The 63,245-nt window shown below is 43.4% G+C and overlaps 1 protein-coding gene across 1 annotated transcript; it reads left to right on the plus strand.

Annotated features, from left to right (window-relative positions):
• The first annotated feature begins 20,784 nt into the window (after window positions 1-20,784).
• RGS2 (regulator of G protein signaling 2) lies at window positions 20,785-23,522 on the plus strand. Its single transcript, XM_026043905.1, has 5 exons — window positions 20,785-20,924; window positions 21,016-21,117; window positions 21,204-21,265; window positions 22,101-22,267; window positions 22,680-23,522. Exons 1-5 carry the CDS (start codon window positions 20,794-20,796, stop codon window positions 22,872-22,874), a joined length of 657 nt encoding a protein of 218 aa, XP_025899690.1. The 5' UTR covers window positions 20,785-20,793; the 3' UTR covers window positions 22,875-23,522.
• The last annotated feature ends 39,723 nt before the right edge of the window (window positions 23,523-63,245 follow it).

Genomic DNA, 63,245 nt, shown 5'->3' on the forward strand with positions numbered 1-63,245 from the left:
ATTAGCTAAACACCAAGGCATGTATTGAATATTATAATTTACTGCCTTGATGAGGTGCAGAGCGGCCAGAAAAATGGTACCTTCCACCGCTGCAATTTTCTTCATTTTGAAAGATGTTTAAGACAACAGGTTTTGCTTTGGCAACTSTCGTTGCCACCAAACTCTTCTCCCCGTGGGATTCCCACTGCGTGGCTTTCGGCCTAATCAATTCCTCTCGCATTGGTCACAGGAAGGGGGAGAGGAGGCAAAGCCAGCAGACATCAGCTTTGCAAAATCCAGAACACTCATAATAACCTTCCTGCCCACAGCTGGCTTTTGCATCAGGAAATGGGATAGACAACATCGTTCGAGACATGCAGTATGAACCCACGTGTCCTCTTTTGAGGCATCACAGGCTGCATCCACAAGGATGTAAAGCTGCTCTTCCATTTTCACTGCTTTTTCCTCTATGTGTGCACACAAACCCCACAGCCTTGGGGCAAGCACAATATGAAGCTATACTGTCGTTTTGCTAGAATTCCCTTTAGTCRGAGTTGCCTAAACACAGTAGTTTTCCACAGAGAGGTGTTATGGGTGGTTAATAGCACCTGCTGAGAGACACTTGGGTGTCCCAGTGTTAGAAATACTGAAGAGAGGGATGGGAAAAGAAAATTTAAAAAAATTAAAAAGGAGAGATTAATGGTGCATTTAACCAAGAAATTACCAGAAATAGAAAGCAGCAAAACGTGTGTTACCTCTAGTATCAACTGGAATAAATCATAATGAGTAAGAGGACTAAGCCTGCTGACTAAGAATATGCCACTATTATATTCTGAGAAGTTACAAACTAATTGTTTTATACAGTGTTCCAGGAATATTACCAAATAGCTTCAGCACAGCTGGTGACTCAGCRTGCTGGTGGCATGGAATAATTAGTTGAAGCCAAAAAAAGCTAGAGAGCTTATGTACTAATGTAATTGGGGAAAGCGTGGTGATATATACTAATTATTAAGATCCATCACCATTTAAAGACTTGGTGCTTGGTCAGCAATAAAGAAAATAYGGTATTGCAAAGCAGATGTTTCACTAAGTTATTATAGTAGACTATTTACAAAGCTGTGCCCTGTCAGAAATATATAAGGAAATAATCCAGTACTCCCAATGCAGACCTGTTAGTTCAARCAAACTAGGAGTTTATGAGCAGAATTTGTTTAGTTTCAGAAATCTATTTCAAGATCATAGAAAACAACATTGCTACAAGTGCAAGTAGAGATTCCTAATAACTTAAGTGAACACTTAACCACACTTGCTAGGGTTCATTGTCATTAGCTTTAAGTGTTCAYTTGCTGGGAATGCCCCCATTTCACCCATACTGGCAGAGATGGGCTCCACTGGGGATGCCAGCACCAGAAATACTCCTCCCTTACGGCACAGCCGCTCCCGGCAGCCTCACAAGACACAACTATGAGCAGCCGAAGGTCAATTCAGAAAGTGTTAACAGAGACAGAGTTAACAAAGACTGAGAGCAGTCTAGGAACRATACTCAGCATTTTTGGGTGCCTGATTCTATTAGGAGGAGCCATACCACAAGATTATTAGCTAAGCAAGAACCCCACAGTGCTGAGCAATCTCTTATCAGCAAGAGCCCGGATGCAGTTCCATTAATCTTTTCAGTTTTGATAAAGACTGATAGACATTTTCTCGTGCTACAGAACATTACTGGCAATTTCTGATAAGGAGAAGCTGTTACTACAAGTATTTACTCTTTGGCTCCTGTTTTACAAAAAGCTTTTATTACTGAATGGAGTCTAAGAATACATTTAAAACATTCAAATGTATTTTTGTCTTATTTTGTGGGCAGGGTTGTGCAAGAGTTGCAATAAGACAGGAAGCCAAACTTTCTATGGTTTGCTTTTATAAGTTTACTAGCAGAGTTATAGACTGGGAGGGAAAGGAAAGACAAGAAAGTTGAGTTCATCAGCTGCATCTAACTGCTGGGTATCTCCAGATTATATTTGCCATAAGCGTTCCATTACTTATCACATCTCTGCCAAATATCTGTACATCAAGCTTCAACTCCCTTCTCGTGTCATCAAATCTTTCCATTAAAAGAAAGAAATATCAATGCTGAGGGGGCAAGGTGGAAAGCACTGGCACTGCATCAGTTTATTACGTTCAGATAGAATGAGATYCAAGGCAGCAGACCAAATTAGACGTGTGGTTGAAGAGAACATGATGCTTGCGTTTAAGAGCACAACTTTTAAGAGGCAGACGGGCATGCTGTAAAAATTACTCCGCTAGGCACTTAGAGGAGATGAAGATATTACCCGAGTTACTTCCTCATCTTACAGATCACACCACTGTGCAGTTCTTTCTCTTCTATGAGATGAACCAGAATCCTACTCCAAAGGAACTGCAGCAAGTGCACATCAAGAATCAACCTAGCATTTCCAGACAGCTCTACATGGAAAAACTTGGAAGAGAAATCCCCATGACAAGAGGAAAGTAATGCATATTCCCTACTATAGCTACAACCAGAGAGGGGAAAGCACATATCTGCTGCACAAATAAAAGCCAAGCAAACGGCACTGCATTTATCATCCATGAGTAAAGTTTTCTTGTTAAAACTCTGTTTATCCATTGTTCTTTCAAACAGAGATGAATGTCCCCAGCTAACGAGGCACACTTCCTCCTGGGATGCTTAGCAAGATCACAGCCTGCCTCCCCCCAGACAATTTAGATAGTGGCATCTTCAGAAGATCGCTCATGTGACACCTCTCAGGTTTCCTGTTTGGTGTTTTTCTGCCTCTCCTGAGGCCTGGACTCCAGGAAAATAGCTGCAATTAGGCTACAGGCTGCAATTAGCCAGCCTTGCTCCCATGGGTGACCTTAAAGCAAGAAGGACAAACAAATTACGGTGGTTTTGGCCTTCCTTTCCTCGAAATGTCCAAGCAGTGAAGCGTGTCTTATTAACTGTTATTATGCATTTARTGTATTAAGTCAGACAACTTATTTGTTTTGATCCATTTCATTTTGGTTATGCTTTAAAGTACGTGGTTTTCTCTTTAGCAAYTGGAAGAGAAAAAAAGTTTAGAAGTGGGTAGTAATTCAGTCAGCTGCGCCCAAGATATGGTACTAATGGGCCCCGTTGATCTAAATTCTTTTAAAMTACTTGTAGCTAAAATGAGTTAATTTCTTTGTTTTCAGTATGAAAATAAAGCTGAAGTTGTGTCTATTTCTGCAAAACTTATAAGACTGGATGAGAATAAAGTCCAATGTCCAGCATAACATTAAAACTGGAAACTAGGTCCCTGATAGCCCAAACTTGATAAGCTAAGATCTGACTTCAATCTACGTGGGGATCTGGCCAGATTAAATAAGAAAAAACTTTCTGCAGTTCAGCAACACAGCTTTGCTACCCTCTTATGCCAAGAATACAGGATAGTTCAGAACAGTCTGTTCAAATTTCCTTCCAGATGTATAACCAGAACATTAATTTTCTGTGTCATTTATTTTTTATCCTGTTTTCTTTTCAGATACTATCGCCTGTGACAAAACAGCAATATTTCAAGTATTGCAATTATATAAAACCTAATCAAGTGCCACACTTCAAGGAAGACTAGCAAGGATAGGCCGTTCATTGAGCTCAGGTAGTTTTCTGTAATGCATGAAGGACATTATTTTTCCTTTATATACCTTTTCAGTATTGAAGATATTTATTCTATACTTACTGCTATCACCATTTTCAAAATACTACAAGAATATGGAAACACATATCACTTTACACTTCTTTTTGAAGAGATACAATGGCCATCACTACATTTTTAGTCTCCAATCTCTAAAAACCTAAATAAATTCCTAAAATTTGTAAATATTACCTATCTTGAATTTGTAGAAGCACTTTCTAATTTCCCAGCTTAATTTTACATAAAGAAGAACTTGTGATAAAGCCTGTTCTCTTTCTTCTTCATGTTTTCAAAGGATAAACATTAACCTGGATGAAGGAAGGGAAGAATTTCTAGGATAGCATTGTGCAGCACAGCTTCCATGCAAACATGATTTCAGTTACAAACCACTTATTTTGCAATGTGTCAAATTTGAGGATAATCACCACAGTTGCAAATCTAAGGGGCATTTCTCTTACTTTGGAGTCTAAAGGCATTCTTCCAATGCAGGAACTTGTAACTATCATGCAAAGCAGCTGCAGAATTAACAGATCACACAACAARACGACTCCCTTCTCAAAGGATCCATTTAACACTGTCAGTAAAGAAATATAAATTCATTCTAAAACATGTCTATTTTATATGCTAGATGTCCCTTCACATAGACTAAGTGTAATCAAAATGCTCCTGCTCTTAACTGAAATACTTGGCTCACAAGCAAACAAAATATGAAGTATCTAAGCTACAGCTCCATGCTCTTGCCCCTGCCCCTCTTCAGACAGSTTTCTTTGCCTCTCGAAGCAAAGAGCTGCAATGATCTAAGGGGATTCACAGCGAAGCAGCCTCTGCAGCTCATTAAGTATCAGGAGAGCAGAGAGAAGCACACGGCAGATTTGGGCTCAGGTGCAGAGGCATCGCTTGACACCACATATCCCAGGTGCAGGGGACGCAGGTGGCAGGGGAGCACAGAACTGCCAAGTTTCTTTCCTCAGAAACAACAGAGATTCCAAACAGAGAGCAAAAGAACAAATACAGGCAGAACTTCCCAATGTAGCACTGAGGAAGAGGAGCCCTCACAAACCAAGGAGCTGAATAAGCTACCAAGCAGCAAGGACATTCTGTCCCCTGGTAGCAGTTCAGAGCTATGTCCCCACTCCCAGGCACATTTCCGAGCGGCTATGGGAAGCATTACAATCAAGGCTTTATCAAGTGATAACAGAAAATATAAAGGGGAAACAGAACTGATAAGAGGCAGAAAGTCTGCTGTATGCTCTGGCCTGACATACCTTACCCCAAATTGAACCTATGGGTTGGCCGCGGGACACCCTGAGAGCAAGAACAGGCTTGCTTGGCTCACTACCAAGCCAAACAGGAGCTCTTGCCTATGCCGCACGATGCTCCAGCTTTGTGACAAGAAATCCAGGGCAAAACTGCCAGGAAGATCCCATGGAGCCCAAGGCAGCCACAGCAACACCCCTTCCACCAACCCAATGCAAGGGCAAAGCCATCACAGCTGTGCTGCATCTGTTGAGAAACAGCTTCCAGACACTGCAATGCTCAGAGCACAAAGTTGCATTTTTTTTTGCTTTGTTTTTGTCCCCCTTCTCCAGACCTCGCTGCTCTGAATCTGGCCCTTTAGCAACCTGAGTAGACATCATGCTTCTCATCTTAACACACAGCAACCCTTAATGGCAAGAAGGAAGCATTCACCCAGGAGGGTAGAAACCCCAGCTCTGGTCCCTCCTCAGCCTGAGGAGATGCAAACCCATATTGCAGGGAAATTGTGATAAAACAGAAGTATTTAAAACATTAGCAACTGTTCCATGAAAGRAACTAGCTTACTTAAACTCACTTGACCAGAACTTTCCTCCACTTACCTGCAGATTCCACTAGGGAGAAGTGCACAGCATGACAGCTTTAGCCTCAGGTACTTCAGTACTAAAGCCCCACTGACAGGTTATGTAGATAACTCAGCATAGTTTTCACTTCCTAAACCACTTGGTTATATAGTCTATGTAAGCAGCTTCCACAAAACGAACACTTGGCATTTAAATCTACCACACATCTCCTTCCCGAGGCCCTCCCCACATCTCTCTCCTGAGTCTTTAGCACCTCTATATAGTTGCCATTATTTGCTGAAAAAGCAGTTACCAAAACACCTGTTGACCATCTAAGGGTTCCCCAAAGCAGGAGGGATCCAAGGCTGTAATCAGGAGCTGCTAAGTGGGCTATTAAACAATTACCTGCAGTGGAGAAGGAACTACCAGCTGTTCCAAGCTAGGCTATCCTGACCCAGGTCACTAAGACAGCTAATTTTACATAACATGAACATCTCCCTCCAAAAGGATTGCATATTTTCCTGCTATTTCTTCACCATAGCAGCCTCTGATAGTTTTGTCTAGCCCGAAGCTTTAATTTTCATTTGCATAAACATTTCCTTGGCATGCAGCAAAAACACTGAATTGAAGTTGAATCTACGAAACCCACAAGCGAGCACTACATTTAGTAAAGGAGCGAGCCCTTGGACAGCCGTCCAGTTGAGGCTCATTAGCAGGAAGAACTGCTCCTTGTACTCGGTGGCCCGGAGAGAACAACTCTCTGCTGTTCTTAGGCTGCTGAACACCTGCAAGCACGAGGTCTCCTCCACGCCGGCTTGCAGTCACTGTCACCCAACACAGAAAAGGGCTACAGGGTCTGCGGAGATMATTCAGCGTGAATTTTCAGTAAAGATGGACCCAGGGTAGACCTTTGGTCTAGCTCCTTCTGATTTCAGAGGAAATACAGAGTTGGAGATGAAAATTCAATTATCTGAGCCTGCCCTTGTTTYCTCAGTGCATCATAGGATAACAGTTATTCTTTGGAGAGAAAAGTAAAATAAAAATCACCTGAACGTTGCACTTCTGGAGACATGCGTTAAAATTCTCCAAAACCCAGGTACTAGAAGTTATATTCTTGTCTGTGCTGGTCCACTATGCTGGTTCATATGATCTGCATTTGAGAAGCTCCCATGAACTTTGGTTTGGAAACCTAGGTAGAGTTGAGGAAGGCTTTGATGACACTTTCAGATAATCTGCGCTTTCTTACGCTCAGGYCCCTTGTTTCCATGCTTAAATACAAAACCTCCTTGTGCTGGCAACAGATAACGACCTCACAGGTACCACAACAACTGGAGATAAGCCAGTTTCACTCGCAGGAGCCCCTTTGTTGCTGAATGAAACTGGAGCAGTTAAAGGCCATTTGCGGCACTACTAAGAGATGGTGCTGATCTGCAGTGAAGTGACTGCAAAGAGCCTCAGATTATTTTTCTTTAAACAGGACTTCTAGGACATTTCTTGCCAAGGAGTACTATAGCTTTGTCCAAAAGCTGGTGTATCAATTTCCAGTCACTATGGCACATCCTTAATGTTGGTTTAGAGAGAAACGATGGAACACAAAACACATCTAACACCTACACAAACAGATTCTTTCCAAATCCTATTAATCCTTAAAAAACACCATGTTGACTACATCCTAGCACCAAGCTAGGAAACAGTCTGAACCTACAATAGGACAGAAAACCATTTTTCATAAAATTCTCAGCTTGGTACATTCAGTTACGCACTGGSGCGTTCTGCTTGGCGCGAGTATGAGGAACATCTCATGCACAATGTGAATTGTTCGAACCACAGAATATCATCAATCAGAATTTTGTGTATCTTTTCCTGCTTGTCTTTTATACTAGTCATCTAGTAATCCAATTGTCAGTATTTCATTTGGAGTAAAAAAAAATACCTATTCTTTTGCTTTCTTTCTGCCTACCCAGCAGATGGAAAAATGTCCTTCTTAAGAGAAAAATGGAAGTGCTTTGCAAGGGCACGCTGTCCCCATAGCATTCATTTTACAAAGGGGATCTCAGTACTCCATAGTGAATCACTGCAGCAAATCACTGCTGTAAATAGAGCGTCYGAAAAAGTAACCATTTCACCCAAAGGAGCTGCCTTCCTGCTTTAACCTGGAACGCTTGCTTTCTGTTTCCTATTCTTCTCTAACACATGTATTTGGAAACAAGAAGTCATGGCATCCTGCAAGGCACACAACACCTTTTGTACAGTTACCAGCATCCAATTTCTGATCTTCTCAGAGGCTCTTGCTCTTCTCCATCTGCATTTTTCTGTTACCATTCATTTGTTTTGCAGTTGTGTTTTCACGCTTAATTATCTCGAGTTAATGCCAACTTTACCTCATCCCTATCATATCCAGCTAGTTGGGTTTCGTTTTTGTTGTTTTGGGTTTTTTTGAAAGATTTTTGAACGTCATTCCTATAAAATGAGGAATAAACATTCTGCTCAATAAGGAGAAATCTTACATGCCAGATCAATTTACCTGAATATATGTCCAATGTTCACATTGTGATTATCAAGGTAAAGCCAAGAAACTGCAAACAGGAAAAAAATGTTATRTCATATGGGTCAAACAAGACCCCTGGTTCATTCTCTGAATGTCAAGACAGTAAGCACACTGCTTTTCCAGCTCCATGAGCAATACAATAGCAAGCAAACAACGATTAGAGCTTATAGCACCATTAAAATAATACGGTCTCTCCAGAATAAGTTCATCACAGTAACCAAAGCACATCCTTGGAACAGRTTGCATTTAGTGGCTTGGTATCTCTCTGTTCAATCCACCAGCATTATGTTCCCATCTGCACAGACTGGCAAATAATAATGTCTCTGAAGATGTTTTTTAATCCCTTAACTGCTAGGTGGCAAAATTAAATACTCAAGGGAGCTTCATGGTGCAGAGGCAGGTCGTACAAGAGAAGCCACATCTCCTGGCAGCTTTGCTTTGGAGAAAGCAGCCATTAATAACCTATAAATGCAATTCCAAACAAGGCTGCCTGGAGTTTTACAACTTTATGCTTTGTTTTACCCACCTGGGAAGGTCCCCGAGCCCTTGGCAGCCTGCAGAAGGTTGCGGGCTGGTTTCTCATAGAGCTGTACTGCGCAGCCCAGCAGCTTTGGCTGCTGGCTGTGCTAGGGGAGGGCGATGAAACCTCGCAAGATAAATAGCATGTGGCAGGAATAATGATGCTTTGGGGGAATTTCAGCATCCCTGAGGCATATGTTTACAGCAGAGCAACAAAAACGCCAATATTTATGCTACCCAAGCCAAGTCCAAGTATGTAGTGGGTAGAAACCAAACGATACAGCTCTGCTTTTGCTCCCACCAGCACTAAAACTTTCCTCATCTGCAGAGAGCTGTGGTTATTTTCCTTCTGAGGCACCTCTGCCCTCTTCAAAATTTATAAGCAAAATTCCAAGTCCTGAGAATATTTCTGTGTCTTTCATCCCCACTCCCCTGGTATCCTAATGTTTCTGCACAAGGTGTTTGGGGACTGCATCTGGTTTCAAGCTGTTCTTTTCCAAATTATAAACATTGCAGAAATGGAGTTTCTCTTCTTCCAGTCCCAGGAATTTCCATTCTTGGAATGTGATTGGAGGGAAGGAAGGTAGAGCAGCACTGGCTGCCATTGCTGCTGCCTGCCTCTTTTTAGCAACCCAAGGAGACTCTGTGCTGGCAGAAAAACACTCTGGCAACTGCTCTTTGCCTTCCTTTTTAGATCCAGTTCTGGTCCTCAAAAAGTTGACATTTTGATGTTGCACTTGAGAGGGGATTATTAATATAAGCAGTCTCCAAAGCCATTAAGTATCAAAGAGGGAAACTCATTTATTCCCCTTTTCGAGAGGCTGGATTATTTTAGCATCTTCTTGTAGTGAAACTCCCTTTCCGCCCTTCATTTCTGGGATGTGTGTAGGCAAAATAATGCTAATGCTGCATCTGAAAACATCAACTGTTCCTGCCCTTGGAGCTTGTGCCTCTTTTCCCTTTCTTGAGACTAAAGGACACTCTCCTTCTGAGCCCCGCAGAATAGGAGACTTCAYTGCAAAAATGGATTGCTAAAAACACATATTTTTAACAAACAAGCTTCCCGACTTGTTAACATAGCCCATCAAGACAGCCCATAACCACTGGAATCATTCACTAAAGCCTGTTACCCAAGCTTTTGAGACAGCCAAAATTCCAGCAAAGGTACCAACAAATCCCAACCCTAACCCTGTGTGTGACCCCCAAATCTATCCCGAGCCATCCCCATCTCTTCATCTCTGCCCCCGTTGCTAGCAGGGAACTGCAGAGCCCTCTCCGACTGTAGCCTGGTGCTGACAGCTGTTCCTGAACAGCTGGATGGGCTGCCCTGCCCTGGGCCRCCTGCCGTAGCACTGCTCATGTGCTCTCTGTTCCCGGGAGCTCGCTTGTTATCTTAAAAAGAAAGGTCAAGAAACAGGGCAAATAAATGCCCGTGCTTTTAAATTTATTGATTTATTTAAAGATTAAAACCTGGCCACCTCACAAGAACATCGAACTGTACTGAATATATTTTACTAGTCATGTAATATTAAAAATGCACATTTTATGACATGTTTATCCTTGTTGAAATCTGGCGATGAGAAAAAGGGAAAGACAGGCGTGTTCACCTTGTGAAGGTAAGGAATAACAACCTGCTTCCCACTTGCCATCACTTCAGGTTTAAAATGAAATGCTTCACAGGGGAAAAAAGGTATATATATTTTTACATCTTCATTGCTTTGTTTTTCTCTGTGTTAGAGGTCTCAATTCTGAAAACAATCTCCATTCTCATTTCCCCAATTCATCATTATGAAGGGGCAGCCTTTGGAGCCATAAAACAGACCTGGTGTGACAAACAATAACTACTGTCTTAATAACTTTACCTTTTACAGACCCTTGGATCATTACTTGAAAGAAACCACAAAGTAGTTTGGGTTTCCTACAGTTACCCAAAATGGAGACAAGTCATTTAAAATGTGCAAATATTGGGCAGGGGCAGATATTGAAAGAATATTCTAGAGTTTGATTTTCCAGGGCTCATTTTTTTCCTCCTAAGCTTATATCCTTAAGAAAAATCTCTCTGTAGCTGTCCCAAATGCAGGCGTGGGAGCCACTTGGGAACAGCAGGCTGAAGGGCACTGGGTCTCYGCCAGCAGAAACATTCAGGGGTTACAGAGATTGAAATGGCTGCTGTTTAAAATCGCCACTGGTTATTCCTTCCCATAGCATAAATATTGTCCTGTAAACGTATATTTTCTCTTTTGCAAGAATCAATTGCCTAGCAGTAGCCCTATTTTTCTTCTTCTTGCCTTCTTTATTTGTGCCATAGTTTTCATGCAGAAAAGGAAAGACTCAGTACAAGTTTCCCCCCATGGAGGTTAGTTAGTCCTTAGATGTAAAGATAGAAGCCACCAAGCACACACAGATTAAGCCTTGCCTGGGGAAGAGAACTTTCCTATTTCTGTCTATTTCTCCCTCTTTTGGTTTTTATTTTTCCCCCACAGTAACTTTTTCCATACTACAAGGAACCTGCTGCAGTGCAAGGATGGCCTGGAAGGAGCACAGCGATCAGCCCAGTGGTGTTACTCATTGCACCAAAACCTTCCCATTTGCAGGAATCAGCATTTTCTAAGAGAAAACCAGTCAGATGGAAAATCTCCAAGCAGCTTCAGCCACGTAGGCATTTAGACCCATCATTCAGCTAATTAGCTATTGCTAATTCTGCTGAAACTTGCCCCCTTTACAGGGAGGTCTCTGCACAGACCGCAGTGACCGGCACCTCTGCAAGCCCCACTGCCCCTGCTTGTGATTCACTCCTGACCTGGCCTCCCATCCCTGCCAGTTTGCTGGGGTTCTGCGTCTTGTAATGCATTAATGTATTTTCCTCACTTCTTTTATTTTTAATGGATGATTTAAGATGTTACCAGTGGCAGGACACTACATTTTGCTTATCTGCACCTCATCTCCTAACCCCTGGCTGAGCCAGGGTAAAATTAGAAAGAGATGTTCTRAATCTTGAGGACTTTAAACTGCTGGTTTGGCTCAGCAGACAGCACTAACTGAGAGCAATTATTTATACAGCCCTGTGAATTTTCGTGTTACTGTTTCACCAAATAAAGTATTATAAGGCTGGAGTCTGGCAAAAACTTGAGCACATGCAAGGTCCTTAGCTGTAGGCTTTTGCAGGGGSTTAATACTTTAGATCCTAATTCTGCACCTGTGTAATAACTAAAACTCATTTTCCTAAGTAGGAAACCCAGAAAGCAGCAACTTTCTTGGTTCCTTCCCCTCTCAGAAGCCACAGTTGTTACATTAGGGATGTTAGGGCTCCTGCTCCTATACGCTTTTCACTTATCCATCTTCTATTCGAAAATGGTGAAAATCAAACAATGGATAGTGGTTACTGATCAATGCTTCTGGCTTGCAGCTTTGGTACCTGCAACCTTTTTGAGAGCATCCATAATTAAGAATTGACTAAAATGCGCTTTAAAAATACAGATAAAGAAAACAAGAGCAAAAGAAATCTTTAGGAATATCGTGAACATGCAGCTAGAAGCTGGAAACTGTCTTGCAAGGCTGTGGAGGATGGGACTGTGGGAATGAAGGAACTGGCAGAGAAGCAGGACAGTTTACACAGAAACTGATAAAAAACCTTGCAGTGACTGCGCAAAGGGCCCCTAGGATGAAGTGAGTGACACAGATGAGTCTCTCTTAGTGGAGAGGTTCCCATCCCAAACTGTCTCAGCGAGGAAAAGATCTTGGAGCGCTCTCTAATTACCCAAAACTCCCCAAAGCACAAAACGTTACTGCGCTCGGGGAACATTCAGTGCAAGCTCAGCTCTGCTGTAGAGGAAGATAATTTCATGTGCTGTTAAGCAAGGAGTTGGTCTAAAACACAAAAACATTTAAACTAGTCCTTGGATTAAACAGAAAAGTGTGTTATAAAAAYGGCTGAAATATAGTTACATGTACCCTACACAAAGGGTCCTAAGTATAYGATCTCCTATTAATGGCAACGAAATGCAGAGAAAACACCAAGGATGAATGCTGCTCAACTCAAAAGTTTATCTCATTTTCCRAACAGCAATCCAATGATCCATGATACTAAGAGCTGGTCGCTGCCATAGGTAAAGGTAGTGACTAGCAGCAGGTCAAAAGAGAAGCTATGCTTTAGGCTGCTGTGCTACATCCTTTTGGGTTTTAGAAGGACTATACAGAAGCCCGAGTTCCCCCTTGGTGAAATGCACTCAGTCAGCAATTTGCCAGGATGGTCTTAAAGTTTGAGACTGCAAAATCCAGAAATTCCGCTTTGTAGAAATACCAGGATGCTTTCCAGGCAACCATTTCTCCAAGATCTCTGAAAACAAATAAGTGAAAACCCGATCAAACTCTCCTCTGCATCCTCCACTAGCATCTGCATTCAACATATATCAGTTTTTGCTCCTCATCTCCAAAACAGGACAGCTTCATAATCCGCTTCTTATAAAAACACTACATGATGACTCTTATATTATCTACTTTTCATGCACTTGCAAGGTGCTATGTAATTTAAGGTATAAGTGTAATTAAGACTCTACTATCATTTTAATTTTTCCAGACCCAGTCCTTGGACCATGCTTTCAGCTACACACGGCTTAGGAAGAGCAGGCACATGAGAACAAATCTCACATGTGGTGCAGGTCAGAGCAGCCAGTATAGACACCCACACATTTTCAGTGTTTGATACTTATCCATTTCTTCCAACATATTTTTTGGACACAAGGGATGAGAAGAAAAAAAAAAAAGAAAAAGAAAGAAAATGAAAAAGAGGAGCTATTCATTGGTGTCTTCCTTATCTGTGAGGAACCCAAGTTGGAAAAATGCTGGGCATCTGTAGCACACCATAGTACCTGACCAGCTCAGTAKAGCAGACGGGGAAAAATATCCCAGGTTTCTTGTTTTTGTCCCTTGGGTAAATATTTATAAATAAATATACTCACAAATATGCTGCAAATGGTAATGAGCTGCTGGTTTCTTGTTTCTTTGTCCTGTGGGTAAATATTTATAAATAAGTATGCTGTCACCCGTAACGTAAATGACAATGAGCTGCTGTTTGCAAAGGCTTAAAACATTGACCCAACGTCGTCATTTATTACGGGTTAACAAAAGCAATTACAGTCACAGCGGAACTGAATACACCATTCTCAGAAACAGAAAAGCAGAAAAATAACATTAAATGCAAACAATCAAACCAGAAAATATAGAAAAAGCAACCCTCAACTTCGTCATCCTGTGGGTAACATCCCAGCAGGGTTTCAAACACTGCAATGAGGAAGCCACCAGCAGATGTTTCTATAGCAGAAGACTCGAGAGCAAGGCTGGCTCTAGCCCCCATGGGTACCCCTCTGCTGGGCCATCCCCCAAGCAATAAAAAAAATAAGAAAAAAATCAAAGAAATAAATAACTACAATGTTTGAAGTCTTCATGGGTTGCAATCTGTTGACAGATTGGAATCTGACAGTCCAGTTGCGTGYATATGAAGTAATACTGGCTATAAAATAGAACTGATCATTAAAACCTGGGCAGTGCAAAAGAGACAGACGATAGAGAGATTAAAGCCAGAAGCAATAGCAGAACAAGAGCAAACAGCAATAACTTTTCCTGATGAGCCATAGATTCTTATTTAGAAGTACAACAGATGAGAGCTGATCTCTCAGTTGCTAGATTGTGCAAGATGCAGCGGGATATCCTGGATATAAAGGGAAATTGATGTCTAATATTAGATTTCTAGATTCCTTTGTTCCAAAACGRTGCTGTATCTGTGACCACGCAAGAAATGGAAATGTAGTTAAATTAAAAGCTGTCATTTTTTTTCAGGTATAACTGAATATCGAGTCTGTCGGGAGAGAAAATGAGCGGTCTAGTCATGCCAGTATAAATGTAAATGCAGCCTGGCAGAGAAAACAAAGGCAGCTTAGTGTTGGTTTTGACTGCAACAAAATAAGCTTTTGTTTCAAGTGCATGGCTGCTCATTTTAATAAATGCAAATGAAGTAACATGAGGCAGACAGAAGATTTAGTAAAACCTATTCAAAGCAGTAAGCAGGTTTGACGCATGCAGAGGGGCTGTGCAATGTCCCAGAAAAGCAGAACAGCAGCGTGTTAGACACAGGCTACCACCACATCCTCCTTTTCTCTCCTTTTACTCCCCWGCTACCTGCGTACAACTGCCAGTGTAAGGTTATCTCCTTGTGCCAAGAGGTTTTTCATGTGTTTTTCTTCCATCTGGTTCCACTGGCCCACCCTTTCTCTACAAAATACACGAGAAAACTGCAAGATGCATTCAGCATGTGAAGGGAAGAMAAGATATAATCTGATATAATGGACTAAAGCTTTTAGAGTCCAAAGTGTTGCATTGCACACCATTAAACAAAACAYCCAGGCAAAGCCACAGTAGTGACTAAAGCCTCCTTCTCCAGAAGGCCCAGCCATGGCATGCTGGAGATGCCATGACACAAAGGAATTTGTGCCAAATCGTCAACAATAGCCATTAACGTCAGTAATATATAAAACAATTTCTTATTAAATATAATGATAACAAAGTTARCATTAAACTTACATAGTGTTTTCATTGCTTCTACACTGGTTTTCTTCCATATTTTGATGTACGCATTCAAAATAGTCAAGAGATTACGGCTACGATCACAAATACATCCTAACTCAAGCACCTTGGGAACCTGGAGGATGGAACAGTTTGTTCTTTCTGCAGCTTTCTCTCTCTCCAGTCTCTAAACACTGCCTCCTAAAGCGCAGCTCAGGGCTCAAAGAGCAGAACAAACCTATGTTGTTTTTCCCTAAAGATCTCAAGGCACCACCTTCCTCTCCCTGCTCCCTTCCCCATCATACAGCTTGAGAGCCACTGGTACCTTCGCAATAAGGTGCCCAAACCTCAGGCCACCCCCATGCCTTGCTGATGTCAAACAGAGAGGATTTGACATTTCTTTTCTTCACAAATAAATGGGGCAGCAAATTGCAATACACACATGGCTCACCAGAGCGAGCTTTGCAGAGCTGAAGTTACAGGATTTTTCCACTCCAGATTCAAGCACCTCTTCAGATTTTTGTCATCCATTCTCCTTCTCTGCCATGATAAACTCGGTACCTTGAGTAAATTTGGGTCAAATTCTGAATGACTAATAGACAGGAGAAAAGGCCTTCCCAACTTGGCTGTCAGAACCACRTAGCTCAGGGCAGATGTTGATCCCAGCAGTGTTGGAAAGTCCATCTCTGGGCATTTCAGCTGTGGGCACTGCCTTTTCAGAGATTTGTTKAATGAGACCAAATGCTAATCTAAAAATCATCAGGGATACTGGTACAGGACATGATAGAATATTTTTAAGGTAATTTTTGTTCTTCTTTCCACATTTTTTTCAGCTTACATATACTTTCTGTATCCTCTGTATCCACTGTTTCCTTATGGGTGACTTAATACATGGGTGATTTAAGCCATTTTGTCCCCTTTCTAAATCTCAGTCTGAGTAGAAAGGTTGCTTCCACTTTCAACCAGCAGTTTGGTCACAAAGATCCTAGGAAGCAAATTTAATTTAAACAAGATGGTTAAGTGAACCCCTCAGAGCAACACACCTGAAAGCACTGAGGAACCTATCCTCAGCCTGCTCATGTTTTAAGACATCACCACAGATTTTGGTGATGGCTCTCCATATTTTAAGAGTTTGGACCATTTTTTTTCCCCCCCCATGCGTAGAGATCCACTAAGGCCCCCTATTCACTGCTTTTCTCCGGGCATCACTGACTACAAGCTGATGGGAGCAACGGCCCAGAAGAGTAATGCACCTGCCTGCAGTGAGCAGTTTACTTCAAGGACAGAGGCAATATTTTGGACAATTCATCACTAGGTGCAAAACTACCTGTCAAGCTACTTGGCTGATGAGAAGGGTTTATTTTTTATTTTTTTTAAACAGTATGTTAAGTAGAAAGCGGATGAGCCCTTGCTCAGCTGAGATTTCCAACAACTTTAATATGTGGATTAGTTTTAAGCAAGACTGGTTTCTCCCCACACTGTCATCCTCTTAACTATCATTCCAAAATAACTGTATTGAGGGGAAAAAAATGTTCCTTTTTGCTCGGCTATTTGTGTTCCAGGAAGGCACTCTGATGGCCAGCCTGACCCTGCTGGTGCCACCAGCCTCTGCACGAGGCTGTTCTGGAAAATGCTTTGCTTGAACTATCCCCCATTCATGCCAAATATAAAGGGAGAAAATCTCAAAACTGTGAGCCTTTCGGGTGGTACAAGATTGTTCCCCTCTCTAACCATCGGCATTCTCCCCGCTGTGCACTCTGCCCTCCTGCACCCCATTATCCCCACGCATGCACCCCACGATCCCGTTGCAAAAGGGATCAATTTTACAATCCGCCAGCACCAGCTAGATCGATGCCCGACTAATACCACAGAGGCGCCTGGAGGGAGCTTCATTAACGTGGATTAAATAGCCATCAAAAGGACTGTGTGCCGACCGAGTTACATGCAGATGATGCGATAAGGACGGTGCCCGTGGCCAGGCTCCACAAACACGCCGGGCTGTTTGATGTCCCTCGCACACCCCGCTGGGCAAACAYGGCCCTCGGCGGGGAAGCAAAACAGGCTGCAATTCGAGCGAGACGCGGAGCCGGTGCTTTGCATCCCCTGGCTCACTCCAAACAAGATTAATCATCTCCCTTGTGACGAGGTGGGATAATCCAGTTAGTATCTGTCAAGAAAAATTTGCTTGTTAAAAATACACTGCTGGTCTATGAGCTGTTTGTTTGCTGTATTGACAAAAGCTGCAAAGGGGATGTTCTGTCCTGCAAAATGCASCTTGTTTTAACTCCATTTAAAGGAAGGATGGATGCAGGAGGACTGTCCCTCACCTCACCGATAAATATTCCACCTGTAAATATTAAACCTGGGAAACGTCAGCGCATTCAGGTAGAAGCAGAAGCAGCTGCTCCATGCATAAACTCAWGCTTTTGGCAGTTTTACACTGACAAATGCCCACGTAAGAGCAATGTTATAGCAGACGTGCAGCCCCAGCATAGCCTCTTTTTGAGAAATTTCACATCTATTTTTAGAATATGGTGCTTATATAAACCAGAGTGCGCCCAAAGGCTGGTAGCAACGAGGGCTCAGYGAGCTGCGCCTGGCTCATGCATTACTCAGGATTTAGCCATTCCGTGAAATTGGACCCATTTGCACTAGGATACATTTTACTTTATTTAGGAAATAGCAAACAGCTAATTGCTCCAATCTGTGTTAATCCACAGTAGGGCTAAATTTAGATCCAGAAACCGCTTCTTCCAATAAATCTGGACTTGGACGCTTTTAGCTTTACAGTTGGAAAGTAGGAGTGGGCAAAGGACACCAGCCGTTTGGGAGCAGCCTGGGGCAAGCAGGGGACCAAGGCAGGGACAGCTACGCATTCACATCAGCCACTGTGTATATGTAACCCTATATATATCAGCCTATAACCACTATGTGCCACTGAGGCTGCAAAAGGGATGAGATGGCCAAACTTTACACAAAATTTACACAATTAAACAAGAAAAAGGCTTTCAGTAAACATCTTCACTTAAACAAAAAAGTACAGATTAAAGATTATTAAAGTATCGATACCTGTAAGGGTCTCAGTTGGGTTGTTCATCTAGAAAGCAGTGCCCTGCTTGGCCGTACGTGAGTATTGGTGTTTAACAGCACAAAAGAGAGAGACAAAGCCCTTGCACCAGCAGCTGGACCCCTCTGCTGAGCTGAGCTCAAAGTCCCTCCAGTGCCTGGGCCTCAGGAACAAGACTCTCTGCAGTGGAGGTGAGAGCAGGGGCTCGGGCAATGCTGTGGATGCAGCGCCTTGGTGCTCTTCACCACTCTCCTGCTCAGACACTCTAATAAACCTTTCCTTAGACCCAGCCCCAGAACTGAGGAGCTGCAAATTAAAAAGAAAACACTGAAAAGGCACGAATATAACCCTGTGCAACCTGCAAAACTGTAATAGAGAGCAAAAAGATGCATCTCCACATCTTATCTCTTATTTGGAACTATAGATTTTTTTTTTTTTTTTGCACATTATTTTCCTGCTAGCCATAGATAATAACAAGGGCTCGGTAAGCAGAAGATTTTTCTCAAACAACTCAAACACATGCTTTGAACTACCGCATAAGAGTACCTCCCTTTCTCTTCACRGTAGGAAATTTTGGCTTAAGGGCCTTCAGACCAATTCCCCTATGTTTTTCCCCATTCTCTACATCTCCCCCGTAGCAAGGGCAAAGAGTAGCACTTTGAAAGACACAGACGCAGATTCAAGCACGGCGCTTGCGAGCTCTGCTCGCTAGGGGCTCGGATAAGATCGCCGCAGCTCTTGCAACACATAACGTAAGCGAAGAGGAAGAGGAACGTCGGCTCCCGCTCGCTGCACGCACCGCGGCGCGTGGGACGGCCCGCGGCGCCCGTGCTACCCCGCGTCCTGCGGACATGCAGGGAAGAGGATGTGCGCAAGAAGCCTGGGCCAGGGCGAGCGCTTGTGGCCAGCAAAGCCCGAGCCCAGGTTTCATCACAGGCACTTAACCAGTCCAGTAAGTAACTTTTTATAGGCCCATCTCATCTCACAGTTCTATATTCAGATTGTTTTTTGTTTTTACCTGGAATATTTCCTTTTTTTTTTTTCCATTCTTCAAATAGAGTCCTGCTTAGCGGGCACTTGATTTTATGGGTATCCAAAAAAGCAATTAAAAGGTTTACAATAAAAAGGATCAAACACATGATTCTCGCTGCAATTTTCCACATGCTGACTCCTGCCAGCTCTACAGCTTGGCAGATGCATGGGAATCTTTCAGCTCTACCTCTCGAGTCTCCTCCAGAGGCATCAAGAAGGCATTTCATGAAGCCCCAGCAAGTTCCTGGGTTTGATACAGAGGAGCCCTGAGCTCTTGACCACTTAGCTAAGCCTCACTGGAGCTTGGCTTAGGAGCCTTCTCATCTCCTCTGTTCTTGGGYACATTTTTCCCCCTGTCCCTCCAAACTGCTCAGGAAGAGCAGTTGGTTTGAAGGTTGCTTTGAAGCAGGTCTGCCCACCGCTGCCTGCTTGCAGCCTTCTGACTCCCAGTGCTTCCACATGCCCTCTGTCTCCGAGGTAAGAGTCTCATAACGACTCCCCTTGAAAAATACATGTAAAACATATCTGCTGCAAAGAAAACATTCAAGGCAGTAGTGAAAAATTTAGAGAATGAAATTTTATCTTCCTATTAGACCTTCAATATATCCTGCAAAGGACATCCAGCAAGAGCACTGAAAAGCCTCCGTACTCAAGTGCGTCCACAAATTACATTGCGTTTGTTTTCTCCACGCACTTCATGGCAGCAACTCCCCTTTGCACAGCTCTGAGTGCACTGCAGCCAGGCAGGTTTTGGGGCTGCAGCGATCCCTGAGGATCGGGCACTGGGAGCTGGACAGCTGCAGGAAAAGCAGCGAGCAAGGTCAGAGCCCATCTCTGCAGGACAGGCATGGAGTGCAGCAGAAACCGAGATGTGCCCCCAGTGCAGAGGGAAAAGCGAGGCAGCTTAAAGGGAAACCCTCACGATTCCTACAATCCAAGTTCTTTGGGCACGATGCCCCTCCAAGGGCTCTGCGGGATGGATGGGCTGCAGGGCCGCGGCGGCAGCAGCCCCAGACACCGCCGCCCCGCTGCACGGGGCGCAGTTCGCCGCGCTCACGGGTAGGCGGCAGCCCCAGGCAGCAGCAACGCGGCAAACCCGCAAAGGGGCGGACGAGCCGAGCCGGCTCCGGGACACCACGGACACCGCGTGCCTGGCGCCCACATTTATGTGTTTTTTTATCGAAATAACCCCTCCCATGTGTGTGCACAGAGCACCCTCCAAAGCGGGCATCTCTCTCGAACGCTGGAAACGCTTCTCCGGCTCCCAGAACRGAAAGCGCAGCCGCTACCTGCGGGACAGGCTCCCCACCCGAGCKCTGCGAGCAGCCGAAACCCTCCAAAACACCGAAAAAAATATTAAAAGAAAAATAAAAAGGAGCAAAAGAAGGGGAAAGGGGGGAAAAGGTCCCCGGGCGGCGCGGCTCGTCCCGTCCCGTCGCTGGCGAGCGCGGAGTCCCCGCGCGCCGCCCCGCGCCGCCGCCGGGCCGGCTATAGGGCGGTGCCGCCCCCAGCCCCGCTATAGGGCGGTGCCGCCCCCCGGGCCGGCTATAAGGGCGGCAGCGGCGGCGGCAGCAGCGGCGGGGCGCGATGCAGAGCGCGGTGCTGCTGGCGCTGCAGCTGCCGGGCGCGCACATGGAGCGGGGCGGCCGCCGGCGCGGCGACAACGACGATGACAAKGAGAAGGACAAGAAGGAGAAGGGCCGCGTCAAGAGGACGATGTGAGTGGGGCTGGCGCCGCGGGGAGGCGGGGAGGGTGCGGCGTCGCCGCCTCGGGACTACCCGCAGCTCATCCCGCTCCCCTTCCCGCAGCATTAAGGACTGGAAGACGAGGCTGAGCTACTTCCTGCAGAACTCGTCCAGCACTGCTAAGATGAAGGGCAAGAAGGGCACCAAGCAGCACACCTACTTCAGGTAACTTCTAGCAAATGGTGCCCCAGATACCCTACAAACCCCTTAAATAACATGAGCAGTGGCMTAACCTTCTCCATTCCCCACAGACCCTCTCCTGAGGAAGTCCAGCTGTGGTCCGAAGCTTTCGACGAGCTCCTTGCTAGCAAATGTAAGTTGGTCTTTGCAGAGTCACCCCTGGAAACCTCAGCAGTCCTTGGCTCCTGGGAGGTTTCTTCCTTGCACAGCAGCATTACACCTTGCTCTGGCTGCTGCACACTGCTTTGATTCTGCTCCCTGAAATAAATGCTTTAAACCATCCCAGAAACAAATTTATAAAAATAAARCTCAAAATTATTTGCAAACCAATATTAAAATTTCTTTATGATAGACTTTTTTCTCTTCTTGGTTTAGCTCTAACCTTTGCAGCTAAACTGGACTTCTAGCTGGCATTGCCAKGTACCAAAAAGCTTAGATTTAGGCTCTCTGCATATCTAGACAGAGGCATTAAAATAACTCAGGGATTATTTTGCAATGTTGTCATCAGAAGTTGAATGAACCCTGGATTTTACTGCAGCCCTGCACTTAAACAGCAGGGCAAAAGAAACCAAGAAATAACATCACCGTTTGCTCTTTGAAGTTCAAGTCAACCTGTTTACTGCAAGAATATTCCTTGTGTTTGTAGAATTATCRTAACTGTTTACTCCAGTCTAAAGATTAACATGAAAATCTCAACAGGAKTTTTTAAGCAGCTGTGCACACATCACAAGAGGGGAATATACAGACTAGAAAGCGCTTTTGGTTTTTGTTCTCACCTGAAAGCAACTAACAAACTGAAGTTTGCCAAGCACTTAGAGGTTTAGCTTTTCTTTATGGTGTTTTAGTGCATGAAAGAAACAGAGCAGAACTGCAGCAATGTGTTTTGCTAGGAACGGTCACAACGAACGGCTACATTCAAGATTCCTGGAATAATTGATGTATTTTTGCCTTTTCTCCCTTTTCCCTAGATGGTCTCGCTGCTTTCCGAGCTTTCCTGAAGTCAGAGTACTGTGAAGAGAACATMGAGTTCTGGCTGGCCTGCGAGGACTTCAAGAAAACCAAGTCCCCCCAGAAGCTGACATCGAAAGCAAAAAAAATCTACAATGACTTCATTGAAAAGGAAGCTCCTAAAGAGGTAAAAAAAGCTACTTCAACATGACTGCCCTCTTCAGTGGGCTCATACAGCTCTGCTTTATTTCTCTGAGCTTATTTTACATTAGATGCCAAAAATGCATCACACTGCTCGCTGCTAATACCTGCATGTAGAGAAAGAGGTCCACTTCCTTAAGTCTGTCATGTTGGAAAATGGCCCAAGCAGCACTGCAGAGGGTCCTTCCACCTTCTGTCAGCTGGGCAAAATCAGAGGCTCTTTTATACTTGCAACATGTTCRAAAGTTATGAATGGAAACACAGCATCATCCAAATTACTTTCCAGAAGGAGGCTTCAGTAATTGGAGAGCAAAGTAATAGGATTGCTTCAGTTTTCTCTTCATGTAGTTAGCTTCTTCAATGTAGTTCCCTGAAGTTAATGTGCTTCTCTCTTTCAGATCAATATAGACTTCCAAACCAAGAACATGATCGCCCAGAACATCCAGGAGGCCACACACTCCTGCTTCAGCGCGGCGCAGAAGAGAGTCTACAGCTTAATGGAGAACAACTCCTACCCGCGGTTTCTGGAGTCCGAGTTTTACCAGGAACTGTGCAAGAAGCCCCCCATCACCAGGGTGGCCCAGGCCACATGAGCGACTACAAGGAGCAGGGAGAAGCCTCTGAACTACTGAGGACGAAGCCACAGCCGCTGGCTGCATCCCAAGGGGAAAGACTGGGCCTGAGATGGCTGGAATCTGCCTGCCAGGCTGCATGGACATGTACTGCTGCCGAGGGTGATGCTGGAGGACACGCAGGGACTGCCGCAGCCAGGTGCTGGGATGGACTTTTCCTGCAGCTCTGCGGTGAGGAGGCAGCTCCACGGCCGAGGTGTCGGCAGAGAGGCTCGGGCAGCGCCTCCCCCATGAGCGCCCACAGCCGCGCGCCGCTGGGACCTGAGTCATTGCTTACACACTGGTTTTTCCTAAACACCAGCCGGGGCTGCCGTCATCGCTCACTCGGGGTTAACTCTGGCTGGGTAAACAGGAGGCTCCTGCTCCAACAGCTGCACCGGGCTGCTCTGTGACTGCTGGACTGTCACCGCAGAAGGATGAAGTGAGGAAGGGGCTGTCGTTCCCTCCCGGAGGGGCAGGCTGTGTAACGGGGTGCGTGGGGCTGGGTGCTGAGGGCAGAGCACGGCCCCAGTGAACAGGCACGGTCGCTGTTACATGCAGATTGGGGTTGTGTTGAATGTGAAAGCTGCATTAATGCCATAATCCTGTCTTGAGGACAGGAAGCATCAGTGAAGGGTTTTTTAATTATTTTTAATAAACTATTTTGATACTGACCTTTTTGCTTGTTTTGCATTTGTGCAGACATGTCCAACACCAACATCTAGAGCACAGTGAATGCACGTCACAAGCAATTGGTCTCATGGGTGGGATTGCAACAGGGCTAGCATTAAAGCAATAGGCACCAACAGGCAAGCACATTTTGCACAGAGTCAGAAACCCTCCAAGGCTGTAAGCTGCAAAGCACAGGAGACCAATTCCTCTACATCCCTCATTAAAYCTCAGCCCCCGTCATTAACCTCTCAAGAGATGGCTGGGCATTTGCTTAGACACAAGGACAGATGATTCAGATGTAGAGTCAACTAGACACCATCAGTAAGCAATGAGCTGTAACTCATCAAGGCACAAGGCCCAAAAAGCCTCCACCACCACCAATCTCCTCCCAGGGGTCACAGGCATAAGCCTGTATTTGGAAAACAAGCACCAGTGCTAAAGYACTAACACAGCTGCTACTGTTCAAGGCTTCAGCTTCAGGCTGCAGCATGAAAAGGTTTTGTTGAACAAAATCTAAAAAAATCTACCAAGCTATAAAACCAGCRTGGAATCAGAAATCACACTCAAGTGCTTGGCTCTCTGCTAGATGATACTCCTTTGAGAGGGAAATTACTGATTACCAGCAACTAGAAAAATGCGGTAGCCATGAAATAACAATGTCCAAAAAAGCAGCAATTCCAGAACAATTCCTCTTATGAGCTCTGGTTTTGTCAGACTTGTGACTTGTCTGAATTTGGGCTGGTTGGGTCCTGATCCCAGAACCCACTCTGCAGATCACATCTGAGAATCTGCAAAGCCTCATTCCCATCAAACAGATCCACAGCAGCCACTTCACTAGTGATCCACTTCCCCAAACAGCAAAAAGTTCTGAATAAAAGAATTTCCACTTCATTTTTTCACTCAGATTGTTCAAAATCCACAAGTTATATGTGAGTATAKGCTAGTGTATATATGTGCATAGTGTACATGCACTACGCAGGTGCCTGCTAGTTTGAGCTCCTGAATGTTGTGCCAGGGATGTGCTCACACACTTCATGAGCACAAAGAGACAGCCAGCCTCTGTTTTAGCCACATTTCCCTTAATCAAAGCAGAGATTTTGAACAGGCAACAAGATGACCAGGGAAGCAGTGGCAGGAGACTCAAAATCCATTTCTCCCACAGCTAAACTCACTGTCAGTCTACAGATATAGTCACATAAAACAAGTGGAAGACAATACCCAGTCCAGCAGTTCACCGCAATGGAGAAAGCTTTTCTCCATCCAGGAAAGACGGGGTTGACGACAGCTGCTTTCACAGGATGGCAAAACAACAGGAGGGGGGAAAAAGCAAGAGCCAAAATGCACCAGCTAATGACTCAGGGCCAGGGTGGGAGCAATTCCACGAAACTCCAGGGGTTCCAGTGAAGCTGTGCTAATCTCCGCCAGCCTGGATGTGGTCAGGAAGCAGTGCCCGGGTGTGCTTTCATGGGCAGAAGTATTTGTGATAGCAGCATGTGCCAGAGCTCCTTGCAGCGCCCTGGGTGCTCCAGGGAGGTGAGGGAGCTAGGAAACATGTGGGCGCTTAAGGTTTGAGCTAAAGCTGATCCCAAGCACTTCCTTTGCTCCCACAGGCACCTTGGTGAGGACAGGAGGAAATTGAGACATGGTCTGACAGGGGCTTTGCACAGTGTTCACCAGCCCTGATGCCAAGGTCAGCTCTGCAGCAAGGCTGCAGTGCATAAACAGCCAAACATCCTTTTTCATTTCTTTCTTTTTTTTCTCCTCTTCCCTCCTCCCTTCAATGCCTGCAGCATCAATATGCAACATTTCCCAATTACTTCTTTGTAATAAGTTCATTATAAGAGCTCTGTTTTTCCAGTTCCCAGGAGAAGCTTCACCACACAGCAAAGCAAACACATGCAAGTGCCTCAACCCCTGGACAACACTTTGGGTCTTCCTTGGAGAAGCACCACCATGGCTGCTTTAAGAGGTGCTGCTGCCAGGTTCTGTGCACCCTTAAAAACTGGTTACAATAAATAGTTAAAATTGGTGCTCAGATATCAGTATCCAGTGGCAAAAAGCAATAAACTGCTCACCCTGGAACAACCCAGCTGAGCAGTTAACTCTCCCTKCCAATGACAGAGTGTTTCCTTACTTGTTGCTTAATAACAAATCTCGCAGGGTTTGGTGCTTTGCCTGGCTCTGGAGGTAAGTGATGCTCCTGCTGCATATCCTTAAAAACACTCAGAATTATGAGAAGTTTGAAACTGTAGCCTGAGTTTGTGCATCTCTAGTAGTTCCCCAAACCAGCAGGCCATGCAAAGACTGCAAAGTTATTTCCCTCCTCAAAACACACTAATTGCTTTTAAACTGATCATATGAATTGGAAAAACTGGATCATGATTGCCAAATCTCTGCGTTTCCTAACAGTGTGTTTTAAAGGCTTGCCCTGGCACTGAAGTACAGGAATGTGCGACAGGGAGACCACCACAGTACCAAGAAGACAACRAGCAAAGACCTCTCTAAAGCCCCAAGCCAGAGGCACCCCAAGGCTGGGGTGTCCCTGGGGCCAGGGCAAGTAGGACAGTGCTGCTGAGTCACTGCTCCCAGCAAATAGGAGAGCACAACCCCTTTGTAAACAAGCGCCAATGCAGCATTCCCGCTCCATGTACTTATACATTGCAGCTGAAATGCCAAGAACATAAATAAAGTGCACARCTCCACTTGAAACTGCCCGCCGCTGCTCGCAGCGGGGACACTGACATTGCGGAGGGCTCTGCAGGCTCATGCACGTGCATGAGGAAAGGCAGAGGAACACTCGGGTTTTATGACTTGGCACTCGTGCAGAGCAGAGAAGTGACCTTTAGAAGCAGCTTCAGGAAATTCACCGATGACTCTCTTGCAAGGGACTCACTTGACTTAGATTGAGCAGGAAAAAAGATAAAAAACAATCAAGATATGGGACAAAAGCCCAAACTAGTCTTCCTGCTAGTGACACAGCATCAGCAAGAGCAGCAGTGTCTAGAGGCCCCGCAGCCTCAAGAAGACAGAAGCAAATGATCAGGAGACAGAAGGACACAGAGACAGGAGTAGAGACCAGCTGCCACATCAGCCCAAGGTCCCCTCACTGACATTGCCAGAAGAAGAACCAGAGACAGACTTACCTGCAATGCAGGGCTATGGTTCCCGCAGGAAAGCAGGATGGAAATAAGGCAAGACCTACAGCTCAGCTCAAAAAGAGAGGCAGCTCTCTAGCCTGAGCTTAAATGGATCAGGAGGGCAGAGTGAGGACCAGCTGAGGCTCATCAGAGCATTTAACACCCAGGAGAGGCCAGAGGGTCTGATACAAACAGGGAGAGACCCTGAGTGATATTCTCTAGCTCCATCAGCCCATGGCCTTGAAGTGTCTGGAGTTTCAGTGGCAGCTGAGCTTGAGCTGTGTAGGTTGGGCAGCGTGTTGCAAAGTGATAGCACCCTGTCCAACTTTGCAGCTGCTTGGTTTGGTATTGCCCTGAGCTCCATGTCTATAGAATGGGGTGCAGAGGGAACATGGGGAAATATTCCCACTGCTCCCTAGTGCATGACTCTACCCTCTGAGTCCTTTGGCAATTTCTCATGGAAATAATCATGTAAATCAGAGTTTCCAACAGCTACAAGGCACCCATGAGCAATGATTTCATGACATTCCACTAAAAATATTAAATATTCCATTTAAGATACTCTAATTGACAGTAAAGAATACTTACTTTTCTGAGCCAGTTTTCCCACCTCAGATTCAATGGAATAAGTTGTGTTTGTGCCTTACAGATTTAGCCCAAAGAGCAGCTTTGTGGCCTCTTGGATCAGTCCCTGGCTCCAGGCATTCAGGAGATGTAGTACTAACCTAATATTTATGGCGCTTGGAAAGTCAGCTGTCCAATATGGAAAATACACTTGCGAGCACTGTGGCATGTTTATCTAGCTGCTGCATTTCTGAGCCTTCGCAGAGGGCAGAGGGAAATAACAAAATCCCCGAGAGGCCACATGTGTGGCAGAGGGGCTAACGGGCTGTGCTTGCACCCCAGCATTCCCACTGTAGCTTTTCACCCTTGCATTTACATTTTAAAGGCAGAGGGAGTTAACTCTTTCCCTAGCAGTAAGTGAGGAGAGCAGCTCCATGCCCATGAGGACCAGCCACCCGCGATGGGGGTGTTGGGAGGCAGAGAAGCCGTGTTGGGAGCCTGCCGTGAGCCAGGTCCTTGCCACAAGCCAGGGCCATCCACCACATAAATGGATTCTCAGCTAAAGGCTGAGAAAAAGAACAGATGTGACCTTGGGATCAGATAGTAAAAGAGCTTTATGGCTCTCTGTGCTTTATGGCTGGAAGGSTGAAGCTGAATAGCTACACGATCCAACTGGCTGTATTTTATATAGTGATTTTATAACAGGTTCTCTCACTGCAGAGAACCTGTTCAAAGAGGCTAATGCCTGTATAGATGCAGAGGGGTTATTGAGTATGTGCAGGCTTTTTCTTTTTTTCCAGTAAAACTTCTCCATTTCTTTAGGGGAAAAAACAAAGTATGTTTCAGAGATGAGGAGTTCTGGTTAGTCCAACGAAAAAGGGATCTGATTCATTTTTATCTCCAGTTCCAACAAGTAGGGTTGCTCTCTAGAGACACATTAATAATTAGGGCCAAATCTGTCACTCTGAGGAAATCACTGAGCCAGGAGCTACCCCACCGTTCATACGGCTCTTCCCGCAGGTCGGTGAGCAAGGAATAAGKGATTTGCCTTTTAGTGGCACAGACCAACTATATACCATTATCACCATTTAGATTTACTTAAAACTATTATTCACTAATTATGACTGGGCCAGACTCCTAATCCTGGTAGAAGACAGAGCACCTTCTGAATACTGCAGAAATGCTGTGGTGGTCCCCAAGGCTCGCAGCTATTTGTGTKCTTCATTAGCCCAGTGAAACTCAAGTCTTCTGCAGCTATTTGTCATAGTCTGGCAAGCAAAATGTTCCTAATAGCTGCAAGAATCTGGGTGGAAGGGCTATTTTCAGAGCAATTTCCAAAAGGACAAGAGTGCTTTCGCGAGCGTCTCACTTTGTTAAACGTGCTCTGGGCCTCTGAGGTTGCCGGGGCCGCAATAAAAAATAATAGTTTGTGATAATGAGGCTCTGGAGCAGCACGATGTGCCAGCGGGCAGAGCTGCAGAGAGGTGAGCAGAAGAGCGAGAGCAGTGCGGGATCGGCTTCAAAACTTCCCTTGAAAATCATATCCTGGGATGGTTCCCTGCTAAAGGAAGCTCAGCTCTGCCACAGGGATCCCCAGGTGCCTGGCAGCAGGTGCTAAGGCCGGGTCTTTGCATGGAGCAATAGTAAGTTCATGCTCAAGGAAAGCAGTARGTTCATGCCCTGAGGTGGAATTTGGATATATAACCCTCAGGGAAAGTATAGCTTGTCCTCCTGGACATCAAACTTGATCTAAACAGATACAAAATATGAAATGGCGTGAAGTGCACCAGGCCTCCCTTCCAGGCAACCTCCCTTCTCCTTTTGACTCCCCCATACCCAACCGCGTCTTCTCATAAAAAAAGTCACCTACAGTCTCAATTTCTATTTAATATAGCCTTGAAACTGCTTGGCTCTGAGGGGATGGAAGATTGCACAATTCCCATCAAGCGTGGTGTGCTGGAACGCACCCCCCCTTGTAAACGGCTTTTCCTTTTGTATGGGGGGTTTCTGTTTGCTTATAAAAACAAAAAATTAAAATGACATCAAAATATTGCCCTCTGGTTTAAGCCAGCTCTGCACTCTAAAAGGTCACTCGTGTTTTGTCGTGCGCTTGTGCTCTAAATCCCCACTTATAGCACTCACAGGGGAGCATCAGCACAGTTTTGTGTATATTTTTCTCAAGGCCAATAATTATTCCAGTGCTATGCTTTGCTGCCTTGTCTTTTCTTGGCCGTAATGAGGAAAAACACATTTCTTCACTGGCTCCACTGGCCACYGTAAAACAGCTGTTCCCTTTGGAGAGTTTCACTCCTTTGGGAAAACGGAGCGTACACTGCGGGAACGGGCTGGTGACAACAGCAGTATCAAAACGAGCACCGAGCAGTGACAGCGCTGGTTTTCCCACTCATCTCAGCCAGCACACCTGCCCTACAACATTCCTGCCCTGTTCAACTGGGAGCAACTCCTAGGCAATGCTCCTGCCGGTGCTGTCAGCAGCACTACGAGCAGCTGTCCAGGGTCTCCCAGGCGCGGAGCGGGAAACGCTTTGCGGGCAGGAGCAGGTGTCACCACCACCTCGCTCCGTGATAGAGACAAGGAAAAYAGTAATTTGCAAAGGGACCCAGCCTGGGAAGGAGGGAGCCCAGCCCTGCTAAGGCCCGAGCAAGCGGAGTGGATGCGGCGTGGCGGGGAAGGGTTACCCCGCCCGGCCCGACATCCTTTCCATTAGGAAGCACCAAGTGACTAATGATGATGCCGGTCATTACAAGAAGTGAGACGAGTTAGGAAACAGCATCCAATGGGAGCAGCGGGCTGCTCTGAGTAAGTCCAAGCAAGCGAGGGGTGCAGCTGATAGCAGGTCACCAGCGGCAGGTGAGAAATGCTCCCTTGCAGGGCCAGGCAGTCTGGCAGAGGCATCACCTTTTGCATCCCTCTGAGGGAAGAAATAACACAGCTGCCCCGCTGACAACAAGGGGACRTTTGTGTCTGTCGGAGCTAATGTGGCCCAATTAGTTTTTCCAGGAATGACCCACTCACAGAAGTGACATAACCACAAATGCATACAGAGGATTACTTTAATAGCAGTTTCCCAAAACTAAGCCACGATTTTGCCCTTTTTTTTTTTTAAAAAAAAAATCTCAACATGCTGCTAACATGCATCTCAAAGGGCCTTGAGCAACATCAGCAGCTGGATGACAGCTGTTCTGTCACATCCTTCCCAATCCGCTGTCCTGCTTGGTGGCCAATAATGCACAGGACACGTCTTTGCCACCGCCACTGCTGGGACAGCCCTGACGTCCCCAGTGGACCTGACTCTGGTAACGCTGGTGGGATGGATGGATTCAGGGAATTTTGCTCACAGCAGCTAAGGTTACAGCTTTCACATTACGCTGACATCAGAGCAGTGGCCGCCTTCTCATGCCGATGTAGCAAYGGCACAGCCGGGTGAGCAAGAGACTCTGATGGGAAACCTTTTGGTTTTGGGGAGTTTGTCATCCAGGGGATACGCTGGCTGACCTGGCTCATCCGCAGCCACCCAGGCACTGGAGAGGGGAGAAGGAGACAGAGAGGGTGTGTGTGTATGTGTGTGTATAAACATTAGMTTGGCTCCTTTCAGCCCACTGTTACACCCCGTAATAAGCATTTATCCCTCACCAAGTGTACGTTTTGCTGGCTGTGCTGAGCAGCCTGTCTGCCTGGCTGTGCTGCTGGGGAACCCAAGGGCATCCTYTAAATGCAGCTCAAGCAAGCCTGCGACATCGGTGGCCACCAATGGCCCAGCCTATGGTGCTGCTGAAACGTGGTCTGGTACCTGGCAGGGCAAGATGCCCTGGGCGGGAGACACCACAACTGCTTAGAGCAGCCCTAGGTAGACGCTGCCTGACCCCGAGGTTCACATCCCTGTCACCCAACATCCCTCCCTGCTCCCGCCGCTCCTCCCTTCCCTCGCACGTCACAGGCTCCGGGCAGGGCACGCTGGCCATCTGCAGCACACGCTGCTCCCTTTCCTACCTTCCTTTCCAGATAAGCCACGGGGCCAATTACATAACACTACCTACCCACTGGGATATGAGTGGGTACTGCAGGAACCACATGCAGATGGACCTGCCAACGGTAACACCACGAACGTGGTGATACCTAGAAGGGAAAAGAGACTACGGAGCAAAGTGAAGGAGAGAAGTTGTCGGCTGGTTTAACATCTAGGGAAGGGTTGCACCTTGCAAGTCACCTGAGCACCTAGTGACRTGGATGAGCCCTACTAAGAAGTCCAAAGTTCAAATGTGGCTTGAGAATAACTTTAACACATTGGCAGCGTGTCCTGACATGAGTCACTGGCACATTGCAAGTGGGCAAAAGTGTAAACGGGTGAAGCCGCCTGGCATCCTGCCTTTGCAAAAGCGGCTTAGCTGATAGCCAAGCAGAGCTAGAGAAGGAAGAACACAACCTCCTGTCTTCAGCAGGGCAAATTCATGTAGTTAGTGGCTTTCCATTTATGAGTGTAGTTTGAACAAAGCCCATGACGCTAGAGGCAGGAACACAGCTGGCAATATGGCTTTTTATAAGGCAMATATTAGGTGGAGAGTTTTTCTTCTCCCACAGATGCATTCCAGCATCCAGCTTTACCAATGATTAAGGTACCTGGTTGGTTTTGCTATTTTCTATGAAGTTTCAGCACCATCAAACAGTGATTTTTCCCCAGTCTCGTTAGGATTAGACCAACTCCAAGAGGAATCTGGCATATTTAAGATGAAGGTTAGTTTTAACTCGGTTTGTTACCGCTTCCCASTGTGTAATTTATAAACATCCTTCCCTCGTCATGCGGTACCAGAACAAGGAAAATGATTTACAGRCATGAGGCACAGCTCACCCGTAGCAGCCAAAGCTACTGTTACTGCTGACTGCGCAGTCACTCTCGCAGTTACCAGAGTTACAGGCTGGCAAAGGCCAAACAAACTGATGCAGATTAAAGCAAGGACCAGCTTGAACTTTCACCCTAAATGCGCTAGAGCTTCATGGAAAATTTATACTTATGTAACACGGTATATTTATATATTATAGATATTCATGTAGGGTACATATGTGTTTTGAGTTAACCCAGGTCTCCTGATMTAATTCCTCCCAAAGAGAGAGGAGATATGCTAGTGACGATGCTAATAGGGGTGAATCAAGGAAGTATTGCAACTGAGCCCTGCTGCTGGCAGGTTTAGAAACATGGGAAGGCTTCAATAAACTGCAGTAGCTATTTCATTCCCTTCCCCAAACTGATTTCTGATGATGATGATGATTTCTATTTTTGCAGCCTTCTCCCACTCTGCTGCTTCAATTTGCTGCTGTAGCTGCAGCATTGCAAAATCCAGGACTTCTCGTTGGCAAGAGCAAGCGACGTCAGCTTCRTCAAATGTCTTTTTCTTCCTCTGTGTCATGTTTTTGCGTAGAGACAGACTTGTCCTTGGTGACCAACAGCTGAATCCCAAGGACACATGATGACTGTTAGACAGACCTGGGACCAGGTTTCTCGTCTGAAAGGGCTTTGAAAGGCAGCTTTCATTTTATTTATTTGGTGAGATAAATGTCAGTGGCTGAAGGGCAGGGCRCCTCTCGCTGCCAGCGCAGCTTTCCTTGCCTTGACCTTCCCAACGGCAGCCGCTCTCCTCCCTGGGGAATCAGCTGATTCATGTCCTCCAAAAAGCCTCCTCGCAGGCAACATTTACTTTTCGGATTAACCTTTCACGAGGAGACAGGAAGCTACGCTGATGGTGGAAGCTCAGCCAACATCAGTCCAGTCCAAAAACACCTGGAGCGAGACAGCCCTGCTGCTTTTTGGGATAAGGGGCAAGCCCCTCGAGGACACAGGACTCCTCCTGCAGCTCTCTGTCCTCAAAAATTGACCTAATTCTTTTTGCTGACGTACTTGGCTAATTATAACTCTTGATTGAGACTCAAAATCTAGGCCTGACACACGATTTAGATACTTATGAAACCTCTTCACAGATCTTCAGCCTGCTGGAAATATGACCATAGAGGAAGAGCACCATTAAACACAACTGTTTTGAATAAACACATATTCTCCCCAAGTCCAGCCTTTCATATTCTGAGACTGAAGCCAAGTCTGCAGCGGCACAAGCAGCAATCTCATCCTATTGCACTTCTCCATCTGAGGCCTGCTCTGCATTTGGTCTTTGTAAGAACGTAGTCCAACACATGCCAATTGATTTTTTTTCAATTGAGATTGTTATGACATTGAAGTGGAAGCAATACAACACGGTGTAGATGGAGAGTCACAAGTACAGGCAAAAGAAACCAAAGCTGAAGAAACACCTGCCTTCCATTTGTTTACAGGTCTTTGGTTATTAACCACCACTGTTATTAGGAAAAAAAAAATGTTATCCTCAACATACAAGGAAGGTCTTTTCCCCTTTTTGGTTATAGCTTTATGCTAGGCCACAGGGCAACAGGTAAGCAACAAAAATTATTATATTTTTGCCCTGCCTCAAAAACCTAGAGGCAAAAAGGCTCAGTTTGCAAAGTTTTGGTGATAGTGGTTAGAGAAACAAAGAAAAACATCCTGCTCTAAACTTGGTTTTGCCATACACTGCAACTGAGGCACTTTTATTATAAAAATGGAARTTATTGACAAATCTTCCCTGCTTCTCAAACTAAAAAGTAAAATAGGTCTCTTGTTCCAACGGCAACTCTGAGCTAAGCWGCGGAGAATATTTTTCAGAAAGGTTGGGTTGGTATAAAGGTTGCCATTTACACTTGCTGGTGCAATAGAAWTTTTGACTTTTCAGTTCCAAAATATCTTTCCTAGTTCTTAAGTCTGGGAAAATATGAAGCAATACAGGCCGGTTACAGTCATGTCCCACTGTTCACTGGAGGAAAAAGGAATAAAAAGGAGGGTTAATTCTTTCCACAGTTCTGTTAAACATTTTCTTCACAAGAGAATTTGCTGGAATAGTTAATGTGGAATAAAATATTCCACAGCATTTAGTCCGGGACAGAAATGTCCTGATTCTGGTACACAGTTGTCTTTCTTATTTACTTCAGCACACTCAGGGAATTACATTAAGCTCTACTGTATTCTTATTTCCGATAAGTTTCCGGTAACGGAGATACTCAGGAACAACTACTATACTTTAAATCGTAAATGAACCTGAGTTAACTCTAGAGCAATTTCCTAATGCTGAGTCTTATGTTATTACCATTATGGGGGGAGGATGGAGGGAAAAAGAGAAGTGTCCGAAATCCCCAGGCATCTCCAGCCCAGCTTTCCAAAGTGGTTCTTGGCTCCGCTGCATTCCTGCTGACTTCAGTCGCGAGGGCGCAAGACAAATCCCGTTACTGCTTCGAACAACTTTCCCTTTCAAGGATTTCCTCCCCCAGAGCCCCTGGGAGCAGGCGAGCAGAAAGACCCACGTTGCAAAACCCGGATTGCTCACGGCCCCGTGTGAGCAATATCGCGACGAGCACAGAGAGGCTAGAAAAAAAAATCCTCCCTGCTCCTTGTGCTCCGGGAAGTGCCTCGCACTCAATAGGATCTAAAATAAACCGGGAGCACGTAGTTATTCTGGAGGACTTGATGCCATGGGATTTTCCCAAGGCCAAAAATGTTAACAGGTCTACTATAGTACTTAGATTTTTATATATATGTATATACACACAYAWATATATRTATGCGTATATATTTATATGTATGTAGATATATATGTTTTATTTTCTCTCCTCTCCAGCCCCTGGCTGGATCTGGCTCATTTCACGGGCTCACTGGAGGACACAGGGCACAGAGGTGCCCAAGACTCCTAGGCTGGCCAAAGTGCAGCTGGTTTTTATCATTGCAAATGATAAAAAAAAAAAAACAGAAACAAACTCCACACAGTTATTCAAGGTTCTCCACATGCACTCATACTGTGTGGATGGMGATCTGCTACTACTTAGTAGATCTCCCACCTAGTAATAGATCTGGATTTATTATCAGTACACTTCAATATGACAGCCCTTGCCTTCATTGCAGGGATTTATTTCTGTTCCACAAAGGTGCCAGACACTTGAGAAAGAGGCGAAAGCAGCAGTAAGCTGCAAAAATGCCTGGAACGTGGCTTCTCCACGGCCTCAGCTGGGGACATCCCATCTCAATGCAGGGTGTTGCAATCGTTGCCTCTCTTGCCTGGCCACTTCTCTTTACGCCTTTCTAAATATTTTCCCCATCCGTCATCGTGGCACCAGGGGCCTTTTCCGCTTGATTCACACGGCTGTGTCACCCTGCCCCTGCCACTTGGGTGACACCCAGCAGTAAAGGTGGGATGGGTGGGGACAGCTCCTGTCCAGGCGGGCAAGACAGGTGGGTATTTAGCAACGCACCCTCGTGGGGTTACCTAGCAAGATTTAGAAAYGCTAAACTGAAAAGTGAAAGCTCGAGGTTAGGAATTTTACTTTTGAGATGGTTCTGTAAGGGTTATAACTTGATTATGACTTGGTTATAACTTTGCACCGACTGTAGATTAAAAATCAGGCAGCATTTCTGTGGTCCAGTCTCCCAAGACTCTCAGCACTTGGGGTTGTAGCTTATTAATTAAGAGAACATCTTACTTTCTGATATTTAAGATGAATATTGCTATTAAGATGGTGTAAAATCATTCCCTTTGCTTAAAACCCCTACTTATCCAAYGCAGATGTCTGCTGGAACAGAATCACCCAATTTGAATCAATGTCAGCCCTTTAAAAATTATTATTTAGAGCTAATTCTGAAGGGCAAGAGCCAGGCTTTGAGCAGCAGCTTCTTAAAATAGAACTGTTTTAGTCAGTTTATAAATTCAAATACCATTTATGGACACAGCACCACAGACGGGGTGGGATCCCCTTTTGATATATGAACCTAGAGTTTCAGACGAATAAAAAAATCAAGCAAAACTGCCAAAAGAAAGGCACATCATGGAAAAAGCCTCAGGGTGACTTTGCAGGTGATACGTGAGCACAGAGCAAATTCCGATCCAGAACCCCTCAGGCGATATCTCTGTTGCTTTATCTTTGGCTTTACATCTGTCCTGACCACATCTGGCCAGGGCAAGGCCATGCTTGAAAAGCGTAGTGGACTGGCATCAGCTGGCAAAAGGAGGGAGAAACTGCCCCGAGGAGGCCAAGTGAAACTCCTGGGACACTTTGTGCAGTGAGGCACAGCTCAGGGTGAGGATGTTGAAGCAATTGCAACATACAGGCAGTGCTGAGCTATGATGTCTAGACCTTGCACCTACACGATCTATATGGATCTATATGATCACACTGATGCAGCTGGCCTAAATATGTCAGATTTAAATTAAAAACAGTAAAAAAAAAAAAGAAAAGGAAAAAAAAAGCAGCACATCCTGGAATCCATCAAACATTTTACATAAGAAGGCCTGAAACTGCAGATTTTTTACATGAAATCTGTTAGTTTTAAATCTTGCTTGGATCTTTGTAAAACTTAATATGTAGAAAGTAAATATGTAAAATAATATTTAATAAAAAATATAAATGTATTTTTTCTTGAAAACAGTCTCAAAGAGTAATTCAAAACACTTTTCTAACCCAAAACTTTTTCTTCTTGCCACGTATTCCTTAAAACTTGTGGTCTAGATTTTATGTGCAAGGCTCCTATCTCTAAGATATCTTAGCACAGAGCTATCAAGCAGAGCTCCCCAGGGCTGGCTGGCTCTGCTCCCTGCAGTTAGGCAAGGAGCAGGACTGAGTCTCCTCCTCGCACCAAATCCAGATGTCTGCCCTCACGTGAAGCCCATCCAAGGGCCTGGGTAAAAGGAGGATTTGGCTGCCGTGGAGCATAAGGCAGAGCCCAGCTTTTCTTCCTGCTGATGGGGACAGCCTGTCGACAGGGGCTGCGATTCCTTCCCTTCAGCATTGGAATAGATCAGCTTGTACATCGGAGATGACTGCAAAGTCCGGGCTAGACCTCACTTGCTTGGGGAGAAAATGAGAAAGTACAAAAGGTGACTGCAGGTTATGTTTATAGACGTCCTGTGCGACGGCAAAGCAGTGCAGAAACTACAGAAAGCAGAAGGGCACCAAGAAATACCAGTTTCAGGCAGATTTTGTGCGTCACCTGCTTGGGAACAGGCGGCAGCGCGGGCTCCTGCAGCCACATCTGAGCGAGGGGAACGGGACACGTGCAAAACATCCTCTGCGGTCAAAACAGATTGACAGGTTTAGATCTAGCACAGATAGATTTAAAGACCACATCAACACGCACTTGCTTAGGGAAAATCAGGCAAAATTTTGCAGAGCACCRTAATTCAAGTATTTCCTCTGCATGCCCAATTTTGCATCCATAGTCGTGTTTTTTGGCACAGATTCACAATCTGTAGCATGCTTTATGCATTGATATAATGCTGCTTGCGTACAAACACATGATGATCTGTACCTTTCACCATGCTGAAACTCTGAAGAAGGAAACCCTGCACATCTCGGTCCTGCCCCRCGTGCTGCCTCCCTTCTCTCTTGCCCTCTGCGCAGCACAGTCAGTACTGAGAACATCCTCTGCCAGCACAGTACACGCATCAGTACAGATCCCTGTTACTTAACTTCCCCGTATAGGTCACTTACACTCTCCACAGATAAGCTGTAAGCTGCAATTGGTGATGACAGCATAAAATGAAAGCAGAAGTTATCTCGTCCCGCTCCTGTGCCTCTGTCCTGCTGCTTCTCCTCAATACACGAGTAAATTTTTGTGTTGCTTTGCCATTTCGTCCATGGTTTTAAAAGAGTCAGCTGCTTACAACTAAGCAGCTCTGGATGTTTGTACTGACTGTCTAGGAATAACTTGCTTTGCACTGAGGTCAGTTGATTCTCTCTGTTGACTTGAAAATAGAGTTTCATGCCACCCAATAACTCAAAAATCTAATACCTCGTCTTTAAGGAAGCTGCTATTTCTGCTAGAAATAATGCCTTGGTATTCTGATGCTTTATCTCCCTCTTTGTGACTCCTGACAGGGTTTGTTGGGTGGACTGAGGAAGTTTGGGAAATGCAGGAGAGGATGGAAAAGCCATTGAGGGATCTAGCTGGATGCATCCAACTGCACACAGATCTCCAGCAGAAATGAGGGAACACTGGGCTTTTCTACTTCGCATTTGACTGGATTCAGAGAGGGAAAATTATAGTCTGACGTTACATTGGAATGTCTATGCTGCTRTTCAAGTATGTTTTAGGGCACAGTGCTTATTTTTTTTCTCCTTTTGCAAGTGGAAATGCCAGTAGCTTTCAAAACAGGTGGCATTAGCTACTTAAATCACTTTTCCAGGTATTCCAGATGTTTGTACAGAGACGTTTGTTGTTCATGTCTACATACGTAAGGTAGCAGTGAGGCATTTACAGTCACTTACGGCTAATTCGGAGCTATAACCCACACGCCGCTGAGCATCTGCTGCCCGCCTACCTCTGTGTTTTGTAAACACTTCCCAGCACCTGCAGCTCTCCTGGGTGCTGGAAAGTAACTTCCTCAATACATATTTTGTATAAATCTACACTTTCTTGTGTCGCTGAGCTTGTTGGCTTGTGTTGTTGAACATCTCTCTGGCTGGAGCTGTTTCTGGCCAAATACACACATAGTTGACAAAACAGAGCCCCTTCCCAAGGTCCCCGCACTGTGCGGYGAGGGCCCTGCTGAAGGCAGCAGTAGCTGGCTGGAGATTTCAGGGCGATAGCATTATTTGTATTGGTAGACAGTTCACGCGGCAGGATTAGCCTAATACACTTGGTGGATAAGGGAACACAGTGTTCTGCTCCTATTTATGTTGTGTGATTTTTTTTTCTGTACTCCTCTCAAAGATTAGTGTTGCCAACTTTCTCTGCAAGACAAATGACACAGAGAAGTTGAGGTCACCTACACCTGCTTCTTCCATCCCAGGTGATTTTATACAAGATTAAAATCTGCTGGAAAGCTCAAGTGTAGCAAACTGTAGTAGGGGCATTTACACAACATAGGCACCCGTGGATGACTCCTGCCGTGATGCAGAGCCCATTAGCAGACATGCTCTAGGAGAAGCGACCTCGTCTCTGAGGACATCGCTTCAGTGCTCTGCTGGTTTAAGGGCCAAGCACTTACTTTCTGCAAGTTTTGGAGCAATACTCATGAACAAGAAGGTGAAAGAGCTGATCCATCAAGCCCCATGATCTCCAAAATGGGCTAGCATCTTTTTCCCTCACCGTGGTCGAGCTGCACGACTGAAACCCTCGAGCAGAGCTACAGGCTGCAGCATCCGGCACGYGTGACGTGAAACAGCGACGGAGCCAGGGCTGGTTAAACACATAAAATCAGACCTATTTAGAACGAGGATGACATTTTTACATAACTGTTTTTCAGTGCAGAAGCAGGTTCCAAACAAAAAAATAGTTTCCACTGTTTCTCTTCTCTCACGTTCAAACTTTCCAAACCGTTCACCTTTGGCAAAAAGTTTCCTGCTTGGCCCCTGCTAGAAGGTCAATTTGTTTTGAAACGTGAACAGAATTCTTTCAGCTGTCAAAGTTAAGGGGCAGTAAATTCATTTTTAGATCTGAGGCTTTTCTGCTTCACCACCATCATCATATTTGTGTACCCCAACCTTACATAAAATTCAGAGTTCGCTGGCTGAGCAAAACTTGCAGACTTTTAAATTAAATTTTCCTCAAATAATTTACCTATGTAACACAGAAATTAGGTCTCCCATAGTCACACAGTTCTGCAGGTTCTGTGCCATTGCCACCACCTTTATCTAYGTACACAAATACCTATCTACTTTGCATGAGGGAGTCTACATTTTTCAAAGCAACACAAAGCAAAGTCCAAAGAGAGAATATTTTCATGTGGGAGATRAAGGAAAACACAACAACATTGTAAAAAGGGAATAGACACTCAGTAATGACACAGCCGTCCTCACCACAGTTCTGGCTAGGTTCTTTCTGAGGTGTGCTCCCAAACCACAGATTTTCATCAGACACAATGTATTTTGATCAAGTATTTCCATACAAGCCCAAGATTCCTGTATCGGTAAAACCAGTGCAGACAGATGTGACGCAAATCAGACTTTGCTTTCATAAGGCTGATACAGGTTCAAAATTATTGATACAGAAAATTATTTTCTAACCAAAGAAAAGGCGAGATCCTCCCCTCATCCTGGGAGGAGGGCAGGATTAAAGAGAGATTGGGATGATTCTCTCACATACATTGCTATCCTTTTTGTTTTCCAAACATCAAAATACATGTTTTTTTTTTCTCCCAAGTTTACCTGAGATTCCAGTGCAGGCKTGTGATCCCAGTCAGGATAAGCTCACAGAGCTGGATTGCACAGAAAGCCAAGGAGGAGGTTAGTGATGACTTGTAGAAGGCCATGGTATTGAATTCTTCCTCTAMAACCTGGGGAGGGTTCCCGAGGAGCTGAAGTTAACAGGTTGCAATACATGGGTCACTCGCTTCCCATTTCCCATCCAAGCTCTGGCTAACTTGGGACCTCCTTCGGCACTTACCAGACCTTTCCACAGACTAATTCAACTTGCCCACATGGCAGAAAATGGTCCAGGAAAATGCTTCATCAGCTTTATATTATGTCAAAAAGACAAATTAACTCCAAACTCAGAACCGGTCCAAGAAAGGGCAGGAKTACATGGCCAAGAACAAGCAAAGAAATAACCAAAGAGAGGAAAGGGCAGAGGAAGAAAGAGGCAGGGGAAGGAAGAAGAAAAAGGAGCAAAATCAAAATGAAAACATTGCTGATGACCTATAACATTTTCCTGACAGCGTAAACATATTTTGCCTGGAACTTAAATGGAAAAAGTAATAGTCCTCCCGTTAAGATAAGTGAGGCTTGGTAGAAGAATAATAATAATCATGTTAAAATTTGCACAAGTCTAACAATGCAATACATAAATCATCACATTAACCAATGGAAAAGTCTTCTCAGAAGCAGAACCAGTTTTAAACCACAGTGGAGCTATCTTCTGCTWTTGGTAAAGCCTCTTCTATTTCTATGGTTATATTTCTGTTAACTCTCATCACTTATGGCACTGCCTCTATAAATACCCGCTGTGTTGCACTATTTCTTCATTCAGCTTTCATTTCCCATCCAGCACTGGATGCTTCTTCCCGCTCTCCTAAGACAAGGACATTTGAGTAATGCCTTGCTCTGCAGTTCAGACATTGCAAAGCGGCTGAAACAATTCCTGCACAGGTAATGAAAAATGTAAATTTAATTTGGAGGCACCATTGCCCTTCACACTGAGATTCCCAGCTGCATGTGAACCTAAAGAGAGATGGGAGAAGTGAAAAGAGGGTGGCCGGTCATTCTGCACACAGTATCTTCATGTATACAACCTGCACCTCAGATCACCTCTAATCCAAAGGCAGCCTTGCTTTACTCACATTATCAAGTTACTGAGTGCATCCAATAGCTCAGAAAAATTGGAGTCAGGAACAGAGCAGAGGCTGCCAGGAAAGAAGTGGCTTGGGACTTCACTCACTCTTGCATTACCAGCACAGCTGATGAGCTRCAGATTGTTTCACAGTTAAAAAAAGAAAAAAAAAAAAAGAAAAAAGAAAACCATGGAAATGTAGTACTTAAAAAACTTTCTTTGAGACAGAAGAGAGATTTGTGGAAATTAATAAAATAATCCATATAACATGCATGACAGAAGGAATTATACTCATTACACACAGCTGAGAAAAGGTCATGAGGGAATACAGGCTGATGCTGACGCAGACACACGGGGTTTAGAGCTGAGTTCACAGATGAGAAGCGTGACCAAGGGCACTCTACAGTTTTCTTGTAATTTCCACAGTTCTTAGGCTGTTCCTACATATTCTGTAGGTGAAAGCCTCATCTAGAATCGATAACTTACTACAATTCTACACACAAAATCAAGTCCTAATCAAAAACCTGGAAAAAACTTTTGCTCATAATATCTAATAGCAACAGTCTTTTTAGAAAGACCATTCCTCATCCTATAATAAGAACCCTCTGGCACATAAAAAATACTTCTAATGGAATAGGAATTCTTTAAAATTGGGTTAAAAAAAATCCTGGCTTGCAATGCCTAATGGAAGATGGAAAATAACAGAGTCAACAGAGAAACATTATACCTCACAAGGGAAATGTTCTAATCTATTCTTAACTCATTTTTATCAATAAGCCCCATAGCTGGCTTCTAGCCATCCCAGATGAACAATTTAAAGCCAGGAAAAAAGCAATTTGGATAGACTTTATCCACATCTGTAATTCATCTGCCCTGCTATATTAAGTTGTTCACCTGTTAAAAACTAATTTACTAGCATATAGATAAATATGCTTAAAGGTTGCATGCCTAAAAATAACGCTCTAGAGTTTTCTATACTGTGAAACACGTAAATTATCCCTGTCAGGGAGCTGCTATAAAAAGGTATTGGATTGTATTTCTAGAAGCAGGGTTCAGTCAGGGGTTACTTTTTGCAAATGCAGCTTAAATAGCTTTGCAAAGTATCAAAGTTAGGGGTTTGAGTTACTTCATTATTGCCTCTATTCAAGGGAGAGGAGAAAAAAATAAAATAAAAAAGCTCTCTAGCTTGCCATATGTGAATAGCTGCAGCACATACCTTAAACCAACAGAGTTATCTAGGAACACGAGTTTTAAATTTAAAATCTTCCATGCGTGCTATATGGTTGTTCTAACCTAAACCTGCAATGAAAATGACCTTTAGTGACCAACCAAACTCTCTATTTTAAGCGCTGATCAAACAATAACGTCAAGAGCAAAGTATCATAAAAACAAGAGCGTTATTTAACGGCCACGCTGCTGAGCGCCCACATGAACAGGGCGCTTCACAGCAGCCTTCCCAGCCCGGCCCTGTTCCGCAAGGCGAGCGCCCAGACCTGCCCCAGCTCCCAGTGCACAGCCCTGTCACTCCCTATTGCTCCGTGCACCTAGGCTGGGGATGAAGCCTCTTTCGTTCCATCCCGTGCCTCGTGCAAGGAAAAGCAGGAAAACTGCAGGGAGGACAAGCTTGCAAAGCTGCACGGAGCATCACAGGCTGCTCCAAGATGGGACAGGATAGAGCACTTATTGCTTGTCCTTATACACAAGGTGCATCATTTTGCAATATTTTAGTAAAACAAGGCAAGTATCATGATRATTTCTCTTACACAAAACTGCCTGGAAGAGCAGCCCAGGCATTGCAAACTTAGGAATAGATTAACAAAAAAAAAAAAAAAATCTACATTTGATTGAACTTGMTGTTTAGCTTTGTCTTACAATTAATGGAGAGAAATAGGCACTTTGAGGCTGTTTACTGCACTGTAAACGGAAAGACGCTTAAAATAGAGCAAACGGCAGTGCGGCTGAGCCTGTCCTTCTGCAGGAGCAGAGGCGCGAGCGGCCCCGTCACAGGCAGCCGAGCGCCTCGGAGCGCGGGCCAGCAAATCCCACCCTCTGTTTTTCACCAAAGATGGTTGCCTCGAGGCAAAAGCCGTGGCCCAGCATTATATTTTGTCACCACTGCGATGGACACTCGTTTAATAGGTCACAAATGAGCCTTCCAAGCGGCACGCGGGCAGCTTTGAGCATCCGACCCGCCGCGGCCACCAGCGCCGCGCAGCCCGTGGGCACATCGTAACTTGTCCATCYTGATTAAGGAGTACATACAGCTATTTTAAGTCCTAGAAAACAGGCCTAACAAGGAAAGACAATTAAACAGTTCTATATTTGGAGCATATTTGAAGACAATGGATTTGGCTTCTCTTGCCTCTGCTCTTTTCTGACCCCAGCGATTCAAGCTTCTGTTCTGATTTTCAAGCTAAGACCAGGGCTAGATGCACTGGGTCTACATGCGATTGTATGACATTTATTTACATATACTGACAAATTCTTCTCTTATTTTACGTTGGCTTCTTCTCCCTTCTCCTCCAGGCAGGAAATAAAAATACCTCTTCCAACAAAAAGGCCTTTTTGATCTCATCATAACAAGTCGCAAACAACATCCAAGTGAAAAATTGGGAACACGATGCTCGTGCTGTGCTCCATGATTAACTTGCACTCTGATTTAATGCAAATGATATGAGATACAAAAGCTATAGAGTTTTTTTCACTTTTCATTACCAAGAGCTGGACCAACAGAAACAAATGGACAAAACAAGAGGCACTATGTTTTAAAGTTTTAGAACCCATGGCATTTAAATTAGTTTTGATAAAGAACACAAGCTTGCCCCCAAATATATCTGGTTTTAGTTGTTAATCCTTAAGAGAACCCAGAGTCTCCATCTCCAAAGCTGTAAATTCAAAGCTGCTAAAGCTATTGTAGGTCAAAGGAACTGATAATCTCAGCAGCCCCGTGCATGCATCTGTGGTTAATATAATCCTCAACAAACAAGCAGCGTGACAAATATCCTGCAGTGCCAAGGGGAACTCCAGTGACCATAACATTAACCCTCTGGCCTTGCTTAGGATATAGAATTACAAAGCTGTTGGACATTTAAGATAGACTTATTTAAACTTTGATAATTCACAATCTTGCTATGTTCCCCCACCGTACATATTTTTTATCACATCCATCTGATTTTAATAGGTAAATTGAATCCCCTTAGTTACTTGTTAGGAAACACAAACTGTTCTATGCAGATGCTTAAGAAAAGGTTYTGGTTTATTAGATTTGGTGTTAAATGTAGGGACCAGTTGGCCTTGAATAAACAGGCCAAAAAATAGCCTTTTGAGGAACAGGCTGCTGGTTTTATCATAAAAAGCCAAACGGTAAACAAAAGGTATGTGCATTCAAATTGGAAATCATATTTACTTTCTCCACTGAGTGTAATCGTCCACTGGAAAAAAATATTGAGGAAAAAAAAATAGTGGTCACTTCCTGTGCAGATTGCTTCAAATTAAGGCAGAATGAGCATCAGCTGCCTGGAAAAGCACTCATTTAGAAAGCGGGGGTAAAGTACCTTCTAATAACACAATTCTGAAAGGCTCTGGAAAAGAATTTAGACAAACMAAAGTCCTTAAATAAGTTAGAAGATACAATTCAGTCAATTTAAGAAATGGGTTTTATGGTACACCTGGCTAGAGCAAGAAGGAGCAATAGGAGGTATGAAGGAAGAGGCCTGTTCTATTGTTGCAGAAGAGTCTTGCCCTTTGGTAGAAAAGCCCTTGCAGAAGAGCCTGTGCTTTGGGTAGGATCTCAACATTCCACTCATGCTCCAAACCCCTTCCTGCTGAGAGAATTACATGAATCACCTGAGACACAACAAAGGGTTGCAGAAGAATTTTGATTTCTGCTGATGAACCTGCAGGAAARCTGCCCAAGGAACCATTATTAAAGTGAATTGGGAAAGAAGAAATCCCGTCCCATTTCAAGCAGGGCCTCCATGACCTGCTGCACGCTGTGGCAGGGGCAGGGCACCATGCCAGCGTTGGCCAGAGCTCTGCCCGTGGCAGGACGCCAGCCTTCATAGTGCTACTGAGCATGACATTGCTGCAAGAGCGCTTCGTTCCACGTACAGTGGAGCGTGGACAAGCCTGTTCGGCTTTCCTGTTATACCCTTGATGTGCTATTTTAAACACTTCTTTAGAAAACTAATCTTTGTTGAAAGAGATTCATGATTTAGAGGCAAGACGGCTCGATCACAGATCAATAGTGTGGTGTTACATCAGGTCCCTTATGGGGCTGAGGGATCTGTCCAATTGAAGCTACTGGGAAAAATTCTGGTAGCAGGATTGAAAATCCAGAAGTTTTCAAAGCAGTGAAGCCCCTTTGTCCCAGCAAAGCAGGCCTGGAAAAAGCAGGAGATCTCTGGAAGCTTTACCTGTAGTAACCACAYGCTCTTTGGAGACAGTGGAGTGGGCCATGCAGCAGATTTCCTCTGCCCCCAAGGAAGCTGCCTTGCAGAAGACTGGTTACAGGGTTGAGAAGAGAGTCCTCAAATCCAAGATCATCGGTGTAATATTGGGATCCAATTTCCTTCTCTTCATTATTCATATTGAAGCTATATTTGATTCAGATAGCCTGGGACATTAGCCAGGGAAAATACAAAGGAGATTGATCCAAGGGGAATTAGAAGCAGGGCTTGTGTTGCTCGAGGCATGCTGATGCTCAGACTCACCTCCTGTTGGGGTTAGTCTGAATTTTTGCAGCAGTTCCCAAAGTCGCTGTGGAGGGCTGAGATGGGCCCATAGGGAAGGACGGATGGACAGACTGCTGACTTACGGTGCTCATTACCTCATCTCGTCCATAAGTAGCATTTTTGTGTCTACTTTCAGCTTTTCCAACCTGCTTTCTCAGGCTGAACCTGAAATGGCTTGGTTTGGACAAGTGCCTGTGGAAGATAAACAAACTTAACCTTTGCTTAATTGTCCCRTCAGTATTTTTAGCTGTTGCTAGCAGCCTTTCCCCCACAACAATAAAAAGTCTTTGATTTCTTGAGGGTGGAAAATCATGAGCACCTGCATGGACATGCTATTGTTATCCTGCAACATACTGAAAACCACCTAGAAATAACAATGATATTTTTGTGCTTTGTGAGATACTGAGGAAACAGAGTCACTGCTTGTAAATAAGCCAGGCATCAAAGAGCCAGCCTCAAGTATACTGCTCTTCTATTGAGCTGATAGAACAGAGAAAGCTAAAAATAAATCTTGGGCAAATGCAAGCAAATATTTCCCTGCCGTTTGACTTTTATGAGGTTGGTGCAGCCAAGTCTTGTTTATACAATGCAAGCACAYGGAAGTCCTGCCAAAAAATGTTCCCAGCTCTCCCATCAGAGGAGCAGAGGGGCAAGGATGGGGGCAAGAGCCTGCTCTCCTTGCACACAGTGGGCTCACTAGCAGGGTGACAGCAGCTTGCCGAGGGCTGCGTGCTGTTTGCATACAGCTGCAGCCTGAGCTGGCACTAGCCCGCTCCCCGTATCACCTAGCACAATCCTGTAACTCAATAGGAAAATCCTACTGCACTGGAATGAGTGCCAACATTTCCTACCTCATCCCAAGAGAAGGATTTATAAAGATCACATTTGCACATAAATCAAAGTGTCCTTGGAGCACTGTATGCTGCAAAGCTGCAGAGTTGCTATCACTTGCAGCAACCCATTTGCACACAGCATTTACCAGGTTTTGGTATTACAGGAAGATTGTCCCCCAAAGAGAGTGCCCTCGCTGAGAACTCTTCCATACCCTCCCTTAATGAGTTGTATAGGACCAATTGCTCCTTTCAGAATACTTCCCCCTCCTAAACTCCCCAAAATCCAAGACAAATACAAYTAAAAAAAAAGAAAAACTCTCTAGACTCAAAACATAAAGGAATGAGAGATTATTGATTGTTAGGAAAGCAGAAAATTGAAACATACTGCTGAGAAAAGACTTTTGCTCCCAGGTAGAAGGCAAACCAACAATCACGGGTTTTGAAAGAGATTGTCATTCCCTAAACAAATAAAAAAAGAAAAAATAGAAAAAAAAGAAAAAAGTTTCATTTTAGTCTGCTGTGTTGAAGCAGAACATTTCAGGCAGTCTAAACACAATCTCTGTGCGTGCAAAATTTGTAACTGTAACTGCTCACAAAAAAAAATGCATTATAAGGTTGCATATATTTCCCTGTGCACACAAGTTTAAATGATTCACATATGTATTTGTGGAGCTATTTATAATTTTTATGATTAAATTTGCCAGTCACAAAATCATTCTGTGTGAGTCACTGTACAGTACACTTTCCTCAAAACCATTGCAAAATGACTTTTTTTCGGCTGAAATATTTGAACTGCCAGTGAATTGCTCAAAAAAACACGAAAGAGAACATCAATAATTACAAAAAACCCCAAAATATCACAAGTCCACTTGCAGTGCCCGTGGGCACTCGTGYTCTCTTTCCCAACAGCGAGGCACTGAAGGTAACACCGACAATATCAAATCACCAAGCATAGTTTATTATTTCAGCTGCTGTTCAGCCAAATTGTTACTGCCATTAACCTTCAAGCTACGCAAGACCTGAATAAACACTGAGCTGGACTACACATCTTCTGATATTTTTATGGGGCAGTAAAATGCATGCAGAGCTGCAAGGATCAAGTACTCTCTCAAACTAGTCACATTCAAAATGTAGTGTTTTGAACAAGGTACTTAAAAAGGCAAGGAAACGCACACRGGAAAGCTGTATTTCCATTTTTCCCCTCTCTTTTTCTGATAGCAAAAGAATGATTTTAAGCTGATATATTCTAGCTTAAATTTTTGTATTCAATAATTCTTATATTAGAGAAACAACACCAAACTGACGAAATTGGTAAAAAGTCAGCTTGGCTTGCAAATTAGCTCATAAAGTTTTATGGTACACTAAGTGAGGCCAAGTTCTTCTCTTTGTTGATATTGGCTTCAACAGRATTGCAGAGATAATGTAACGGGATTTGTGCCACTTGTGATAAATCCTGGCAAAATGCATCATCCATTTTCAGCAGTCCTCRAGGCGAGTGACTAACTTGTAAAAACCAGCAATCACATTAAAACATTCAATAAACACGTTATTTCCAACAAACCAGCTGATACAGAAAAACATGGCAAAAAGTCTGGACAAACGTTTCTCTGTATGTGATCCTTAATGAGACTTAGTATTATATTTCCTAACCATATATAGCTTCCTTGCTCTGTACAGCTCTGATAGGCAAGTCTTTACTAAGGTGTTTYGTGAAGCAGTTTTAGCTATTCCTGTCAAAGTACTGCAGGAATCTGTCTGTGATTTAGTATCAGAGGAACAAGATTGCTGAACCTTAAGGTTTTTGCACTCTTGCAGGAATCCAGCAGGCCTTGACAGCTTAGTGTGTAGGCCCCACAGTGTATGCAGGGCTCATAAGTTGTTATCTTGTAACAAATATATAATAATAAAAAACATTATAATAAAAATATTATTCCCTTTATCATACAAACTATTAAGGATTTGTTTTTCTTCTGAAGTTTAGGCCTAAGAAGAGAACAAAAGTCTGGGTAAAMTGTAGTATTTCAATTTCTTTGAATGCAGTTTCTTTGAATGAGTACCACACATTTCATCTTTGGAAAGTGGCTCCAAAGAAGGATCCTGATTCACATATCATTCTTTGTATCTCTCCAAAAAATAACTTTGACATATCCAAGTTCACCAAAGTCAAGGTGTCTGTCTGCTATCGGCTCAGAAGTGCCTTGTACACTAAAATAACTTTGAGAGCATGACTAGTTGAGTAGTTTCCTTGATGTAGAGAACTCACTTCTGTGCTTCAGGCTGGATATTGCTGAACAGGACCTACAATATGCTGTGGGTAGGACTTGCCAGAAGYATTCTGCATCGAGTGACCCACTCGAGTGTGTGACAAGGATTCAGTAAAACCGCACTAGAGTGGGGAGTCACAACAAGCTGTGCACTGTTACTGCCATTATATTATTGCTTGGGCCCCGGAGCCTTCAATCACACATGAAATAGCTCATCAGTGCTCAATCTGGCCCAGGCTACAAAGAAAAGAAAATAGCCTTCCCGAGATGACATTTAAAGCAGATTTGAAGCACAGTCAGGTAGAACAAAACCTTAAGGAAAGGCATGAAGCTTATGACAGGCAGTCTTTCTTTCAGGGGAGGGAAGGAAACCAAAAAYCCCATTTTCCTAAAGCCACTAACAAAAGGAACAAGAAGTATCATCTTACTGAAAAGGAGACAGAAGTGGTTGCTTGGCATGCAGCACTCACTAAAGCAATGTAAGTGCAGCTCTAATTAATTCGCCATCTTGTCCTTGGACAAGAATCTGAAGCCAGAAACTTGCTAGTGTTTCAAGTCAAATTCAAACCTTTCCGTATTAAACTTTCCCCGGGTCCCTTTGTCACACCTGCAGTACTAGCAACACTTTCAAGTTTATTGAAAGTTATGCAAGACTCAAGTAAGGCAAAAAACCCCAAAGTATGTGCAAAGAACARGGAGGACCTGCAATGTGGCATAGGACTGCTTAGGCGCAGACATCTGGAAAGGATAAGGGAGAAAACATACAGCGAATAAGCTTGAAGGTCCTCTGTAACACAGTCTTCATCAGCCAGGTTCTTGAAGGCAGCCTAGGCTGAGAGGAGCACCCAAGAGCARCTTGGTTCTGCTACAGATGTGTCACTGCTGGCTCTGCTGGCAGTGCAAAGATGCAGGGAGAGCAGTTATGATTCAGCAACTGTTCATATTCTGCAATGCAATTAAAAAAACAGGGAAAGGTTTTCAACAAGAAATTTTAARTCATCTCAATTTTTATCTGATACTTATTATTTTGTTTTTGTCTTCCCTGTCTTGCATACACAGTGAATGCACACATAACTTGTAGACCAGAGAACAGGTTACCTTTCCTTAACAAACAGGAATATTACTATACGATTTTGTGCTTTCCATGATTAATTCAAAGCAATGATACCAGCAACAAATGCAATAAAAAGCAGCTGCTAAGACATACCCTGAAACACKAGCTGATGCAAAGGAACAATTGTTGCACTCTGCACACAGTTCAAAAGGGCATTCGGGTTCCTGCTGTCACTACAAGTTGTATTTTAATCACTTGCGGACATGATATGCCTGAGATTGCATGCAAGAGCRGCGCACGAGTGCAGCATGTGCAATAACCAGTGTTTTTCTTTAGGTCATAGTGAGTAAGAAGTGTCATAGGCCCTTTTTTTTCTGTCTGACTTAAGGCCAAACTGTGCTTGGAAAGCTGTCATCTGGCCTTTTTGTCCCTGTGAGTTATTACATCAATCTCTCATTTCCCACGATGACTTTTAAAGAGCTTCTGTTCATTTACGTCCATGTGGCAAGAGATCTCTGTCGCTTTTTATCCTCCCTCCCTCCTCGGTTAACGAAGAAACATTCCACTAAGGAAAAGCTCTTGCATCCGTCAGATTGCAGAACTGATTAGATGGGAGATACTCCGGCTGCGTTTGCAATGGGCCTCTTTCAACTGTTTCTGCTTCTAAAATTAGCTCAGCTATTTCCTGAGAGAAGCCTCAGGACAAAAGCAGAGACGCACATAACGCTGCACGCGGAGCGGGATCAGAAAAGGCCTTGAAAGGATGATGAGATTATCCAAGAAAACYAAGATGCAGCTCATCCTTTCCGCTGGCTGCAGGGGCAACAGGGACCCCCACCCAGACAGGAGTCCTGCATTCAGAAGAGGACTCTGAGGCCACAGGAGGAAGCCAGAAACGGATATTTAAGATAAATCACTGTGCATTAACTGCACCCCGCCTAGAATATGTACAGCCCCTGCTGYTACTTGCACAGGGGCTTGTGCCCGCCTGGTTTGCAGCTGGGCAACCACTAGGTCACTTTGCACGAGCCACGTTGGTATTTTCAAGAGAGGCTCTGGCTGGGAAGCTGCAGAGCAAATTTTGGAAAAGGATTTCTGATACCTGCTTCACGAGTAGCACTTCTGCAGGCCCTCATTTGTCCTCTTTATCCTGTTAAAATGTAGGAGGAAGATAAGACCCTGGCAAAAAACAGGCAACAAGCACTTGTGTAGAAGAGAATAATTTTCTCCCCTTTGCTCAGGTTTGCTTTCTGCCCCAAGCCAACTCGTATTGCGAAACGCTGGCTGCGGCTCCCGGCACAGCCCCACACAGCAGAGCCAACGCAAGCCACTTCCTCGCGAAATTAGGAAGCGCTCAAACCCCGTCACGCTGCAGACCGTTGCGGAGGGGCAGGCTACAAACGCACACCCTGCACGTTTGTACCTGAAGCGTTTCCTGTGTCTACATCCATGGCTTGCTAGAAGTGCAAGAGTCAGGCACTGACAGCCTTTGAAGTTCTGCTTCAGCAGAGCAAAAGATCYTTTATAAATAAAATAATTCTGAAAAGAAATGTGAGAGAGGCAGCAATGAAGTTGTAATAGAATGGGCTTATAAAAGTTCAGATACTGTCCCTCTGGCATTTTATTCTTCAGCGCATACCTTAGAAAATACCAGAGCAAGAATTAGGTACTCTGTACTTAAAGTATCCCTCAAAAATAAGCAATAATAATAAGTGATGAGTGATAATAAAAATAAGTGTCTGTACCCAATATACACTAATGTGAACTGTATAAAGAGAAGAGATCCTCATACCTGAATGAAGCTAGTTTCAGAGAGTTAGGTACAGCATAGGTTCTTAAGGAACTAAAAGCTTTTGCTCCATCAAACCTGAGCATCCCTTGGAAGCAGAGTAATTTGGCAATACTCTGTTTGCTAGCATCAGATTTTTAGACAAAGACTGATTAGAGCCACAGGCAGAAGATTCCTTTTCGTTTATGTCTCTCACACACAAAAACACACATTTCTGTAGAGTACAGTTAAAAGATGGACCTTTAACTTGCAGGATTTTCTTCAGATCTTAATTAAAAGAATAAGAAAAGGAAGCAAGTGCCTTGCAGTTGCTGTTGTTATATCTATATACCTGAAATATAATTTATGCAAACTAATGCTGAATTACAAGCACACTTAAAAACTGATTAAAAATTCAGTCATCTAAAAATGGTGGTAGAATATGACATAATGATACACATGGTAAACTGCTTCTCCTCCTCCTCTTCTGTCTCAATTTGATGAGAAATGACAGAAGATAAAACCCCAAAAGTTACTATAGTATTTTGTCTTCATAAACTTCATTATGCTCTATTACARCAATTACATAAGTAAATGGGGACTAGAGATGCTGTAAACTGATTCAGTGTCACTGATTTCAGTGGCAGTAAATGAGCACTGCAAAGACATACAGAATCCATAAGTTCCTTTTGATTGCACTTCTTCAAAATAGACTTAAAAATATGCATTTTTAGAATCTTATTTTCAGATAGGGGCCAAGTAACACCCCTAAATCAAGCTATTGTATAAAATTGTGACTAAGGCCAAATTCTTCTGCTGAAATGAACACAAACAAATGTTCTCATGAATGGCTTTGCAGTAGATGCAGTCAAGACTAAAGGAGCAAGAATCCTTGAATCAGAAATGATATTCATATCTCGTGACCTCATGGTTCATTTCTGCTTCAAATTAAGATTATGTTCTGGGCTACACTTTACTGTGAAGCCAACTAAAGGTGTTGGAAAGACTTCTGAGCTCTCTGCCTCCCCAGGCTAAACTTCAGAAGGTGAATGACATTTTGCACAGGAAACTATGACCAAATATCCTGCACCCCWCATGTTCCCCTCCAAATAGGATATTACGTTTGACCTTCCACTAAACAAACAGCAGCATTAGCTTGCTGGAAAAAGGCTATGAAATAACAGAAGTTCTTCATGTTTGTTAGAGATACAAGCGCCCAAAACCATGATGGATGCGGATAAGCTGAACACAGCAAATGGAAAACATCTTGAGAAGAAGGTTTTTCTGTGACAGTGGATATGCTGTCTTCTAGTGAAGGGCACACAAGTGTTTTTCCACAAAGGGGTGGGGGGGAAGAAGGAGAAAAAACAAACAAACAACCCCAAACTTACCATATATCAAAGTAGCAGCATTATTCCTGTAGGATTTTGAGCTCAGCTATAAGATAATTTGGGGGGGAGGAGGGGCGGGAAGAAACCATCAAGATGTTTGCTAAAGTACCAATTATAGAAGTTTGCCTAAAATTGTCAGTCTGTGCAAAAGGAGTAACAATTGTTTAAGAATATAAAACACCATGTGCCTGCTCATGAGGGCCATTAATAATTCTCCAAATACAAGACATGTAGAAAAAGTTTGCAAGAAAAATCATAAGCAAAACAATTAAAATAGGAAGTCATTAGGTGCAAGTCTTGAGGCAAAAGCAGATGTTTGTTATGATTTGGTTTTGGTCCTGTCAACAACTTAGCGGTTGACACAGGAAAACACAGAGCCGACTGCCTCTTTTAATAACCAGTAACTGCCAAGGACTTGATGAAAGATCAAAATGCAAATATAAAAGCTCATAGGACAAGTCATGCAATTAAACACGAGCACCGATTTCCTTATTTAAAGGACTTCCAAAATAATGTATAACTGTGCTTTAGTTTAATTGATTTAATATTAACTTTCAGGAATTTGTGTTCAATTTAATGCACACTCTTACCCTTTTAATATAAGRCTTATCTACATCAAAAAGGCTACTGCCAGAGATGCACTCAGACTGGGTTGATCAAATTGCTGCAAAACAAGTTAATTTTTCTTTGCAGGCTTAAAGCCAAACCATGTCAAGACTCCAAAAATTACAACCCAGTTGTAAACATGGTTCAGTCAGGTCTTGCCTAATCTGACCTCCTGCTAAAGGAGAGCAAAACAATACTCTGCAGCAGCAGGCTCTWGTAACTGTGTCTAATAAACACAACCAAGAACCCATTAGAGACTGAGCAGTAATTTAGGGTCATCCCTGTATTACATGGAGACCATCACTTGTTGATACACCACSTATATGGATTTTTCTGCCTGCTATTGGTATAAAGACAGTTCCAGAASCAGTATATCCTACATACCCACAGAGGAGATATAAGCAGCCGAAGGCAAAAATTTCCTTTTGAGCAGGTGAAACCTGGAGTATTTTAGCCTGCAGCTTTTCATCACATTGCCTCTAAACTTCAGCAGTGTTGCTCACTATTGTGACCTAGAGGGAGAGCTGCTATAGTATTCAAGACCAGCAGGAAGTGGAAGATAGCCTTAAGTGGAAGACCTCTAGGAAATGCTAAAAGCAATGCTGCCTTAAACCCTCCTGCTCCTCCTCCCTCTCTGCAAGTCCCAGCTCACAAGCATCCCATGGGGTTGCAACTTCAYGCGCACACACAGACCATGGAAAACATTCTGAGCAGCTTACTACAGCCTTGCTTGCAAAGAACAGCATTCACACTCCTCTTTTAAAGGTGTGCAGAGGGAAAAAAAACGGTGATAGGACTTACCCGCTCCATAATAAGCTCGTGGCAAGACGTTTCACAAGGAAGAAAGCAGAGGCCCTCTCCTTTCCCACAGCCAGGCCATGGAGGTGGGACTATAGGAGAAACAGGCATTAGCTCCATCCATGTAAAGTAGGTAAGAACACATCGCAGACAATAACACTTCCCCTCTGGCAAATAGCAAATAACCTTCCTATACAAGTCTTTGTCGGCAACAATTGTACACTTTTTTACCCTCATCTGAATAAATTTATCCTAGGTTTAACAGAATATTTGTCCTGCAATCAACCTAGGCTACATGGACAGAGCCTAAAAATGAGGTGTGAATAGTTAGACAGATGATCATCAGCCCTGTCTTTTCACAGCATAGGACAGGGTGTTTGTTTAGGAATGGGTATTTTGAAGATTTTCAAGCCAGAAACATCTTCATGGGGGAGGATATCTGGACTTGTTGCTCCCCCTACCTGGCTAGTACAGAAAAGAGAGTCTCAGCTCTGCCACGAGTTAATCCTTCCCAGTTCCTGCCAAGTATTATCTTGGGAAAACTAAACGTCCCTCCTAACTGGTTTCATTTAGACCCCTCAATTGGGTCACAGACCTTTCTGGAGTCCCACATGTCAGACAGCATTAGAGCTATAATGTGATCTGAAAGAAAAGAAAAACAAAGTCAATAAATCTAATGAGCATCTGTCAACACTGTAATTGTAGCTCTCAAATAGAGCGTATGTCCCAACTTGACTTGGTCTTGTAAACTGTGTCATGAGATTAAAGAAAAAAATAGACTCTTTGCTAAATCCTGAGGGAGTTTTTACAGCAAAGCAAAYAGAAGGACAAACCTAGTTGGTGTTTATTCTTTATTAACTCTGTATGTCCTAACCACGTACGTTGTATGCCTCACAACTAGAGGAATACACCTTAAAAATACAAATATCTTGTATATTTTCATAGCCCATTGAGGAAGCTGGACAAAAATAGCTTAAAATGTTATTGGRGGAAAGGAAGGGAGGGGAGGGAGAGGAGGAGCCTTTGACTTCCACCTCCATATAGTACTCAAAGAAATGAGATTTGCAAGTTTAAAATAAACTATTAACTTATCTTCAAAAATAAACAACGTAGAATCAGTACAAAGGCAAAACAGACTATTTTAGTGTCTTGCAATTCTGAAATAACTTTTACATCTGTATATATTAATTTTCTACTTTTCTGCAAGTTATTCTACAAAGAAGTTGTCAAAATAAGAATATTTGGKTTGATCATGTTAAAAAAAGGGGCAAAGAATTTGAATATTCCGAGAATTCCAGGAATAATAAAGGATGAAGAAAAGTTCAGTTAAAAATGACGAAAAAGACCACTACATACCTTTTTTTTTCTTTTAAATTCCCATAGTTCAGTTTAGAAGAAATACATGGTGACCATAAACACAGARCTCTTGGCACAAAAGCAAATACACAAGAGAAAAGCTTGAAAACGCTTATAAATAATAGACAAAGGACAATATGGACTGAAGCCCAGCCTAAATTAAACATCTCATTTTTAACTCACTCAAACATTCTCAACTTAGTTTAACTTAAAACATAAGGGAAATATTGTAGGTATTTCTTATCTACTGAGGTAACACAGGAGGTGCTCAGAGTTGAAAACTGTTAGAAATAAAATYAGAAGTTACCCCAAGGCAGCGACTCAAGCACATAGTTACTACATGGCTGCACAAAATACTTATGGGAGAAAACTCTGACTTCAGTAAGACTCTTCATATCCACATGAATATTTGCAGAAGAAGGGATCGAGAAAACCCTGGGAAACAAATTCTCTTCCACTATGAGGAGACAGTTGCAAAGGGGTTGTGACAACCACCTATCAAAGCTGTGATGCTCTTGTGTTAGCTCCATGGGTTAATCCCAGCTTTATCACAACACCAAGGATAACCAACAATGTTCTCAGGTGGATATTTGAGACCTAAGTCCAAAACTAATTAAAACATACAAAGCTACAGCAATGAAGATGGCTCATTTTTAAAAACCATAAAGCCACATGAGTTTTCCTTGGCAGTGGAATGGCTGATGCACCTGATGTACTGGTCTATTCTATTGGATATTTTCACTTTCTCCAAGGAAAAGTAGACTCCATTCAAAAGCGTGATATAAAATACGGTATTTTATAGAGGCAAACAAAGTCCTCATGTCAGAACAGTGATCTGCACTTCAGTTGAGTCACGGTGAGTATTACTACCTTAGATCTAGGCTTTTCCCATATAGCAAGGAACTGTTATTTACTAAGATATGAGGACTATAAATTCAAGCATCCCAAAATAGAAGCTGAAAGTGTACAGCACACCAACGCATCTCCTCTAAGAGCAGTCATYAAGATTTTACAACAGACGTGACCATATGAACTTCAGCTCCTACCTTATTTGCTGTGCGCGGTGTTGTGTACGCAATAAACCATGTGGTAGGGAGAATTTATTGAATTTAGCTCTGCAATGAAACAGAAACCATCAGCAACAGAGGGGAGGCACGAATGGCTCTGCGTATCTCTGTAGACCTGCTATCTACAGTAACGTAYGGACACGGATGGAAAATTGGAGCCCTGTGTTACCTAGCAGAAAAGCAGATAACCAGAACAGTTCAAAAGATTCTGATGACAAGACATTAATATTAATGGCAATTGATGCACGAGCTGGAAGAGTAAGGAGCAGCTTGGCTGTTTACAGCACAGAGAAACAGATTCTTGCCATCTCTTGCTCTCCTGACACACAACTAGAGCCTATTTTCAAGTGTTACTTCCATTTGCATTACAAACTCCCCAAAATCCCCTAGATTTCTAGTGACAAAAGTCCAAGGATGCTTTATAGCACTAACGTGCCTATCTTTACTGTGTACAAAGTTGGATTCCACTGCTTTGGAAAGAACCACAGCAAACTCAAGATGCAATTACGCTCATGCAAATACTGCAGGAATTAGTATTCAAACGCCACAAAAACACAACTCAAACTAACATGCAAAACAAGTATTGCTGGCTTCGTATAAATTTCCTTCCAGAGTCCTTTTCACTTTGGCAGAAGCTGCCAAACATTAGCCTGTGTGATTGAAAAAAACACTCGTCTTGTTTTTCCAAGCCAAGCCCTCCTTGCTGGTACCAAGCTCCATTTTTCAGCTCTGTTCTCAGTTTTCCATAAACCCTTCATAAGGAGCTTCAGTTCCTGAGTCATCTTGTACACAAGCACTGCTGGCYTTTCTCTAGGGCAGGAGAGCACTTGGCTCATGCTCTGCCGTGTCCTCTACACCTGCCTTCCTTTTAGGGGGTCACAGTTATTTCCATTTTTGGTAGCCAGAGTCTATGGTGAGCTCCAGGCACACTTAGTCAGAGCTCTCTTAAGCAATCCAAACAACCCCGTTAATAAGGATTTGGGGCTTCAAGTTGCTAACAGACAGCCCAGTGCGCAGCTCCCAGGGATTCAGAGCGTACGAGATGGATAATGATGTCCCAAGTGTCTTATCCCACTTCAAAGCCCAGAAGCAAAGTTCCAGCACTCAGCTATTGCTGCATCATTTCCAGAAAAACACAGCATGTTTCTTCCCTCCTTCTCTTACAAAAGCCTGATTTGGATAAATCAGAAGATATTTCTAAAAAAGGTCGACCAACCGTTTTGTTCCAGCTTTGAGTTTTGTATTTAAGTTAGTTGTTTCATCCAAAAATATAACTCTAAACACTGGCAATTCACATCTCATTTGGTAATTGCAAAGCACACAAGCAAAAACCCCCATAAAAACCAGATTTTCCACAATATTAAAGCGAGTTTTAGCATGGAAAGGAGACGCACACAGAAGGTATATTTACATAATATACTAGCGCCATTAAATCATCAGGAATTTGGCTCGAACGTTGTGTTCTCAGGACTCCTCCTTTACAGCTGCTGTTGCGGATTGCTTTCATATTGAGGTTATACTGCTACATTCTTGGGATTGCTGGTGAGGTACAAAGCGGAGGCTAAAACAGCAGTATCCACAGTACAACACAAGGATCTCAAGGCAGAGTCAGTGAATCAAATTGAATTGATCAGCGACTGAAGCAAATGCAACTGGCCCCAAGCAAAGAGGCGCAACAGGAGAGAGGTCTGAGAAGACATCAAGCTCCAAAGAGTCAGTACAAGTTGGTGACAGGTAGCTAAAAACAGCTAAAAGGAGTAGGAATCAAAACATTAAGAAACAGGGGATATTAAGAACCTGCTGAAGCTGGCAGAAACTCTATTTTGGACGATGCATTGAGTGAAAAAGGCTCAGGAACCCTCAGAACTTCAGGCCTGCCATTAAAATTGAAAAAAAAAAAGGCAAGAAGGGGGATAACTATTTTTATTTTAGGACATAGAACATAGAGAACACGTTTTCCACCTTCATTTGTCATGCTTGTCTACATTAATTGTACAATATTAAAGGCAAGTCAAATAAATTTAAGTATATGCAATAAAATTAATTATAAGTAAAAAAATACAAAATATCCCTCTTAGTTAAGTTGGAACTTAAAGCAGAGATTAAAATCCTTCACTTAAACTTTGTTCCTTTGACTTTTTTTCTCCTTAGTGGTAAAAATTAATTTTCAAATAACTTTGGTTATGGAATTTTTCACATGCACAATAGTTTTTTTTGTTTTGTTTTTTACCTAAAATGCTTCCCGCAACCATACAAGCCTAACAATTTTGGGGCATCCACAAAAGTACTTGTGGAAGATGTTTTCTAAGTATTTAACATTCACTCTGATCAGTAATTGATGATGCAATACTCAAAAGAAATGAAAAGAAGAAAAGAAAAAAAAGCTTTCATCACACAATTACTATACCTTCAGTCAGACAGTGACTAAAAGACTTCCGACAGAACCCAAACTCTTCGTTATTTTCATTGTTTATCTCTGTGCATTTTGCAGTGGGAGAAAGCTCATTTTATGCCTAATCAGGAATGTATTAAGAGTTGCAGGAAGTGAATCAAATTCTGTGGAAAGCGGATCATATACTAGCGTTATCCATTGCTACTTTCTCAAGCAAAATTCTTGCTGCTGATGTAATTCACTSAAGTTTTTATGGTCCTGTCTGACTCTTACATGTTTCGAACATACGAGGAGGCTTGGTGCTTTCATTACCTAACATCATAAACTTAATAGAAACCACTACAACAAGCACTAACGGAATTAACTTTTTTTGGAAACAAACTGTAAATCGTTCATGTAACAGCACGCCTCAGACCAGGAGCTGTTTTATACAATACTAAAGAGTGAATTTCTAAGACTCAAAGCAAAAGGCCACACTAAGCGTTTGCCAGATTAAAATACGCATCACAAGACATTCAATGTTTCAGAAAAAGTCAAAATAAAGTCCTAGRAGGTTGTATACATTCAGAGGTTACTGGAAGAGACCGTAGAGCAAAAYGAGCGTAGGGGTCTAACCACATCTAAGAGGCATACGCAGAACACTCATCCTCTATAGCACAGCTTAATGATTATCATAGGGATTAGCAATTGTAAACATGACTTCAGATCAGTCAAGCTTATTGCGTAGATCTTCCATTTACTTTCTGCAAAAAGCCTAAATCAAATGTTTGCTTCAAAGATAGTTCAGGAAGCTGAGGCACCGGGTCTCATAAATACATAGGTACCTACGAAGAGCCTACACAGTCATTTAGCCACGCTGTGTATGGAATCAAAAGGTCATTCTAGCAGCCCGAGAGAGGATCAGCCCTATTCTGCACCACAGGGCTTCACCAGCAGCTTTGCAGTCTCGTTGTCACAGAATTATTTCTCATCTCCTGAGCACTGCATGGAAAACATCTCYCATCCAATATTCTTGGATTCTTCTGCAAAACAAAAACAATTAGATAATTTACAATTTCTACACTGATTCTGCCCTAGGCTTTCCCATTATTAATCCCTATTTTTTCCAACCCCATCTCATTTCCCATCATCTCTCTGGCCAGAAACAAGACGTGCTATACGACTAGGATTTGCGTTCCCTTTCTCCAGTGCAATATCTGAGGAAGAGAGAGAAACATTTTTCAAGTTCTTTTGGCTAAGAAACCAGGTCATGAAGCTGGAGATTGTCAGATCTAGCAAGATTGCTGCCCAGTTTAAGATACACTTGAAATCCATCATACAGGCATTTGGTGTACTAGCCTTTTCCATAGTGGACAGAGAGCTTGAACAGGAATAACTACTTCCCAGAAACAGGAAATCTCTGTTTTCGCAAGAGAGCAACTGCACGTGCACACACACACAGAGGCTCACTCATTTTCTCAGAACAAATCAGTCCTAGCAGAATTTCAAAAAGCTCTTTATTTAAAACACTAAAGAATCCAAATAGTCCTTATGGGAATTAGAGTAAATCTTTAGTGATTTAAAAGGAGTTATTGAACAATACGGACTAAGCCCACAGAACGCTTCAATATCTCACCARTAGACTCTTGACCCTTAAAGGTGGGAAGTGGGAGAAAAAAAGTTCAGGTGTTTCCCAATACTGTTATGCCTCTCTGAGGAATGCCACCAAAAAACACCAACCTGTGCTCAGAAAGGCTACACGTGGAAAGTCTGTCCTCTTTCCAGCTTGCAAACCTGGATTAGTAACTCTGTATATTCCACTRGGGAGTAGTTTGCTTTTATAGGCTTATTAATCAGCTTTGATGAAATGCCCTAAAAGGAGCTACTGGAGACCTCTTTCTTTCAGTGCTCCCATTGCACACAAATTACTCTTGGGTAATGAATCTCAGGTATCCTGGATAGCAGCTTTATAGTCCTTTCTTCTTCATTTCTCAGCCTGAARCTTCCCTTCAGACAAGGGATTTCTCCATCTGGAAGAAACAAGCAAGAGTTCTCACTAAAGGGCAGACAAAATTAAATAATTGTTTCTACTAGTTCCTGTCAAGTGGGACAGCAATAAAGCACATCAGCATTTACTCGCTTCTAATGGTCTTTTTCTTCACTGTAATCAAGCAGGCAAGGCACCGAGACAGAAAGATTAAATAAGAACAGCAAATCTCTCTCTCTCTCACCTATTACCAGACAATTAGAGACAAGTATACATGCAAAAGATGGGAAAATTGATATACCTTCTAAGGCTAACTGTGAAAAGGTATAGACATTGTCTAAACTGAGAAAAGAGTGTTGTGTACAGACAACCTGCAGCGTATATAGACACCACTTCAACCCACACCGCAACTTCAAGTCAAAAAGGGGGTCTAAATGCTTTAGTCATCACCAGGACTATCCTAACTACTCACATCTCCCTTTTCCATGCATCACTTAAATGCTGATAGGATTAAAGCCAYGTTCAGTTCAGCTATTTATGCCTTTCTGATATGACTCACAGCCAAATGAAACTCCTAAAAGTGTAGACTTGACACTTGTAGACAGCAAATCCCTGCTTCCATATTATGTCAGGCTGAAGGTCAGGGTGACATTTAAAAGCTGGAAGAGAGCAAAATAAATGAAAAAGGCTGAAGTAACTTCACTTCTAAAATTCTTTTTCCGCCCCCCTTAAAAACAAACTGTGTTTAAATTGTCTCCTTATGCTAATAACTGAAACTGGGAAGTGATAAATATTTCATACTTAAGACTTTTTTTTTTCCCTATTGAAAAACAAAATCATAATGCTATTTTAGTTTTTGAAATGCACCTCACAGCAAGTTTAACAAGTCAAGTCAGGACAGGTACTGACCTTTCAAAAGGCTGCTTTAAATAGTATTAGTGGAATAAATGGAATAATGCATATATGTTGCATTGCCTCTAGGGTAAGTCTTTACTTTTCCATCAACAGCAAAAGCACAATAACTTAATAATAGTAACAGCTTGATAAACTTGGTAASACTAAACAGTTTGTCGTTCTGTGTTCCCATCAAGTATAATATTATCCATTAAAGACAGGATAATTGCATTTGTTAATATAAAAGCATCTTTGGGCAATTGCTCTGAATAAGTGTAACTCATACGCTTGTGTATGCATTCACAGTAAGTGTTTCAAATAGAAGGAGCTAGAATGTGTATAAAAAATTTTTTTTGAAAGTGATAAATGTTTTATGTCCTTTTTTGTTTGAAGTGGGATACAGTAGGTAGTTTGCTTCCAGATTGCCATCAATAACATTAGCCCAAATTAATAAAAATATTGGCTTAAACCCACACTTTATTTTTCATTC

The sequence above is a fragment of the Nothoprocta perdicaria genome, unplaced genomic scaffold (assembly GCF_003342845.1).
Source record: "Nothoprocta perdicaria isolate Ctin4 unplaced genomic scaffold, notPer1 scaffold_34, whole genome shotgun sequence".
NCBI lineage: Eukaryota > Metazoa > Chordata > Aves > Tinamiformes > Tinamidae > Nothoprocta > Nothoprocta perdicaria.